The 72,089-nt window shown below is 39.9% G+C and overlaps 1 long non-coding RNA gene across 1 annotated transcript; it reads right to left on the bottom strand.

Annotated features, from left to right (window-relative positions):
* Window positions 1–16,832: 16,832 nt before the first annotated feature.
* On the bottom strand, window positions 16,833–57,773 carry LOC126438143 (uncharacterized). Its single transcript, XR_007581021.1, has 2 exons — window positions 57,267–57,773; window positions 16,833–17,202 (listed from the first exon to the last, which is right to left on the bottom strand). It is a non-coding gene; the product is annotated as an uncharacterized LOC126438143 (long non-coding RNA).
* Between the last annotated feature and the right edge of the window lie 14,316 nt (window positions 57,774–72,089).

The raw sequence follows: 72,089 nt of genomic DNA on the forward strand, positions 1-72,089 counted from the left end.
TGGTACAGAGCCAAGTGGAGGGTCTGAATCAGAGGCTGAGACGGTTCTGCGACCGTGTGGGCTGCAGATTCCTCGACTTGCGCCATAGGGTGGTGGGGTTTCAGGTTCCGTTGGATAGGTCAGGAGTCCACTACACACAGCAGGCGGCTACACAGGTAGCAGGGGTTGTGTGGCATGGACTGGGCGGTTTTTTAGATTAGATGGCCTTGGGCAAGTACAGAAAGGACAACAGCCTCAAAGGGTGCGAGGCAAAGTCAGGACATGCAAGGACCAAGCAGCAGTCGGTATTGCAACTGTAAACTGTCGAAGCTGCATTGGTTAAATACCAAAACTTCAAGCGCTGATAGAAAGCACTGAAGCTGAAATCGTTATAGGTACGGAAAGCTGGCTGAAGCCAGAGATAAATTCTGCCGAAATTTTTACAAAGGCACAGATGGTGCATGCAACTGGTGGTGGAGTGTTTGTCGCTGTTAGTAGTAGTTTATCCTGTAGTGAAGTAGAAGTGGATAGTTCCTGTGAATTATTATGGGCGGAGGTTACACTCAATAACTGAGCTAGGTTAATAATTGGCTCCTTTTACCGACCTCCCGACTCAAGCATTAATGGCAGAACAACTGAGAGAAAATCTGGAATACATTTCACATAAATTTTCTCAGCATGTTATAGTCTTAGGTGGAGATTTCAATTTACCAGATATAGACTGGGACACTCAGATGTTTAGGATGGGTGGTAGGGACAGTGCATCAAGTGACATTATACTGAGTGCACTATCCGAAAATTACCTCGAGCAATTAAACAGAGAACCGACTCATGTAGATAACATCTTGGACTTACTGATAACAAACAGACCTGATCTTTTCGACTCTGTAAACACAGAACAGGGAATCAGTGATCATAAGGCCGTTGCAGCATTCCTGAATATGGAAGTAAATAGGAATATAAACAAAGGGAGGAAGGTTTATCTGTTTAGCAAGAGTAATAGAAGGCAGATTTCAGACTACCTAACAGATCAAAATGAAAATTTCTCTTCCGACACTGACAATGTTGAGTGTTTATGGAAAAAGTTCAAGGCAATTATAAAATGCGTTTTAGACAGGTATGTGCCGAGTAAAACTGTGAGGGATGGGAAAAATCCATTGTGGTTCAACAACAAAGTTAGGAAACTACTGCGAAAGCAAAGAGAGCTTCACTGCAAGTTTAAACACAGCCAAAACCTCTCAGACAAACAGAAGCTAAACGATGTCAAAGTTAGTGTAAGGAGGGCTATGAGTGAAGCATTCAGTGGATTTGAAAGTAAAATTCTATGTACCGACTTGACAGAAAATCCTAGGAAGTTCTGGTCTTGCGTTGAATCAGTAAGTGGCTTGAAACAGCATATCCAGACACTCTGGGATGATGATGGCATTGAAACAGAGGATGACACGCGTAAAGCTGAAATACTAAACACCTTTCTCCAAAGCTGTTTCACAGAGGAAGACCGCACTTCAGTTCCCTCTCTAAATCCTCGTACAAACGAAAAAATGGTTGACATCGAAATAAGTGTCCAAGGAACAGAAAATCAACTAAAATCACTCAACAGAGGAAAGTCTACTGGACCTCATGGGATACCAATTCGATTCTACACCGAGTACGCGAAAGAACTTGCGCCCCTTCTAACAGCCGTGTACCACAAGTCTCTAGAGGAACTGAAGGTTCCAAATGATTGGAAAAGAGCATAGGTAGTCCCAGTCTTCAAGAAGGGTCATCGAGCAGATGCGCAAAACTATAGACCTATATCTCTGACATCGATCTGTTGTAGAATATTATAACAATGTTTTTTGCTCGCGTATCAAGTCATTTCTGGAAACCCAGAATCTACTCTGTAGGAATCAACATGGATTCCCGAAACAGCGATCGTGTGAGACCCAACTTGCTTTATTTGTTCATGAGACCCAGAAAATATCAGATACAGACTCCCAGGTAGATGCCATTTTCCTTGACTTCCGGAAGGCGTTCGATACAGTTCCACATTGTCGCCTGATAAACAAAGTAAGAGCCTACAGAATATCAGACCAGCTGTGTGGCTGGACTGAAGAGTTTTTAGCAAGCAGAACTCAACATGTTGTTCTCAATGGAGAGACGTCTACAGACGTTAAAGTAACATCTGGCGTGCCACCGGGGAGTGTTATGGGACCATTGATTTTCACAATATATATAAATGACCTAGTAGATAGTGTTGGAAGTTCCATACGGCTTTTCGCGGATGATGCTGTAGTATACAGAGAAGTTGCAACATTAGAAAATTGCAGTGAAATGCAGGAAGCTCTGTAGCGGATAGTCACTTGGTGCAGGGAGTGGCAACTGACCCTTAACATAGACAAATGTAATGTACTGTGAATTCATAGAATGAAGGATCCTTTATTGTATGATAGCAGCTACTTCTGTAAAATATCTGGGAGTATGCGTGCGGAACGATTTGAAGTGGAATGATCAAATAAAATTAATTGTTGGTAAGGCGGCTGCCAGGTTGAGATTCATTGGGAGAGTCCTTAGAAAATGTAGTCCATCAACAAAGGAGGTGGCTTAAAAGACACTCGTGCGACCTATACTTGAGTATTGCTCATCAGTGTGGGATCCATACCAGGTCGGGTTGACAGAAGAGAGAGAGAAGATCCAAAGAAGAGCGGCGTGTTTCGTCACAGGGTTATTTTCCAAGCCTGATAGCATTACGGAGATGATTAGCAAACTGAAGCGGCAGACTCTGCAAGAGAGGCGTTCTGCATCACAGTGTAGCTTGCTGTCCAGGTTTTGAGAGGGTGCATTTCTGGATGAGGTATCGAATATATTGCTCCCCCCTACTTATACCTCCCAAGGAGATCACAAATGTAAAATTAGAGAGATTTGAGCGCACACGGAGGCTTTCCGGCAGTCGTTCTTCCTGCAAACAATATGCGACTGGAACAGGAAAGGGAGGTAATGACAGTGGCACGTAAAGTGCCCTCTGCCACACACCGTTGAGTGGCTTGCGGAGTATAAACGTAGATGTAGATGTAGATGTATGCCCACCCTGCCTGGATCTCCGCCTTTCCTACCTTTTACAATTCCCTTCAAATCCTTGAACGTCCTGCTCTCTGCCTCACCTATCGCATCCGTCTCCCCTCCCCCACGCAGATCCTGTACGGCCTTATTCTGTTCCCACACCTCCTCCTTTTCCTCAAATGGATGCAGATCCTCTACGCCTCCCGTAAACTTGATCCCCCTCACCCGCTTTTCTCTCCCATCCTCTCCCACCCCCTCCGCTGCCGCGCCTGTATTCCCACATCCCACCTGCTCTCCAGTCTCGTTACCCTCTCCCTAGGTGGCTTCCACCCGCTCCCCGTCCCTGATGATGCCTTCATCCCCTCCATCTACCCCTCCTATCAACTTTGATCCTCCCCTTCCACTTCCTGTGTTTTTTTCCTTAGGACACCCTCTCTCTCTTCTCTCCCTCCTCCCTTCCTCCCCCAGGCTTCCCCTACCCCCTATACCTTCTTTCCTCCCCCCCATCTCCTCTGCCACTGGTATCTCCACTCTCCCCCCTCCCCTCCCTTTGTCGCCTTTTGGCAGGTCCCCGAACTCGCAGATGTCATGTCAACATTAGTGCGCTTGAAGGTCATCTCCATCAGTTGTGTGTGTGTACCGTCGTGTTTGTGCTTCAGTGTTTTTCGCCACCTACGCTCCATAATTCACGTGTGTTGTCTTAATCATCAGTGTTTGTGTACAGTGCTAACAGTTTCTTTGTTTTTCTTTGCGTGTGAATGGCTTCGTGTTTTTTCGTTACTGCATCTACTGTTATTTGTCCACCGTTACGTTATGTGAACCATGGACCTCGCCGTTGGTGGGGAGGCTTGCGTGCCTCAGCGATACAGATAGCTGTACCGTAGGTGCAGCCACAATGGAGGGGGGGGGGGGGGGGGGGGTTTATGGGCGCTCAACATCGAGGTCATCAGCGGCCACAATGGAGGGGTACCTGTTGAGAGGCCAGACAAACGCGTGGTTCCTGAAGAGGGGCAGCAGCCTTTTCAGTAGTTGCAAGTGCAACAGTCTGGATGATTGACTGATCTGGCCTTGTAACACTAACCAAAATGGCCTTGCTTTGCTGTACTGTAAACGGCTGAAAGCAAGGGGAAACTACAGCCGTAATTTTTCCCGAGGGCATGCAGCTTTACTGTATGGTTAAATGATGATGGCGTCCTCTTGGGTAAAATATTCCGTAGGTAAAATAGTCCCCCATTTGGATCTCCGGGCGGGGACTACTCTGGAGGACGTCATTATCAGGAGAAAGAAAACTGGCACTCTACGGATCGGAGCGTGAAATGTCAGTTCCCTTAATCGGGCAGGTAGGTTAGAAAATTTAAAAAGGGAAATGGATAGGTTAATGTTAGATACAGTGGGAATTAGTGAAGTTCGGTGGCAGGAGGAACAAGATTTTTGGTCAGGTGAATACAGGGTTATAAATACAAAATCAAATAGGGGTAATGCAGGAGTAGGTTTAATAATGAATAAAAAAATAGGAGTGTGGGTAAGCTACTACAAACAGCATAGTGAATGCATTATTGTGGCCAAGATAGACATGAAGCCCACACCTACTACACTAGTACAAGTTTATATGCCAACTAGCTCTGCAGATGATGAAGAAATTGATGAAATGTATGATGAGAAAAAAGAAATTATTCAGGTAGTGAAGGGAGACGAAAATTTAATAGTCATGGGCGACTGGAATTCGATAGTAGGAAAAGGGAGAGAAGGAAACATAGTAGGTGAATATGGATTGGGGGAAATAAATGAAAGAGGAAGCCGTCTGGTAGAATTTTGCACAGAGCATAACTTAATCATAGCTAACACTTGGTTCAGGAATCATAAAAGAAGGCTGCACACATGGAAGAATCCTGGAAATACTAGAAGGTATCAGATAGATTATATAATGGTAAGACAGAGATTTAGGAACCAGGTATTAAATTGTAAGACATTTCCAGGGGCAGATGTGGACTCTGACCACAATCTATTGGTTATGAACTGTAGATTAAAACTGAAGAAACTGCAGAAAGCTGGGAATTTAAGGAGATGGGACCTGGACAGACTGATTAAACCAGAGGTTGTACAGAGTTTCAGGGAGAGCATAAGGGAACAATTGTCACAAATGGTGGAAAGAAATACAGTAGAAGAAGAATGGGTGGCTCTGAGGGATGAAGTAGTGAAGGCAGAAAATATAAAAATGCAGTAAATGAGGCAGGCAAAAAGGAATACAAACGTCTCAAAAATGAGATCGACAGGAAGTGCAAAATGGCTAAGCAGGGATGGATGGCTAGAGAACAAATGTAAGGATGTAGAGGCATATCTCACTAGGGGTAAGATAGATACTGTTTACAGGAAAATTAAAGAGACCTTTGAAGAAAAGAGAACCACTTGTATGAATATCAATAGCTGAGGTGGAAACCCAGTTCTAAGCAAAGAAGGGAAAACAGAAAGGTGGAAGGAGTATATAGAGGGTCTATACAAGGGCGACGTACTTGAGGACAATATTCTGGAAATGGAAGAGAATTTAGATGAAGACAAATACTGCATGAAGAGTTTGACAGAGCACTGAAAGACCTGAGTTGAAACAAAGCCCCGGGAGTAGACAACATTCCATTAGAACTACTGATGGCCTTGGGAGAGCCAGTCCTGACAAAACTCTACCATCTGGTGAGCAAGATGTATGAGACAGGCGAAATACCCTCAGACTTCAAGAAGAATATAATAATTCCAATCCCAAAGAGAGCAGGTGTTGACAGATGTGAAAATTACCGAACTATCAGTTTAATAAGTCACAGCTGCAAAATACTAACGCGTATTCTTTACAGACGAATGGAAAAACTGGTAGAAGCCGACCTTGAGGAAGATCAGTTTGCATTTCGTAGAATATTGGAACATGTGAGGCAATACTGACCTTACGACTTATCTTAGAAGAAAGATTAAGGAAAGGCAAACCTATGTTTCTAGCATTTGTAGTCTTAGAGAAAGCTTTTGACAAAGTTGACTGGAATACTCTCTTTCAAATTCTGAAGGTGGCAGGGGTAAAATACAGGGAGCGAAAGGCTATTTACAATTTGTACAGAAACCAGATGGCAGTTATAAGAGTCCAGGGACACGAAAGGGAAGCAGTGGTAGGGAAGGGAGTGAGACAGGGTTGTAGCCTCTCCCTGATGTTATTCAATCTGTATATTGAGCAAGCAGTAAAGGAAACAAAAGAAAAATTCGGAGTTGGTATTAAAATCCATGGAGAAGAATTAAAAACTTTGAGGTTCGCCGATGACATTGTAATTCTGTCAGAGACAACAAAGGACTTGGAAGAGCAGTTGAACGGAATGGACAGTGTCTTGAAAGGAGGATATAAGATGAACATCAACAAAAGCAAAACGAGGATAATGGAATGTAGTCGATTTAAGTCGGGTGATACTGAGGGAATTAGATTAGGAAATGAGACACTTAAAGAAGTAAAGGAGTTTTGCTATGTGAGGAGCAAAATAACTGATGATGGTCAAAGTAGAGAGGATATAAAATGTAGACTGGGAATGGCAAGGAAAGCGTTTCTGAAGAAGAGAAATTTGTTAATATCGAGTATAGATTTAAGTGTCAGGAAGTCGTTTCTGAAAGTATTTGTATGGAGTGTGACCTTGTATGGAAGTGAAATATGGACGTTAAATAGTTTGGACAGGAAGAGAATAGAAGCTTTTGAAATGTGGTGCTACAGAAGAATGCTGAAGATTAGATGGGTAGATCACATAACTAACGAGGAGGCATTGCATATAATTGGAGAGAGGAGGAGTTTATGGCACAACTTGACAAGAAGAAGGGACCGATTGGTAGGACATGTTCTGAGGCATCAAGGGATCACAAATTTAGCATTGGAGGGCAGCGTGGAGGGTAAAATCGTAGAGGGAGACCAAGAGATGAATACACTAAGCAGATTCAGAGGGATGTAGGTTGCAGTAAGTACTGAGAGATGAAGAAGCTTGCACAGGATAGAGTAGCATGGAGAGCTGCATCAAACCAGTCTCAGGACTGAAGACCTCAACAACAACAACGTTATGTTCATTCTGTGTCTCCATTGTTTTCTCTTGTACTGCCTGTGGCTGAAGAGCGGCGTACTGTTTCGCTGCCAGCCCACCTTATATAAGGTGTAAAATGACAATAAAGAAAAAAAAACAATAAGCTCAGCCTGCCAGTCTAACCTTGCATACGTCTCAGGATATATCGCCTCGCATTAGACAGCGTATTTACTTTCGTGTTTTCTTTACGAGTGGACGTGGTTGTCTTTTTGGTTTTCTTGACTCTGTTGTTCATTCTTGTTGTTGTCGTGAGGTCCTTCATTGGTCGTGTCTGTTCTCTCCCGTTGTGTTGTTATTCGCGGGCTGCTCCGCGGGTCCCACTGTGTTTCCGTCACTTCAACCCTGTGACTGTTCCAGTTGCCGTTACAACAAAGTCACTGAAAAAAGTTCTTAGTTCTGCCCAAGAGTCGATACCATGACGTCTGCACCTGTAGTGTGCTATTTAGCTACTGAAACTACAAATATAACAGTCCTGCATATTACTTTTGAACATATGTGGGATGCTACACTAATATGAAAGAAAAGTGTACAACACTTAAGCATGATAGCTGTAAACACACCGCTACTACAGGAAGAAATATTGGTGTTTAATGTCCCTTTGATGAGAGATGAAGAACCAGTTCCAGCTGAGGAAAGTTGAGGTTGGAAACTAGCAGAGGTCTTACAAGAGCAACAACACCAGAAAGTGTCTTAAAAGTTTAAATGTGGTTATGTGACGGGAAATTTAGCCACCTCCCCCCCCCCCCCCCCAAATGCAATAATAGTTTGCTACCACTTCACCAGTAGTGGAACAAGGGCGGCATCACCCCCCTCTGCATTGTTGCCAAATTTATTCAAAATGGCGGCGATAGATATGGCAACATTGTAATGACATCATGGTGGGAAGTTCAAATTTTTGTGGGAAAAGTACGTCAATTGAGCTACCTCCGTTAACCTAACCTTTTTCCCCTTCTCCCCCATAAAATGCTGTACCTAAGAAAATTGCTGGAAAAGTTTGGCAGGAAAATAGGCCACTTGGGCTATCTCCACTAACCTAAGTCATTGGACCACCACCTCTTCCTTGGAATTGCCGGGAAAAGGACTCATCCTGCACTGGGCTGCTGGAGAGGAAAGACTGTACTTTATTTATTTTCGGTGGGAAGTTGGAACAATTTATTTAGGGATGGATTTCACGGAGTTTATTTATTACACTGATGTGTTTGGGGTCACAATACACAGCATACAGAGCTGCAAAATACATATAAATCATGGAAATAATGCAGTATATTGATGTACAGACACACAACTCATAGATTGTCAAAGTAATGCATGTAAAACGCTCTGCAGACATGCTCACTAATTATAAACAGTTGAAATAATGCATTGCCCAGCCTACAGACCTGTTCACAAAATAATACAACAGACACATTCACTACACATAAAATTGTCAATGCGTATATAGAACTCAGCCCACATGCTCACAACACTTAAACAGCTGAAAATAATGCAGTGCGCAACCACTCACTGCACGTGAAATCACTTTCAAACTATTGTTAAGAAATTCGACTGCAGTATATCAGTGAATTGTTCCCTACAGAGGTCCAATGCGCTTGTGCACCAGTATGGCCTGACCTGCAAAGTGACGATGTAACCATCAGCTGATGGGCCAATTGGTGTCCATTCGGGTCCTGCAAGCATTAGGTTCTGGCATCCCTTTCATAAATGACACTTGCAAAATTCCTGTCATAACACATATTTACCTGGCCACTGTGGCTGATGCATAGCTGCAGGTCCAGTGCCGAGCAAGAGATGTTTGCATAGCAGTTCACGTTCGCAGGTGCAGCTAGAAGATTGTCAGGGTTACACTGACAGTCTATGTAAATAACAGCCAAATCTCCCTCTGGATGCACTATAGAAATCTGTTGCAGTGCTTTCAGTAACTGTTTATGAAAATATCCCACAATAGCACAGGGTGCATTCTTCCTAGTGATCCTAACGGGACATCTGTCCCACATACAAGACACCTCCGGCTACATACCTGTTTACCCAGCCACCGTGACTGAGGCATCACTGTGAGATGTTTCTCTAGCAGTTCACCCATGCAGGCGCAGCTAAAAGATTGTCTGTGTCATACTGACATCTAATGTCTATGTAAATAACAGCCAACTCTCCCTCTTGACGTGCTATAGAAACCTTTTGAACTGCTTCCCAGAATAACACAGGATACATTCTTCCTAGCAATTCTAACAGGGCAGCTGATCCATTACATATCAGTCCCTGCACGTAAATCGTAAAGTGTCACAGAAACAGTTAACAGTCGCTATTGTTGTAAGAGCTTTCGTGATGTCTGAGCTTGCCTGCATGGAAATTCTTGTTCTAACAGGACCTGGTTACAAAAATAGCTCGGAATAATACCAACTGCATTCTCACTGATGGTCCTAATGGCACATCACGTGTTCCCTTCCTGGAAATCGTGACGTCCTGATTTCAACATGTCTCAGAGACAGTAAACATTCTCACTGTTAAAAGCATTCATCATGCCCGTGCATGCTTTTGAAAACACTGTTAATCATAAAAGCATTCTTGTTATTTCGAAAGAGAGACAATGGTCGCATCAATCCCTTCCAGGAAATAGTGATGTTCCATAAAAGCTTCTCATTATCTACCCATCCAAATGAGGCTCTCTCACTGGTCACCTCAGTCTATATATAAATCCACAACCAACCACACACCTCTGTGTGTGCGTGTGTTTTATTCTCCAAGATGAAGAGTGTAGCGGCAAGAGGCATAGAGTTCTAGAGACAGGATTACCAACTGAATAAATAAGTGGTATTTTGAGTGTAAATTTTTGTGTGTATGTTAAATTTGCTTTATTAATTCCGTCTCCTTGTTATAGTACAGCTCCAGGAATTTATCTTGGAGTGTGAGGAGAGACAGGAGGGGGCTGGACCTTGGCAGACTCTCAACGTCCAGCCATCCATGGTGGGTTCACAGCTAGCATTGCCATATGAGTATAATTTTCCTTGTAATTTGTTCTTGTATAGTAGTGATTCAAAATCTTCTTATTTCATACTTTTTTTTCAATTTATGCATTTTGCTTTTTGTTGTTGTGAGCAAGACAAACCAATTGCCTGATGCCGATTCTGACAAGGACAGTGATATGCCTGAATGGGACAGACAAAGGGTCATTGAACCAGAGGAGGATGTAATCTGGCCCTGCTAAATGATGATGATGATGATGACTTCTTTGAGGGTGTGGTGGAGATTTCTGATGAGGTGTTAATGCCTTGCAGCCAGAGCGAAAAATGTAATCACTCACTCTGCTTATAACCTTGAGATCGTCAGTATTCTTTCTTTCACTGTGCCAGCAGCGGTAAGCAATGTACTTAACTATTATTTTTTTATTTCTTCTTTTACAGCAGTCCCGTCTTCGCAGCCACAACACAGTGTGGCGCACATACCAATGGTGGCTAAATCTTCTTCATCCCCAAAGCGGCGCCCCGTAAGGCACGCATCACCTATAAGGATGCCGCTAGTTGCCGCGAGGGAACTGCAGCCACCGCTGCCCAAAACACCACCGCTCTGGCGTCCATGAGCCAAGCAACGAGCCTCCACCTCTCAAGTTATTGGGTCAGTTCTGCAGCAGCAGCAGTAACAACAGCATTGAGAACCATCACCGCAGCCTGGCTGTTCCCATCAGTCTGACCTGGTAACACTGCAGCATCCTCCTGCATCATCATCATCATCATCATCATCATCATCATCATATGAGCCTTGTCAGAATCGGCGCAAAGGCCAATGGATTGGTGAATACCGACTGGCCCCTCCCTAACACCATCATCAACAGGGTGGACTCAGAATGAAAATGCGGGGCATGTCAATTGCCGGGTGGTTTCGTAAATCCACCTTGAGTGCTATACTGGCCCGGTTTTCCGAGATGGAGGTCGGAGGGTCAGCTAAATCACTCAGCTGAATACTACACCTGGACATCCATATAGATGTCTATGATCTGGTAAATGGAGAATCAAGCTATATCAAGCTCCCTAAAGATATAGCTAACAAGAGAGCATGCAATAATGTTGAAAATAAAATCAACCAGGTTTGTTTCGCATGATCAGTCCTGGCATGTGAGAGAAATTACAATTACATAGATCATCCTCAGTATCCAAGTACACACCATGTAGGTGATAATATTCGTGGGTGTTATAACTTTGATGGTATCGATTTCCCCATCAAGATGCAGGACATACATAAATTTGAGGCACAAAATACTGGAATATTGGTTCATGTTTATGGCCTGGAGAAGAAAACCAAGTCAGATGAGCGAGACAAGCACATTGTTGCCAGGCTCTTCCATTTCTCAAAATTTGCAGGTGAGCGTGAGCTGCATGTGAACATGCTGATCTTCTCTGAAGGTGATAATTATCACTACGTTTGGATCAAAGACATGTCTCAACCCCTTTACAGCCAGTTGTCGAAAAAGTAACATAAAAAGCGTATTTTCTTAAGGTGTCTGAATTATTTCTCCTCAGACAAGTTATTAGTGGCGTACCTAGCAGACTGCATTTCCAATGCTATCACACCTACTGAGGAAAACAAATTCAAAAAGTTTAAGAATGCTCACCGCCAGGAGCAATGCCTGTTTGTAGTGTATGTCAACTTTGAATGCCTCCTCGCTCCTGTGACGCACTGTGGAGGTAACCCTACAGCCTCACACGTCACATTTACAGAAAAACACGTACCATATTTGGCAGTGTATCAAACTGTATCGTCATATGATTCCAGTCTTAACTGCTACAAATGTTACGTCAGGGATAATCCTGAAGTTTGGCTGCTCACTGAGCTCAAAAAACTTTCAAGGGAAGTTGATAACCTTTACAGCGACAACATACCCATGGCCAAATCGAAGGAGAATGAAAATTTGTATAATAATGAGGAGGGAAATGTCTGCTTTGAAAAAAGAAAAAGAAGAAAAGGGAACTGCTTCTTCCATACATTAATTAGCTAGTGTTTTAATTTAACTCTTCAAACAGAGTGTTTCAGCAACTTTATACAGACCACAACCAGCTGCCTACATACTTGCAAACATAAACACAATATTTATTCTTGAGTACACTGCACATAGAATGGCTACTACATTCTTTTATTTCAACTTTAAATATGTGGATATTTTCAGTTTCTTGTCATAAGCCAATATATAACCAATTATAACGTTTTGCACCAGAATAAATAAGCTCCATTCTGAAAACTAGAGATTTATATTTAATCTATATCAAAATTATATTCAATTCTAATACTGTGTTAGTGAATTTATGAATTCACCCTAAATTCACTTTTATCATCAACCAGAAATACCAGAATGGAGCATATGACTGACATGTAAGTATATGAAATCTTAGCTCCCTGAAGAGGCTTCTTCAAGATATTTACTTGTCAACTTGACAAAATGTTCTTATTTCAACTTCTGTAGCAATCATATTTTTTTTTTCATTTAAACTTCAACAAGTTGCAGATTATACCATAGGACAGAACTGAGTCAGACAAGTGCGTGCAATGTAGTTGTAGTTGCAAATATGGAAAAACATTAGCTGTATAATGGAGTGACAACAAAAATTTTTTTGTGCTGGACCTAGAATTGTGACAGATTTCTGACTTATTGATAGCTGTCAGTTTACCATTAGCTACCTGTGTATTCTCCATGTATGTCGCCAACCTGCACTTGTACATCTGTTATGCATATTCCCGTACAGGAGAGATATTTTAATTGAAAGTCACTAGCCCAGTATTTGTGGATAAATAAAATACTCCAGTGGCTTTGTTGTTCTGAAGTACAATGCAATGTTCCTTTAGATGTGCATCCATGTGGAAAGGAACAAGCACACATTGGACAACCGTCAACTGTATAACTGAATGACAATAATGAAAATTTGTGCTGGACCAGGACTCAAATGCGGATTTCCCACTTATCGCGAGTGGTCACCTTACCATTAGGCTATCTGAGCCAGACCCAAATTTCCGTATATTGTCAATCATGCGTCTGTAACCAGCATTCATGTGTTAATTATGTATATTGCCATACAAGAGTGACATTTTTAATTGAAAGACACTTGCTAATTGTTGGTGGATAGTTATAGTATTGCAGTGCCTGTGTTGTTCATAATTATGATGCAATGTTCCTGAAATTGGAATGATCACATAGATAATATTTTGAGGGAGGCAAACCAAAGACTTCATTTTACTGGCAGAGAACTTAGAAGATGCAACAGGTCTACTAAGGAGATTGCCTACATTATAATTGTCCATCCTGTGCTAGGGTATGACTGTGCAGTATGGTACCCTTACCAGATGGGATTGACAGAGGACATTGAAAAAGCTCAGAGAGGGGCAGCTCATTTGGTATTATCAAAAAATAGGGGAGAGAGAGATGGACATGTTACGTGACTAATGATGCCAGCCATTAAAACAATACTGTTTTCCAGAGCAGTGATATCTTTTAAGCAAAGTCTGTTTTTCCCATTCACTGTTACAGAGTGAAACGGTAGAGGAATAGTAAAAGTGTTTTGATGAACCCTCTGCCAGGCACTAAAAGGTGACTTACAGAGTATTCGTGCAGGTGTAGCTCAAGGTGACACTACCTCAGAGGTGCAATGAGATTTATTGTTACTTCAACTGATGTTGCTAAATAAAATGATGTACTATCGTGTAGGAGATGTGATGAGATGAACAAAAATTTTGTCATAGTCCTGTGTCATCTCTCACTGCAGGACCGGTACGTAGAGCTATCATCACTATCTGACTGCGTATGGGCTATTCTGATGTTGTGGTAGATAATTGCAGGTGGCCTTGTGATTGTGATTGAGTATGGAAACATAATAGCAGTGTAGAGTCTTACTGTGAATGGTGTTTTGCACTATCGTCAATATCTTGGCTATTTGTGTGTCAAGTCATGGCAATACAACTGTTGTGCAAATCTTATGGACAAAAAGTTCATAATTTTCACAAGATGTGTCTCTGCCAAGTAACATGGTTCAATGAAATGTGGGCCATTCATAGAAAGAATTGCTACAGTGTATTAGAGAAGGTTACTGAAAGAAGTGCACAATGAGAACAGAAATAACTTCATTCAAAGTCGAATTACACTAAAGTGTCCGCATTTCATGATGGTCCCCTGGTATTACAAATGGCGGGACATGGGTCTTAACGGAATGTGTGATCACCACTGATGACAGTGCATGCTCTATTGCGTCCTCCTATGCTGACCATACGTTTGGTAAAAAGTTCTTGTGGCAGTGCGTTTGATTCATCTACCAGCAGGACTGACAGCTGTTGGATGGTCATTCGTGAATGTGGATATGCTGAAACACGTTTTCCTACTGGATCTCACACGTGCTCAATGAAATTTACATCACGGGACAGGCCAGCCCATTTGCCAAATATCCTCCTACTCCAAGAGCACCTCCAACAGAGCTGTTCAATGCGGCTGGACATTATTACTCATCAGGAGCCCTGTACGAAACATAAGTGCTTTCATAGTTTTAAATAATGACAGTATTTGGGGTAAGAATGTAGTTGGGATACAGATGGTTTGTGAACTGATAAAAATTCTTTAAAAATAAACCAAAAAAGTGAAATAATAATCATAAATTTATGACGCACACTTTTCTATATATTTCCACACAGAAAATTTGAACGAAATTGTTTCCAGAGCTTTAGTATATCTAATTGTAAATGATATATTGTATAAGAATTTGAGCTTCATGAACTTTTTATTTTTCATTTTCCTTAAGGGATAAGAAAATGTTGGTTGATTTATTTTGTCCTGAAATGGCTACATGCGACTGCCTGTAAGTAAAGAATGGTTATGGTAAGTATGATTTGAAACTTTGTCCCCATAACTTGCTTATAGCGACAGCAAATGCAATTTTAATTCACTTCTTACCTGGTATTCACTAAGACCTCAATAAATTCTAACTGTATTTCAGGATTCTGATTGCATTTCGTACTTCATGTAAGCACGTTAGGCCATAGCAGCAATACGTAAATCATAATTTATGTTGGCAGTGACTAATATTTTTGTCATTTCGAAAGGCATATTCGTATAGGAATGCCAACCTGTACAACGGGCAGAGATAATGGACTACTGCAGTGGTCACCGTTATAGTCTATGACACTGATGTATACAAATTATCCAGTTAATAAGACGTAATTTGTAATAAGATAGGGCATGGCTGTGTGTGATGTCCTTAGATTAGTTAGGTTTAAGTAGTTCTAAGTTCTAGGGGACTTATGACCTAAGATGCTGAGTCCCATAGTGCTCAGTGCCATTTGAACCATTTTTTTTTTTTTTTTTTTTTTTTTTTTTGTAATAACATAAAATGAAAAGTGAGTCTCTTGTTCGTGAGTAAGAGGTTAGCTTCACAAACTACAGGTATGATGCCGGACATCTATGATGCCCTTTTGCCTACGATAGTTCGAAATTTTCGACAAATAGTAAGTCTTAGCACAAAACCGGTATGCAGTATGAGAAACGATTAAAAATTTTCTAATGATGCCTCATTCATCTCTGTACGATTAGCATGTCTTGAAGAAAAGGGATGTTGACTTGAGAAGTAATATATATGAATAAAACTGAAGCCAGTGCCGAATGCACCTCTGGAAAGACAAACGTGGGGAACAAGTATAATGTCGCAATAACATTATGCCTTTGCCCACCATTAACACCTGCATCATGAAAACAGTCATGTTAGACAATGTTCTAGGATGCATTAGCTATTACCACCTCTCACCACTTGGGGGAAGATTCAACTTCCCAGAAATAGTGTTTTGGTACAGCAGTGGATATCTACTATGTGATGTGCAATACCTGACATGTATTTACATTTCCCTAAAAGCTAAAAGTATCATTTTGCTACAATGGAAGAGTAAAAATAATGTGTTTCACTTTCTGACTTTCAGTAATAGAAAAAGATCAAAAAATGTTGTGTGAAAGAGCTGTTGGCTGTGGTCCAGCTCAAAACACTGTGATCTACAGTTTGCCTATGTCACACCAGACTCTGGCCACCAATTGTGGAAGTCGGCTGATAGGGACCGATGGCCAGTCATGTGACTGTGACACGTCATTTACTGAACCAATGATGTATGCTGGTGCACTCGATCTGCCAAGCATGAAATTATTTCCTTTTTATTTTGACTTTTCATGTGAAATATCTGTGATGAAGCGAATGAATACAGTGTGGTAACTTAACTGGTGTGGCCTTTCTCAGGCAGAATATGTCAAGAGGGATGTTTAAGTGTTAAGATTTCCATGGGAAAAAAGTCAGGATTATTAGTTTATAGCTGTGTCTGTGATGACCACAGATAAATTCTTCTCTATTATAAGTTTCTTTTCTCAGGCATTATCTCTCAATCTAGGACTGTTATACTCTGAAGATGGCTTCGAAAACATGAAGCTCTGGAAACTTTGTCTGTATTGAGAGTTCTGCCATGAAGAAATTGTGAGGCTGATGACGCATAACATACATTGCTACAGATAGGCTAAGTGGTTGGCAGTGAACGCCTTCAAGAATGCTGTTAAATTTCTGATGGAACAAGATGCTGAATGAAAGTGAATAAGCCAATGCATGTATCGTCGTGTAACTAATGCTCCAGTACAAAGCTAAAACAGATTCCCTACACTGATCTCAGTGAAGGTTGTTACGCGAACTATTAAACAATGATAAGTTACTCTCAATGAGTATTCTCATGTTGCTCAAATAATTTGTTTATTGTAAACAAAAATCAGTTTTAAATGCCAGGTAAACATTTCTGACTGTACTGATGTTAGCCTCACAATGATGTAATGTTTCTGTTGTGGTAACAGCAGAGCCACAGCGTCTCCAGCCAATAGGTGATGTCTTCTCTGTGCCCGTGACGTCAGCACGTGGTGCTCATAGTGTGTTGGCTGCGCTTATAGTATGCGGATGCCCACCACAATAGAAAAAGAAAACATCGTCGATGATGAGCTGCTGGTCTCGTTGCCTGGAAGGTGGGTGTGCACCCTGATACTAATGACTTTGTCACTGCAGGCTGACCTGTCACAGGGGACATTAGGAGTGTCCAAGACAACCGAGCACACCTGTGGACAACAAAGACACTGATTTAAGTGCTGGTGCCTATGCCACATAAGAGAAATGTCAAATTTCAAGTTTTATGCCAAAACACATAGACCTTACACATAAAGAGTAGAGGGAGGTGCATATCACAAGGAACAGTTCATCAAAAGGAGTCAGTTTCCAAGTATGAAACAAATTTTATACCGGAAACAATTATAACATTTTAGAAGTTTCGCCTCTTTAGCTGTTACCACAGATTTCAAACGTATAAGCTACAGTTTCTACATTTTATAGTTATATTAGGGGCATCCTCACATTTTAATCTTGTCATGTGGCTTTATGGTTAATGATACTTTGACATAGGTAATTATATAAATTAATTTTTGCCTAGTGAAGTTACTAGTGCCTATATTTTGTTAATTTTTATTTGTTTCATTGTGCTCATAATGTTTGTTACTGTTTATACCATTAAGTTGCACCATAATATCCAAGAGTGTGACACTAGCTATGGATGAAACTGGCTAATCGCCTAACATCTTTCAGTACAATCTTCTTGTACTTCCAGCCATGTCAAGAAGTCATACTTCCATGTGTTTCTGGACAAGTTGCTATTAGCCCACTGTGAAGCAGTAACTGACTGTTGCCTGGTTGCTGTCCTCATCTTTACTTAGCCATGGAACCAGCTGCGGCTAAGGCCATCCACATAATACTTTGAGGATATAGCCTTGGATACAACTCGCAGAAAGTCAAGTTGCTCTTACTACCTTTTCTACAACTCATTTGCTGTCTGTTTCTTTTACAGCAGAGCAATTCAAAGATGATGTCTTTAGACAGATGAATGATGTAACTAAGTACTGTAATAATTTACAAATTATCAAGGTCCAATTTTTGAAAGAATATTGGTCTACAGCAATTCAGTGATAACTGCTCATACACTTCTGGATCGAAGACTAGTTCAACCTGTCCAGGGCACAATGAAGGCAATCTGTAAGTATTGATGTGGGGTGGCTGTACAGTTGTTGTTGTGGGTATAAAACTTTTGTTACCATTCTGTGTTTGGTGAGAACTTGTAGCACCACTCCATGATAATTACGAGAATTATGAACGTTTTCTTGAAAGAGTCTAATATTCTCATGGCCCTTACAGTACAGTGCAAAATATAACACAGGAGCTGTGGGAAGGTGGAAGACTCGTGCCACTTATGATGATGTGCACGGCAGGCAACAGAATTTCAATCATTCTGATGACCAATTTTAAGTAGAAAACTGGCAAATAATAGTGAGGAACATAAATAAAGTGTATATAGCAGCTGCCACAGGTGACCTTGGTGGAGAGGAGGTGCACTCAGTGGGGGAACAAGATTGCTGAATAGCTTGGTTGGGCAGCTGATGGGAAGTTCTATTGAACTTTGTAAGAATGGAGACACTAATGAGTGGGGGAGACATTCCTGCACCACTGAGTGTATGTGAAGAGTCACCTGACTTGCACCCCAGTTATTATTATGACATAACTGACGGATTAAATGCTACTGGTACTATTGGGATAGTGTGACAGTTTGACAAAAAGCAACTGACTGGAACAGGAACAATAAGAAGTAAAAATTCGTTGATGTGGCAAGTGTGAGGACTTCAGGCTCCGGAACAGTATATGAAATACTGCAAGGAAGCAAGCACTTCTGAACTGCAAGGGAGAGAATTCAAACAAGAATGTTCATTACAAAACACAAGAGTGCCTCTTGACAGCACTAATATGATTTATAAATTCGTATTTGATGGAGATGCCAAATATGACTGCCATCAAGGTTGGACAGCACTCATGCAGTGTGCTTTTAGACTCCCACACTCAATGGTGAATAGGAAGAGTAAAGATAGAAATTCGATGCCTGTGACTGAGTTGGGTAAAAAAAAAGCCAAAATAAAAGAGTTGTTTTGTGGGGGAGAGCTGGTGCCCATTTCAGCTGATGTCAATCCGATTGTAAAAGTAGCAGTAGGTGGCTTAGAAAGTGAGGTACTGGTTGACAGCTGTTCACAGATTTCAGTGACTTCACCTAGCTAAATGAACACAGTACTACTGCTGACCTGTAACGTTAAAATTTTTGGTGCTACAGAGATGGTGTCGAAAAACAGTCCAACATGAAGTCAAACTACTCTTGCAGTTCAAAGTTGTGGTCATAGAATTGCACACGTTAGAGAATTCAGAAACTGTGTTAACATGATCATAGGTATCAATTCTTTAATATAAATTGTTGTGATGTAAATGTCGAGCGGTGTTGTATAATAATGTACATGCAGTGCTAATGTTGGTAATACACACCTGTGTGTGGTTTTTCTGTATATTGCTGTTCTTGTTGTACGTACTTTGTGTTGAACCGGTACCTAATAAACCATGTGTATTTCCAAATATGCAAATATTTTTTTTTCTAAGAAAATCTCAGCAGGTTATGGGCCCAGGTGTGTGTTAAAAGGACACTTGTACAAAAATAATAATGTAGCTCTGTGCAAAAGGTTTTTAAAGTTATCTCCAAGAAGACGTTTTTGAAGTTGTTAATTCCATGCAACCACGATGGATTTAATGAGAATTATCAACATCGGAGTTGTGGAAGGCAAAACAAATTGGAACATTCGGAAATACAAAATAAGTATTTGTCTATGAGGAATTCCTGGTGCACTTGATGTTGTGGAAGGCAGGACAGTGAAACCTAGTATTATTTCTGAAAGTGCTACCGTTGAACAAAGGGTGATCTATAAAAGTGCTTTAGAAGCTTTTAACAAAGCAGACAGCAACGCTCTACTTGTTTTGACTACAAATATGTTGGAAAAAACTTAGCAGAAAATAATGCATCTAAATACAGTGTATAAAGTGTGGACAGAATCACACAAAATATTTGATGGTGTCTCTGAAGACAAAGTTTACAACCTTTGTTTGGAGTTCTTTAGTTACAAAAAGGCTCCTGAAGATGATATTGTGACACATATTTCCTAACAGAAATATTTGTGGAGTGAATTGAAACCAGAAATGACCAAAGACATCGTAAATAATTCAGAAATGCCTGATTTGTTTTTGATTTGTAAAATATAAGGTACACTACCAGAAGACTATTTTTTGTTTAAATCTAGTTGGATGCCAACATCTAGAGATGACAGAACAATTGATAATTTAACAAATAAATTGTGTGCATATGAAAAAGCTCTTAGTACAAAGGAGGGTGATTTTAGTAAACAAGAAGCCCTCACTACAGACTCATCAAGGCTGTCATTTCAGCAAGTAAATCCAACAGAGAAAAAGAAGAAAAAGAAATTAATATGTAATTACTGCAAGAAACTTAACCATACAATTAAAGTGTGCAGAAAGTGGGCAGCGGATGGCAAACCTCCAAAACCAGCTACCACAGATACAAATATGCTACTTCTTGCTATGACATCTTCTGTGATGAACTCTGAATGTAGAAATGATGACTGGTATATAGACAATGGTGCAACAAGTCATATTACAAATGACAGGAATTGTTTCAAAACATTTCAGCCTTTTCTAACAAAACACTCAGTTACTACAGCTAATGGTGACATTATTGAAGCAATTGGAAAAAGGTTCAATAGACATTGAAGCAGCAGTTGGAGGAAAATGGAACAGAATTACCTTGACAGATGTATGGTATGTACCTCAGATTCACAACAATCTATTCTCTGTTCTTGCAGTAAAGGATAAACATCCAGAAAGTAAATTCACATCAACTGCAGAAATTTGTCATCTTAAGATTGATAATGTTACTAGATTGGCAGTTGTCTGTGATTGCTTTGTAGGCCTTTTTAAACTTGCTGTAAGAAATGTGAAACCTAGCTCCCTCAGCGCAGTTAATACCACTAGCAGAGACAATACGTTGCAGCTTTATCATGAAACATTTGGAAACCAGAACATGCCGCCATGTGAAGTCTGTACTTTGTAGCGAGTTAAATAATGAGGTGGAAATGGATAGTGAACTTTGTGAAGGCTGTATTTATGTCAAGGCTCTTCGTTTACCATTTGGTAACAGAAAGAGGACAGCAGAACCAGGTGAACTTATTCACGCTGATGTATGTGGTCCGTTTCAAGTACCTTCTGTGTCAGGGCACTGGTATTTTGTTCTTTTCAAAGATGATTGTACAAAGTTTACGGCAACATATTTCATACAAGAAAAGTCTGGAGTTGCAGAAAAGTTAAGGCAGTTCATAGCTGAAGCAAAAGCTGCTGGACATACCATCAAGGAACTTCTGAGTGATAATGGGAAAGAATTTGACAACAAACAAGCAAAAGAGATTCTTCACAAAGAGGGTGTAATTCAACGCCTCACAATGCCTTACACTCCAGAACAAAATGGGTGCAGTGAAAGAGAGAACTGCACAGTTGTGGAAAACTGCCAGGGCCGTAATGCATGCACATGCAAACATTCCACAGAAACTTTGGGCAGAGATGGTGAACACCACAACCTACATTCTAAACCGAAAAGGGCCTTCCAGTATTCCAGGAACATATTCATATGAATTGTGGTATGGAAGGAAGCCAAGCCTGAAACATCCGCAGGTGATAGGCTCCACTTGCTATGCTCATATTCCAAAACAACAGAGGAGGAACATGGACTGAAAAGCACTGAAATGTGTCCTTATTGGATATGATCACAATGAGGGTTACAGAATTTATTGTGGAGAGGTGTGCAAACTCATTAGGTCACGAGATGTCATCTTCGAGGAGAGGCCACTGAAGAGTGAGAAAAGTTCAACTCTTCCAGTGAATGTTTTCAGTCATCAGGATCCAGTACTTCAGACTGAAGACCAATGGTATTGATAGTGAGAGTGAAGAGGATGGCAGTTCCTTGGATGTAGATGAAGACCCTCAGGAGGAAGATCAGGAAGACACAAGTGCAGAAGCTTTACCATGTCTGTGTGATCGGTTAACCCTCAGACCTCCACAAAAGTTTAATGATTATGTAATGAACCTCTCAATATCTTTCCAAGAACCAGAAACATACAGCGATGCCATGAAGTCTGTTCAAAACGATTTCTGGAAGGAAGTTATGGATTCTGAAATAAAAGCTCTTCAAGAAAATGGAACGAGGGATGTGGTTGACCTACCATATGCAAAGATGTCCATTCCTAATAGATCGGTGTATAAAGTCAAACAAATGCTGATGGCTCAGTCAATAAATTCAAGACAAGATTGGTGATTAAGGGTTATTCGCAGCAGAGAGGAGTTGACTATGAGCAGACATTCAGAGCACATTCAGAGCACTGCTAAGTGTTGCTGCAAGGGAGAGCATTTATATTGATTTAAAAGAAACCATTTATATGCAACAACCTCAAGGATGTGATGATGGGTCTGGGAGAGTATGTTGCTTGAAGAAAAGTCCATACAGACTGAAACAGGCTCTGCATTGCTGGAATTAGAAGTGCAGTAATCATCTCACTAAACTGGGCTTTCTGAGGAGTGAAGCTGATCCATGTCTTTTTGTGAGACAGTAAGGCTGTAAGAAAATATTCCTTGTGCTTTATGTTGATGATGGTCTGATTGCAGCTCACAGTGAACAGGAATTTGAAGACATTGTCAGTGATTTAAGAGAAGAGTTTAAAATTACTTCAGTGCCTGCATCATTTTTCTTAGGTCTGGAAATTGACCAACAAGAACGTGGAACTGTATGTGCAAGTCAGACTCATTACACAGGAAAACACCAGAGCGTTTCAACATGAAGAACTGCAAGGCTGTACCTACACCCATTATAAATGACAATGATACAGAAGAAAGTCCTTGCAACTCTGAATTTCCATACAGCCAAGCTGTTGGAGTACTGATGTTTCTGATGTGTGGGAGACGTCCTGACATTGCATATGCTGTCAGTGTTGTATCATGAAATCAACAGATTGTGATGTAGTGAAAGTTAAAAGAATCTTACAATACCTGAGAGGCACAACAAATTATGGACTTTTATATAAAAACAATTCTAGGAAGCAGGTTTTAGAGTGTTCTAGTGATGCTGACCACATTGGTGGTGATCTTGGCTCTGGGCTCTCAACATCTGGTGTCCTTTGTCTGTACTCTGGGGTACCCATCACCTGGGTTAGTCAAAGGCAATCTTCTGCTGCCATATCCGCAACTGAAGCTGAGGTTGTGGCTGCCAGTGAAGCTGCTCAGGAAATTGTCTGGATCAAGAAGCTTCTGACAGAATTGGACCAATTGGAGGCAACACCAGTTCTGGAGGTTGACAATGAAGCTGCTATCTGGCTTGCCCAGAATCCCAAGTTTCACTGAAGAACGAAGCATATTCATATAAGGCATTTCTTTGTTTGTGAACTATTTAGTGCTTATGAAATCATAGTTGCAAAAGTAGATACTGTAGAACACCTTGCTGATATACTAAAAAAGCCTCTGTTTTCGATTAGATATCAGTATTTATGTAATAAGATTAGACTTTGAGAGTTATTAAATAAGGGAGAGTGTTAATGTATTTTACATCTTTGGTGTTCTTTAATAACTAAAGTCAGTATTTCATGTTCAGTGGTTAGTAATATGCACCTGTGTGTGGTTTCTCTGTATGTTGTTGTTGTTGTTGTTGTTGTACGTGCTTTGTGTTGAACCAGTACCTAATAAACCATGTGTATTTCCAAGTATGCAAATATTCGTTTTCTAACAAAATATCAGCATGCAGGAAAAGGCAGTCATCAGATCAGCGTAGTTAAACACTGTCAGAGTGAGCTAGATCTTGGATGGTCTGTTGAGCTCTGTTGGTAAGTGGGGTGTACTCAGCCCTTGTGAGGCAAACTGAGGAGCTACTTGTTGGAGAAGTAGCAGCTCCGGTCATGTAAACTGACTAACGGTCAGGAGTGCGATGTGCTGACCACATGCTCCTCCACATCCATATTCATTGATGCCTGTGGGCTGAGGATGACAAGGCGCCCATTTTGGTACCACTAGAACTTCATAGCACCTGTTCATGCTGCGTTTACTTAGGAAAAGGCAGTAGTAACACAATTTTTTTAGTAAAAGGAGCCATTTCTGGGAAATTTTGAACTTCCAAGTAGGACCAAAGGTTGTACCGAAAAATAAGTATGAAATATAAGTTATATAAGTTTATATTGTTTTGGAGTTCAAAGGGAAGCAGAAAAAGGATGTAAGAGTTATCCTCTGGAAGGAGGACCAGAAACAGATCCGTGGAAAGTTGATGAAGGGATGGTGGATGAGGCACATTAAAAAGGGTATGAGGTTTCCTACTCTATGGGAAACTTCACAGTGAGGCGACTGTCCGTACTTGAGCTGGGTAGAACAATGCATTCTTTCCTTCTTCTATTCTCTTCCTCTTTTGTTTAATATATTGTTGATAATCTTCAGTATGTGCATATAGACAATTGAAGTGGGGAAGTCATTAAAATGGCAAGAGAATATGTGAAGTAAGTCAATGGTTGGATACAGGATGTCATGAAGATATCATGATAAATGTAAAATCCCAAAAGTAGAACAGTGTGAATAGAGTTTTGAAATACAGAGAAAATAACAAGGGGGACATGAAGTGAAAACAAGACAAAATTCTGGGTAAATCACAACATTGGAAGTAACACTCTGATATACAAGTATGAACAGTGTTTTTATGGTTTAAGTAAAATAGGTTACAAGAGGAATAAATATAATACAAATGTTACTTGGAACTAAAGTAACAGTGCGGAATGTATAATATATACGATTGCAAGGATCTGATGTTAAGAAGATGAGTGATTTGTGTCACAGACAGGTGTGTGACCTGTATATTTTATGTGATTGGCTAAGGAAATAAGAGACTGAGCAGTGTGGAGCACCAGAATAGGTAGACTCAGGAGTGTAAATATAAAAAGATCTAGTGATTGAGTAAATGTAGCAAATGCAATCAAGAAAGTATCATTTTCAGTCTATGAAAAACAAAAAAGTACATTAATGGACAGGGAAAAAAGTCTATGGAGTCATGAGTGGTATTCCTTGGACAGAGTAAATCATAATGAGCAATAATGGTAAGCTTCCATCACTAAAGTCATGACTAAAATTATTCTGAAAGTATTTGGAAAAAGCAGCATAACAAATTAATCTGTGTGTAGTTAGAAAACAACCTTTGTTACATGGTGTGGAAAATGGTACCATTCAGGTGTCATTGTGAGGCATATATTCTGAGATATATGAACCTAGCTCACATCTTGAGAAAGAGGGCTCTGGAGTAGCAATTGAAGTGGACCATGGTGTTGATGAGAAAGAAGGTGTCATGGCAGACATGGCGGACAGCAATACTCTCTTTTGTCCCATGCCTAGGGTTACATCTCAAGGTGGAGGATCATAATCACTTACCTCATATCCTATAGGTTAACACACCAGCACTAGCATGTGAAACTGGGTGGTGAAGTTAGATGCGAAGTGTTAAGTGGTACGACAAAGTAACTGTGATAACACTACATACATAGCATAAAGAGATACTCTTACTGAAATATGTTGTATTGGAATTAACTGGTGTTACTATCAGTGCATGTTTTCTTAAAATATATAGTGTTAAATGTTGGGGGGTGTTCTAAAAACTGGTAAGACTTGGTAAAGGAAATGAAAATGCCAGAATTGAAGGCTGTGAACAGTTGGGGCCAGGAGAAAATGTGAGAAAGTAAAATATACCTACATGATGTAGAAATAAAGGAAAGAGAAGTTTATCATGTACCGATATTCAGAGCTCATGGAAATTTCAAAAACAATGTGAGAAGATTGAGACATGGCGGTGGTAGATTCTTCCACTTTGCATGCTCAGCAAACTCATAGCTAATCTCTCGATAAATTAAAATAATGAAGGAAAGTGATAAGTATATGCAGTCACAGGATGATGGACATACAATTTGATTACAGTAAGTTTTGTGAAAACATGCTTTGTGATTTGAGAGTTAGATCTCAAGATATATCAGTTTCAACTAAGCACTGACATTAGAATTTGTAGGACCACCTGAAGGCAAGAAGCTATCATTGTTGCATAGGGAGGAAAGGGAGGGGGAAGGGGGGACAAGGGCACCACGTCATTAGGGCTGGCAGGAGAGCATAGTTGCTGAAAGTTTCTGGAGAGCTGACATAAGGTTTCGCTAAGGCACAAACAATTAGTAAGACTGAATTTCTGAGGACAGATATCCCTTGGAAATTAGTGAACAGATGAGTCCAAGGAAAGGACAATCAAGGAAAGAAAAATAGTACATCCGAAAAATGCATTTTACGACAGTAAAAATGGAACGAAAATTTTTCAGAGAGTTTTGCTAAAGAGTATCCACTGGAGAAAACAATATAGGACACTGCAGTTTTCATAGACAAATAACTGATAAAGTAGCTTGTCTGCTGTCACAGCAGCCTCATACGTTCTAAGTAAGACAGACAGGCCATTGAATGGAAGAAAATGTCTTGGAGCTTGGCTGATGTCGGACCTACTTCAGACTGTAATCTGCCTTGGTTACATCATCCACACAGGCAGTCTTTTTAGTTGCTGTTTCAATATTTATTTTTCCTGGTGGCAATATCTACAGACTTAGATGGAGGTAGTTTAAGTGAACAAAGCATATGGGAGGCCATACATCATGACTCAACCAACTGTCGGTCAGTGGGTTGAGACCATCATTGGTATACTGGCTCATTGTTGTAACAGGATGTTGACGATGGCCGTGTGGTTGAGTCCAGGTTGTTAGTGTGATTTTTGTTCTGAAGAAATCATGTGATTTTATTAAAGGCAGAGTCCAAAACTTTCCTAAGAGCCACATGGCACAACATCAAAGGGATTTTAAGGTTATCTATGAGTATCTAAATACGACACAATGGGATTGTTTTGTATCCACATTAGTTTGTCTCCCAAACTCCCTGAATTCAGATAAGTACTGTTCTCAATTTTGCATAAATGTTGTGCATTCTTAATGTCAACGTCATTGGCAAGTAAGGGGCCTCAACAAAATAGTTGATTTTATCAGATAGTCTGTTCTTTCTGTGTTGGTACACTGACCCTTTTCCGAGTGTTATTGTAGTCATGCAAGATTCAGTGATGTGTGCAGACTGGAGTGCAGCATAAAAAGAACTGCCTCATAGGTACGGATTGTGTTGCTGGACTTAAGGCATGCAGTCTCTTAATGTAGGTCTATGATAAAATGAAATTCTGCGCTCCTGTTAGATTGTCAATTACCGTCACATGCCAGTTGTTCCATATTATGTTACCGTACTGTGTATTGTCTTGGTTGTTTCTCTCTGTGCAGTCCAGTGTACTTATTTTTATTAACATCAAATTGATGAAATATGTTCACAAAATAACCGAGAGAAGGTCAGTTTTTAGTTCTTAACAAGCATGAAACAAAAATTTGTTTAATTCACATACTGTGTAAATTCTCTTATGTCTGTAAATAAGTAAAAATCTGTTCTTATTTTTAAACACACCCAGTGTTACATTAAACTTGTTGAAACTGGTGAAATTTTCCTGTTTGTAAAAGTTAACTTCTTGAAAACTAGCAGTCATAAAGCTTTGGGCAGCGGAAATGATAACAATGGGATATGACAATGCCAAGCTCCAAATGGTGCGCTGGAGGCGATACCAGTGGAGCATGCTAGTTGTCAGCAGCCAACTGCTTTAAACTTGACCATATATGTCTTCTTGCCTCTATACACCCAAGATCCATATAGCATGTAGGAAGGTAGGAGATGAGGTACTGTTGGAAATGGTCCTATGAGGGGCCATCATGAGTTGTGCTTGCATAGCTGAGTCAGTAGAGCACTTGCCCACAAATGGCAAAAGTTCCAGGTTCACGTACTGGTCTGGCACACAGCCTTACTCCACAGGAACTCTCAGATCAGTTCTTGCTCTCCTGCACAGTGAGAATTCATTATGTCCTCTCCAAGGCAGGCCATTCTCACATGTGTCATAAGGCCTATAACATCTATCCCTCAAATAATAGTTACCAACAGGTGCTGACATAAAGAAGAAATTGGTGCAGGAACAGCTCTTCATTGTGTCATTGTGCCCCTCATCAATAGTACTCCATGTCCCAATATATGAGGTATATATTATACAACTGTATGTTTTAAATGTAATCTCACTGTGTCACTACATTTACACAATTAAGGTTGCTGGGAACAAAACATGAGACAAACCTGAGCAGTATACAATAAAAGCATATGGGTGATACAGCAAGAATGCATTTATGCATGTTGACATCAGCAAATACTACAGGACAACTTTGGCAGTTTCTTTACAAGCCTTTAAGATTTTCCACAGTAGATGCATTAGCTTTGCTGTGAATGTATTTATTGTAGAACATTTGACAAAGGCAACTGGAACAGCATGCAAAAGAAAATACTCTGTAATGAGTCACTAGATACCAATGATTGCTTATATCAAAACCTTCACTGGATAAAACTCACTGATCTTTGGAAACTTGTCAGCATAGACAGGATTCAAACCACCTAATTGTGTTTCATTGGAGAGCTGGTCACAGAGGCCATGATAATAATTAAGAATCTATTCTCTGCAAAATGGGTTTTTATTATTTCAGAGCCTCATTGCTCACTATTTTTTTAATGAGACAGAAATTAGCATCATCAACAATTTTACGAACATTGATTGTTTGATTTTTATTAATGCACACCACTGCTGCATCTCTGAGGCTTTGCAGAAATGCAGTGTCTGCCATAGACAGAGGTCATATTGGATGTGGTATACAATGAAATTAGTTAAGGCTTTCACTTCTCTGAGAGACAGATGTGCTTGTCTTGCACTGAATGACTTTTGAAATTTCTTACATGGTTATGCATTCAGAGTTAATGCCCTACACCGATGCTAACAGCATGCATCCAAGTAACAGCAATGCATTCATGTGTGAAGTCACATACAGTTGATAACCTATTAGTGTCATTTTGATCAGTGGTACAGAATTTGGGATTCTGGTCTGCTACTCATTTTGTTTACTTAGTAGCATTTCACTTGTAAGTGCTGGAATTTCCAACACTTAATGCAACATACAGAGCTGAGAGAGATCACGGAAAAACAATGTAGGATACACTAGATGCTGAAGAAAGATACCTTGAAACAAAGGCAAATGCTTTTACTTGAGGTTGACAGATGAAGTGAATGTGTCATTGCTTACTAGGCCATTCATTCTTTTCATTGTGTTTATACATGCTGTACTGAAATAAAACTTTCACAGTTGTGAAACAACTTGAGGTGCTCATAAACAACAAAAGTAGATGAGAAATTGACACTGCACACTTATTGAAAATTACCTATCAAACTATTAAGTTCTATTTGTGCTTGCACAGGTTAAGATGAACATTAAAGATTAGCTGGAAAGCTTCTACTTTATGGGAAGAAACCATTGTTAATACCACAGTTCTCTTATTACTGCTTCTTGCTTTGAATTTACAGAATTCTAGTTGTAATTATCACAGAACAAGTCTGCTTTCAAGTAACACTTTTAATCACTTTTTCGCAGAAGAAGCTGACTTGCACTGTGGTGTAGTGGTTATTATACTAAACTATTGAATGGGGGGTGCTGAGTTCAAAACTCACCTGCAGTATACCATTTTAATTTCTATATTCAGTTTGAGTACATTCTAGAAGTATCCACAAATGTCAAGAATCATCGTACTGGAATGTTCTATATATGTGTGTGTGTGCGAGTGTATACCTGTTCCTTTTTCCCCCTAAGGTAAGTCTTTCCGCTCCCGGGATTGGAATGACTCCTTACCCTCTTCCTTAAAACCCACATCCTTTTGTCTTTCCCTCTCCTTCCCTCTTTCCTGACGAAGCAACGGTGGGTTGCAAAAGCTTGAATTTTGTGTGTGTGTTTGTGTTTGTTAGTGTCTCTATCAACATACCAATGCTTTCATTTGGTAAGTTACATCGTATGTGTTTTGGCCAAAGGCTCTGAGCTCTTGTACGTGCAAGTGCTGAATAAATCTTCTTTAAGTGAAGTAAGTGTCCATCATTCATCTAAGTACACCTTCTTCTACATGACATTATTCTGGTGGAGATGCTGGGTATTGGAACTTGTGACGACACAGTTGCTCCCATCAGGCCACAACAGAGCCACCGTTAATGTGGCGAGAAACCTGAGTTTGGGCCATATTCAACAGATTGCAATCTACCGGAGACAGAAGAAGAAGAGGATATTACAATGACAGTGACTGTGTGCCACCACATGAGACATCCTTCTGGGTTCTCTGGTGATGATGGCCAAGATCCAAACAAGTGGCTGAAGGTATATGAGCGTTTGGCCAAATTTAACAAATGGGATAACATTGTGTGTTTGGCTAACGTATTTTTCTACTTGGAGGGTACTGCCAAGCAGTGGTATGAGAACAACGAGGAGAAGTTAACAAGCTGCGAAGTATTCTGGGTGGAACTGCGCAAGTATTTCAGTGACACACAGTGACAGAAAGGCAAGGCTGATGATAAATTAAAGTGCAGGGCACAGCATCCACAAGAAACTACTGCATCCTACATTCAAGACAGCTTCGAGCTGTGTAAAATAGTGGATCCTAGAATGAAGGAGGAAGATAAGGTTGCACATATCATGAAGGGTGTTGCTGAGGACATGTATCAAGCCCTACTCCTGAAGGAGGTTTCGACAGCAGACGACTTTATAAAATGGTGCCAGTATATTGAGACAATGCATCAAAAAAGAATTACATGCAAGAAGTTTGAACGGCCAGATTAGCACTGTAGACTATCAACCAATAAGCCAGAGAGCATACCATGTGTCAGCAACTGAACGTCAAATAATTTGCGATGAGATAGAGAAAATGATGAAAAACGACTTCATTCAACCTTCGCAGAGCCCATGGTCATCACCAGTGGCCCTTGTCAGGAAGAAGGATGGCAGTTGGTGCTTTTGTGTTGATTACAGGAAGCTTAATAAGATAACTAAAAAGAACGTTTACCCTCTTCCACAAATTGATGATACACTAGATGGTCTGAAGGAGGCTAAGTTTTTCTCAACCATGGACATGTACCCGGGATACAGGCATATTGAAGTAGATGCGGCTGATCATCAGAAAACTGCATTCATCACCCCTGAGGGCCTGTATGGGTTTAAGGTAATGCCATTTGGTTTGTGTAATGCACCAGCAACTTTTGAATGGATGATGGATAACCTTCTACGTTACCTGAAGTGGACGATTTGTCTTTGTTATTTAGATGACATTATAGTGTACTCAGAGACATGTGATGAACATATCAAAAGACTGAGGGCTGTTCGTAAGTGTCTCCAACAAGGCAGACTGAAAGTCTGTCTTTGGAGCAAAATAAATCAAAATACTTGGACACCTAGTGTGAAACTACGGTGTGTGGCCAGACCCAGAAAAGGTGAAATCTATAATGGAATTTCCTATTCCTAAAAGTATTAGAAATGTGGGAAGCTTCCTCATATTATATTCTTATTACCATTGTTTTATCAAAGACTTTTGTATCAAAGCCAGGCCACTCCATGAGTTGTTAAAATCTGATGCTAAATTTATCTGGGGTGGTGCTCAACAAGATTCTTTCAATGTGCTGTGAAAAGCTCTGACGACTGACCCTGTAATTGGTCTGTATGATGAGAGAGCACCTACAGAACTACACACAGATGCCAGCGGTTATGGGCTTGGTGTTGTTCTGGTGCAAATTTCGGATGGAAAAGAAAAGGTTATAGCCTATACTTCTAGGGCACTTACAAAAACTGAGAGAAACTACTCAACTACAGAAAGAGAATGACTTGCTGTGATCTGGGCCATGTGCAAATTTTGACAGTATCCCTATGGAAGGCCATTCACAGTTGTTACACACCATCATTCATTTTGTTGGTTGACAGAATCGAACAGGACGACTCGCCAGGTGGGCACCATCTTTTCAAGAGTATGACATTACCGTAGTGTACAAAAGTGGAAGAAAACACCAAGATGCAGACTGCCTCTCAAGAAACCCTGTGCAAGACCATCAAGGCTTGGTGAAGATAGTGACTGTCTCACTACACTTCAGGATCTCTCTGCTTAGCAGAAGGAGGACGCCAATATATCTCAAATTATGCTTGCCCTAAATCAGTCAGAGGATGTGAAAGGACAATTTAAGGTAGTTAATGGATTACTTTGCAAGAAAAACTTTGATCCGTTTGGAAAGAGGTGGCTACCAGTGATTCCTGAACACATGTGCTCAGATGTTCTACAGAAATTTAATGACACACCTGAGGCTGGACATTTAGGATTTGTTAAGACATACGATAGAATCCGCAAGAGATTTTTCTGGCCAGGTTTATTTAGGAGTGTCCGTCACTATGTATCGTATTGCAGAGAGTGCCAGAGGAGAAAGGAAGTTCCTCAGAAACCATCTGGCCAACTCATACCAATTCCACCAGCCGAAACACCTTACCAGCATGTTGGGATTGACCTCCTTGGATGATTTCCAACGTCTGCTAGTGGAAATAGATGGATTATTGTTTGCACTGATTATCTGACACACTATAACATTACAAAAGCTGTGAAAACAGCTGAAGCATCCGAGGTAGCCAAATTCATTGTGGAAGACACTGTATTAAAACATGGTGACCCAAGGTCGTTAATTACAGATCGAGGGAAAGTTTTTCAATCGAATCTTGTGACAGAGATAAGCAGTCAGTAACATTAATCATCACATGATGACTGCCTACCATCCGCAAACTAATGGGCTTACTGAATGCCTTAATAAGACCTTGGACAACATGCTATCAATGTTTGTTAATGTTGAGCAGAGCAGCTGGGAGGGGGTGCTACCTTTCGTGATGTTTGCCTACAACACCGCAAAACAAGACACCACAGGATTTACGCCATTTTTCCTGGTGCATGGGCGTGAGGCGACTATGACAATGGACATTGTGTTTCCATTACATCTTATGGTGTGGACGATGACCACATCAGCCAGGTGTTAACCAGAGCTGAGGAAGCTTGGCAGTTAGCTCAACTCTGCATGTTGCAGGCTCAAGAAAATGATCGCTGAAGGTATGATGTGAGCTACCGCCCTGTTGTCTACCAGCCTGGTGACCTCGTTTGGATCTTCACTCTGGTTCAGAAGATTGGTCTCTCTGAGAAGCTCCTCAGGCCCTAATTTCGACCTTATAATGTTGTAAGACAGTTGTCTGATGTTACTTATGAAGTTGAAGATTTTGACCCCGACGCAAGATTAAGAAAGATCAGAGATACGGTCCAGGCCCTTCAAATTCCTACAAGGATCATGCTACCCAGGGTAAATTCAAAGTTCTGGTGACAGGCAACAAGCAGAAACATGATGAACAGCAGAGTGGCAAAAGAAGTTCTAAGAAGATCACCGCCAGGGTAAGCATCAGTCATCGAGGGTCAGGGTGTGCAGTATCGATGACTCGTTCCCGGACTAGGACAATGTAACACAGAGATGCAGTTCTCTTAAGGAGGGAGCAATATCACAGAACAAGCTGAGTAGTATTGTGGTGTAGTGGTTATGATACTAAACTGTTGAAAGGAGGGTGCTGAGTTCATAACTCATCTGGATTGTACCATTTTAATTTCTATATTCGGTTAGAGTACATTCTAGAAGTATCCACAAATGTCAAGTATCACTGTACTGGAATGTTCTGTAGTTGTACATATACTGTATGTGTTCTAGCTGGAGGCAGTCCTCTCCCCACTCTTATATGTAGAAGTGCTGAATAAACCTTCATTAAGTGAAGTTAGAGTTCATCATTCATCTAAGTATACCTTCTTCTATATGACAGTATTGTTCTGAACAGAAGTTTTTAATCTACACAGTGGCAATGACTCACTCAGTGATTTGCACCCCATAAAATTACCAAATGTTAATTATGTGATATGTGAAGATAACCAGAAAGTCAAAACTGATAGTAAATAATGAATTATTTATCAGCAGCTCTCAGCAGTTTTGTGAGTATAATTTTTTTCAAAGGCAGTGCAAAAGTTACAGTACAGCTGGTGTATGACTGCCACACTAGTGGCTCTTTCTCAGGTAGGATAAGGTATGCCTGGGAAGATAATGGGAAGTTATGTGCTAGGTAAGAACTTAGAACTGATCTTGCACCTGGGTTTTTTGAAGGAACAGAATCCATTTGGAGATGGGTTGTATTTAAAGTAGAATAATGATGGAGCAAGATATTTTTAGCTGTGGTGGATGGTGGAATACCACTTTGGGAGGAGTGGGAAAGAATACAGGTAGAATGTATATCAATCCCGAAACCAAAGATGCACTTTTAATAATGTTAATCAACAACATATTTATATTTCAACAGTGCCAATGTCAGTTATATGTTAAAATTAGGACGCAAAATAGAAATCTCACATTCAGTCTATGTTGGGAAAAACCAAGTTACATCAACTGAATATTACAGCACCACACATTAGCATACGACCTGATACCAAATGTCTCACATCACTGTATACTTTACGTAAGTGTATTACAACAAATTATATCCATCATTGCAACAATAATGACACCTGTAAAGCTTTGATTAGCTAATTAAGTAACAGAGTGGTACTTCGAAAGTAATTTCTTGAACAAATTTTAAACAAACAACATAGTTTCATATTTTGATACAACCTATTTATTTAATAAAGAAACAACTTAACGATAATACCAAGTAATGTATTTGAATCTTAAGGAAATGTTAACTACAACATCTGAACTTTAATTAAAAAGGAAATCATCATTATATATTTTCAGTTATCGTATCCAACATAAAACACTATTTTGTACAGAAAATCACAAAATCCAAGACAATCATTACTATTTATAGACATCAAGCAACACATTGGAGTTCATGAAAACATTATCAACAAAAGCCAATTTGTAATTAAGAATAAGATCAATATTTTATATTTTGCATTATTGGGTCAGAAATAAAAGATTATTTTACACTCTAAAATACAAAATTCACAATTTCAGCCACAGAATATCTATCTGGCAATTTGTTTGATGTATAACTGTTGCAGCAAGAACTATTGTAATTAATTTTTTTAACTTTAAGTATTGTATTTGACTGTTTCAATAATTACTATTTTGTTTACTTGATTATTAAGAATATGCTTATATCTGTCAGCTGCAGAGGCAGGAGGTGAGAGATATTAGTTGTTGAGAGTTTTGTTATTTACTGTTGTGGAGTGGAGGAAATTCACAATAAATACCTAGGAGATGTAAAATGGTGTTAATTTTTAGAAAGCCTGGATTACAAAAATTATGATTATTCAGGCTGCAAAGAGAGATTTACACCCTGCATTCTACATGGAGGGTTGCTAAACATGGGATGAGTATTCCATTCTACTAAATTACTCATAGCAACAAATACTTGTTTGAAAGTTCATTGCTGGCCATATTTAGAGTGTAAAGATTCATGCTTGATTAGTAGATGGTATGCTATAAGTCCTAGATAAAGTCCTTGCAGTGGTGGTTCACTCTTGTCTCCCATTGGCTTGAAAAGGAGGCTCAAAGTTAGCATCTGCATCATATGAGTTACTATCACAAATCCTAAAACATTACAGAATTGGGTTTTTGTTGTTATGAAGGAGTATGTTTGAGTTTAGAAGCCTGATTGCCTCCTGGCTTGGTGTGGAAGACCAACACAGGAACAAGGTGGAGTTCCATACACTTGATCACTATAGGATGCTGAGTACGAAGCTAGGCTACTACAGGAAGTGGACTGAAATTCCTGAAAGGATTGTGGTGTTTGAGCCAGCTATAGATATGTGGCTGACTGGTGAAATGTCACTTTCCAGTGACAATATATTATTTATGAAAATTACATACAGAAGTGGTAAAAGTAAAGTACATGATGAAATCAAACTGTGCATCTTGATGACTTGAGTTCAGTGGAGTACTGCATGATATGGCGAAAACTTTAATTTTTAATGGACTTAGATCTTTATGGGTAATGATTACAAAACTTTTTAAATTATACTACTGGTAAACCAAAAATACTACTATCATAAACAATATGTCATATAAGGGCTGAACTGCAAATTGAACATGTATTGATATTGTTTGTCTGAAACTTATCTGGGTCTAGAGTATCAATGATTTGATTAAAACCACTTAAATTGAACAGAATCTTGTAATGTCAACATGTGTTACTCTGTGCCCTAACCCTTCATGTAAGTGTATTTGCAATCAGATATGCAACATATTTCTGTGCCAAATTAAGTTTATATTGTTTGATTAGGTTGGGCCTCTAATTAAATCAGCTATGATTCACATGCGGTGTGCTGTGAGAAAACCAAGAGCACCATATAAATGAGCAAGAAACTGTGCTAAGTTTTCATACGCAGTGCTTATGTATGTAGAAACATTTTCTTGTGTTTGCTTGTTTTAAAAGTTTTTCATGATAGCACCATATCATTTTTTTTTTTTTTTCATTTCCAGTCTCGAGTCCATATGGATGAGCCTTATTCATCTTCTCCAGAGCTAAGTTATTTTTAATGAATTTTTGTCAAGAACCTCTGAGGAAATAGTTTGAGGAAAGGTTTGATGTGGCAGACAGATTCTTTAAAAAAGTAACAATGCTAGTCGCAGCAGTCAAGCTGCTGTAAATCTAAATGTATTTAATTATTCAATTTCAGAGTCTGATACTTGGCCACAGGTAAAATGAATGCCATTCAATATCTCCTTTTGAGCTGAATAGAAACTGATGGCGAGGCTGAGATTTGGAATACAATGCTCCTACTGTTTCAGTGATGCAAAATATCAACCATCATTCCACTATTGCATCAAGAAAGACTTTCAGTCTTCAATGAACAGAAAAAAGGAAGTAACTGACCAGGGTGTCTGCTAAAAACCCAACCCTCCATTCACCCCAAATGATATTCTGCATATGCATGACTACTCTGGAATTCACACTTCAGTACTGGCTCAAAGTGTTCAGTTTACAACTTTCACACGCCATCTCTAATGTTTCACTATATAACAGTGCACGGGAAAATCGAACACTTAAATCTTTTCATGCGAGCTCTATTTTTATTATTTTGGTACAATGACCATTTCTCCCTCTGTTGGTGGGTGTCATCTAAATATTTTCACACATTGGAGAGAATGTTGTAGATTGAAATTTTGTCAAAAGATCTCAAATCAGTGAAAAATGCCTTTGTTTTAATGATTGCCAAGCCAACTCGCATATTATGTCCATGACACTCTTTCCCTATTTTGCAATAATACAAAAGGAGCCACTCTTCTTTGAACTTCCTTGATGTCCTCCGTCAATACCATCTGGTAAGGATCCTATACTGCACAGCAGTACTCCTAGCAGAGGATGAACAAGCGTAGTTAGGCAGTCTCCTTAACAGAGCTGTTGCATCCTCTAAGTGCTCTGCAGAAAAAAATGCAGTCTTTGGTTTGTTCCTCACAACATTATCTATGTGATTATTACAATTTAAGTCATTTGTAAGTACTTAGTTAAATTGACAGTCTTCAATTTTGTCTCTTTTATAGTGTAACCAAAATTTAACTGATTCCTTTTAGTAATCATGTCAATACTTTTTATTACTTAGGGCCAATTGCTAGTTTTTGCACTGTAGAGATATTTTGTCTCAACCATTCTGCACTTGATTTTGGTCTTCTGATGACTTTACTAGACACTTAATGACTCTATCATCTGCAAACAGCCCAAGAGGGCTACTCGGATTGTCTCCTAAACTGCTTGTAAAAATTGGGAACAGCAGAGGGCCTATGAGACTTTCTTGGAGAACACCAGAAATCACCACTGTTTCACACTATGACCTGCCATCAGTTAATCTGAACTACAATCTTTCTGAAAGGAATTCACAAACCCAGTCACACAACAGAGACGATACTCCATAGGGACACAATTTGTTTAGACGCCACCTGTGAGGAACAGTATCAAAAGTCTATTGGAAATCTAGATATATGGAAACAACACTTGAGATTCCCTGTTGGTAGCATTCATTACTTTGTGAGAATAAAGACATAGTTGTGTTTATCAAGAACGGTATTTTCTGAATCTGTGCTCACTGTGTGTCAGCAGATTGTTTTCCTCACAGTAACCTTCAAATGCAGTATATGTTACAGAGTCCTACTGTAAATCTATGTCTGTGATATGGACCTGTAAGCCATTGGATTACTCCTTCCTTTCTTCAGTAATAGTGTGACCAACACAACTTTCCAATTTTTAGGAATGTATCTTTCGCGTTGTGAGCTATTTTACATGGTTGTTAAGTAAGGCGCTATTATATCAGCATACTCTGGAAGGAATCTTATTGCGATACAGTCTGGACCAGAAAACTTACTAAATGATTTAAGTTGTTTCGTTACACCGAGGATATCTACTACTAAGACACTCATGTTGGCAGCAGTTCTTAATTCGAATTCTAGAATATTAACCTCATCTTCTTTGGCAAAGAAATTTTGGAAAACTGTATTTAGTAACTTAGCTTTAGTGGTGCTTTCATCGGTAACATTACCATTGTTATCACAAAGTGAAAATATTGATTGTATATTGTCATTGGTGAACTTAAAATGCGACTAGAATCTCTTTGGATTTTCTACCAGATTTTAAAACTGAGTTTTGTTGTGGGAACTATTAAAAACATCTGCTGCTGAAGTCTGGATGAAATTCAAAGAGTTTGTAAAAGTTGGCCTAACTTGTGGGTTTTATGATTAAGGAAACTGATGTCTACATAGCAAGACATGGGTTCCAACAGCCCGTGCCCCTAATATGAATGACATGAAGTTACATTGGTTGACCTCTGTCTTTGTGTAAAACTGAGACTTTAGACATGAATCAGCATCATTAGTTGCTTATCTGATTCAGCAGACTATATGATTACAATTAATTATAGGTCTCATGACATACGAGCAGAAAATTAACCGGCAAATGAAGGAAATGAAAAAATACAACCATGTAGAAATATTTGACAACTTCTAAAATGAGAATGTGTATTTTGGAGAAAACAGCTGTATATTGAAGTTAAATGACCCTACTCAACACTGGAAATAAGTCAAATCGATGAACAAAATGGTTAAGGGGTTGACACAACCAGCGTGCTCAGTTAATAAAAAGGGCATACCCAAAGCTGAGTTATGAACATCCCTGTCATTATCAAATCGGATTTTCTCTTCCAAAGTGTGGCCTACTGAGGGCCATAAACCACAAGCACCTCATACTGATGGGCCTTCTTGCCCAAAAATGGTCCCATGCTCAAACACAGTTGAGTGCCCATACATGGTTTACCAGTGCGTGGGAGCAGCCGCACTGATGGCTGATTGCAGTCCCCCACTGGAATCCCCTCCTGTTGCCAGAGAGGCAGGACTCTGTGTCTCTGCAGGGAGATCAGTGCATACATGGCAAATTCACATTGCGCCACAATAGTTAAACAGTAATGAAATCCTAAACTCAGATTGGAATGTATACCGCAGAGACAGGCTGGACAGTGAAGGGGGAGGCGTGTTTATAGTGATTAGAAGTGCAATAGTATCGAAGGAAATTGATGGAGATCCGAAATGTGAAATGATTTGGGTGAAGGTCACGGTTAGAGCAGGCTCAGACATGGTAATTGGATGCCTCTATAGGCCCCCTGGCTCAGCAGTTGTTGTGGCTGAGCACCTGAAGGATAATTTGGAAAATATTTTGAGTAGATTTCCCCACCATGTTATAGTTCTGGGTGGAGATTTTAATTTGCGGGATATAGACTGGGAGGCTCAAACGTTCATAACGGGTGGCAGGGACAAAGAATCCAGTGAAATTTCTTTAAGTGCTATATCTGAAAACTACCTTGAGCAGTTAAACAGAGAACTGACTTGTGGTGATAACATATTAGACCTTCTGGTGACAAACAGACCCGAACTATTTGAAACAATTAACGCAGAACAGGGAATCAGCGATCATAAAGCGGTTACGGCATCAATGATTTCAGCCGTAAATAGAAATATTAAAAAAGGTAGGAAGATTTTTCTGTTTAGCAAAAGTGACAAAAAGCAGATTAAATTGTACCTGATGGCTCAACACAAAAGTTTTGTCTCAAGTACAGATAGTGTTGAGGATCAGCGGACAAAGTTCAAAACCATCGTACAATATGCATTAGATGAGTATGTGCCAAGCAAGATCGTAAGAGATGGAAAAGAGCCACCGTGGTACAACAACCGAGTTAGAAAACTGCTGCGGAAGCAAAGGGAACTTAACAGCAAACATAAACATAGCCAAAGCCTTGCAGACAAACAAAAATTACGCGAAGCGAATTGTAGTGTGAGGTGGGCTATGGCGAGAGGCGTTCAATGAATTCAAAAGTAAAGTTCTATGTACTGACATGGCACAAAATCCTAAGAAATTTTGGTCTTATGTCAAAGCAGTAGGTGGATCAAAACAAAATGTCCAGACACTCTGTGACCAAAATGGTACTGAAACAGAGGATGACAGACTAAAGGCCGAAATACAAAATGTCTTTTTCCAAAGGTGTTTCACAGAGGAAGACTGCACTGTAGTTCCTTCTCTAGATTGTCGTACAGATGACAAAATGGTAGATATAGAAATAGACGACAGAGGGATAGAGAAACAATTAGAATCGCTCAAAAGAGGAAAGGCCGCTGGACCTGATGGGATACCAGTTCGATTTTACACAGAGGACGTGAAGGAACTTGCCCCCCTTCTTGCAGCGGTGTACCGTAGGTCTCTAGAAGAGCGTAGCGTTTCAAAGGATTGGAAAAGGGTACAGGTCATCCCCGTTTTCAAGAAGGGACGTCGAACAGATGTGCAGAACTATAGACCTATATCTCTAACGTCGATCAGTTGTGGAATTTTGGAACACATATTATGTTCGAGTATAATGACTTTTCTGGAGACTAGAAATCTACTCTGTAGGAATCAGCATGGGTTTCAAAAAAGACGGTCGTGTGAAACCCAGCTCACGCTATTCGTCCACGAGACTCAGAGGGCCATAGGCATGGGTTCACAGGTAGATGCCGTGTTTCTTGACTTCCACAAGGCATTCGATACAGTTCCCCCCAGTCGTTTAATGAACAAAGTAAGAGCATATGGACTATCAGACCAATTGTGTGATTGGATTGAAGAGTTCCTAGATAACAGAACGCAGCACGTCATTCTCAATGGAGAGAAGTCTTCCGAAGTGAGAGTGATTTCAGGTGTGCCGCAGGGGAGTGTCATAGGACCGTTGCTATCTACAATATACAAAAATGACCTTATGGATGGCATCGGAAGTTCACTGAGGTTTTTTGCCGATGATGCTGTGGTGTATCGAGAGGTTGTAACAAAGGAAAATTGTACTGAAATACAGGAGGATCTGCAGTGAATTGACGCATGGTGCAGGGAATGGCAATTGAATCTCTCAATGTAGACAAGTGTAATGTCCTGCGAATACATAGAAAGATAGATCCATTATCATTTAGCTATAAAATAGCAGGTCAGCAACTGGAAGCAGTTAATTCCATAAATTATCTGGGAGTACCCATTAGGAGTGATTTAAAATGGAATGATCATATAAAATTGATTGTCGGTAAAGCAGATGCCAGACTGAGATTCATTGGAAGAATCCTAAGGAAATGCAATCCGAAAACAAAGGAAGTAGGTTACAGTACGCTTGTTCGCCCACTGCTTGAATACTGCTCAGCAGTGTGGGATCCATACCAGATAGGGTTGATAGAAGAGATAGAGAAGATCCAAGCTATTTCAAAGACTTATCAACACAGTAATGGCAAAAAGGTGCAACAATCAAATGATCTTACAAAACATAGAGGAGCAGGTATTAACTGCCAAAGTTTTACGTGTAGTCCATAGAGTTTCTACAACACTAGCATACTAGATTACACTCAAGACAAGTCTGTGAAATTTAGCAGCATGTACAGTTTTCTATGTGCGAAAATATTTGTAAGGTTCTTGTAAGAAGTCTGTATGTTGTTTCTTGAAACCAGCTGCCACATGCATGGACAGATGACGGATTTTAATTTAGGATGCATGAGAGTGTATCATTCCCATCCCAATGTTTTTGTTGTAATCCAATGGAAAGGAAGGCAGATCAGAGTTTAACGGCCTGTCAACAGTGAGGTCATTGGAGAAGGAGCACAAGCTTGGACCACGAAATGATGGGAAGGAAATTAGCCATGGCCATTTCAAAGGAACCATCTTGGCATTTCCTGGAGTGATTTAGGGAAATGACAGAGAGCCTATACCTGGATGGCCGAAGGGAATTTGCACTGTCATTCTCCAGAATCCAAGTCCAGTATGCTAATCATGGAATCACCTCGTTTGGTGCTGCCAACATTTATAGTTTAATATATGATATGATACAAGATACATGTATACATTATGACCTGCAGATGCTAAATTGTGTATGAAGTATTTTGATTAAAGGATTTACAAAAGAAACGTAAAACAAGAATAGGGACTGTAAAAAAAGCTAAGACATGTAGTTCGCTCACAAAGGCGTCAGGCCCTCTCATGAAAAAAGGATCCCATGTGCATTGGCAAGTGAGTGCACTATACAGAGGTGACAGGCAAGACTGTGGTTTAGCCAGTGCCTGGGAGCAGCCGTACTGGGAATATGATGTCACTAATGGCTCGATGTAGTCCCCAGTGCCAACTACTCCTCTTGCCAGACAGAGAGGACTGTACGTTTCTGTAAAGAGATCAGTGCACGTAGTGGGACTTCACTCTGTGCCTAGTAGCTATCCTGGGAAAGCTAGTGTCTAAGCTGTGTTAACCAGAAGTTTCAATAATCACCTACTCCATAAAACATTGCAGCTATCTCGTTGTATTTAACAGTTTACGTGGAACACTAGATAAGATGCAAAACTTGAAAGAGTTTTTGGACACTCAGTTCATTGCTTCCCAAACAGATGGTAGGATAGCATTGAGACAAATTTGTGTTCTTGTTCTGAATACAGAATGGAATCTGTCAAAATGTTGCTCACAGCAACAGGTATCTCCCAGACACCACAAACCAGCATATCTCATTCATGCTGGAAAGGGCCATGTGTTATGGGACATTGCATAATGTTAGTTCCATTCCATTCTCTTAGACAGATTGGAAAGATGTCCACTATTGCCTAGTAATAAGTCTTCCCCTGGCGCATCTCGCTGGTTTGTATGCCCAATCATTCGTTCTCATGCTAGCATAAAAGTGTTCTTATGAGGTGCAAAGTGGTAGCACATAATCTGTCTGGTTGCTGAAAAATAACTAAAATACATAATGTGGAACATCATATTTGTTGTAATCTGTCAAATTCAAATACAATCTTAATTATTTTAAAAGCTGTGAGAGAATAGCCATGGGGGATACTAATGCCATCTATGGATTTGGACATTCATCTCAGTCATGGCTAAGTTTGTGTGGTGTTTGTTTGTCTGAATTCGAAAGGGTCTAGTTCCTGCTCCATAATCTATGAAGACATGTCCAGTTGATATTCGAGGAACTAGATTAAATACAAATAACTTTTGGATCATCTTCATATTATAAGCATGTTGGAACTTTCATAGAGGGAAGAGTGATGGCTCGCCAGCTCTGGCACTTAATGCTAAATGTATGGCTCGTTCTACAAGTGCATGTATCTTGCCTAATCCCCCGTCACAGACTCTGTGTAACATTGTTAGATAAGGTCTTTGTTGATCCAGAGTCACACAGTGGTGGTGCACCTGGGGTTGAAGAAAGGCTTTACAAAGCAATAAGAGGGAAAACATGACTGTACCTCTTGTCTTGCCACAGAGGAATTCAAAACACTCAGAACCTTAAATTTTTTTAAATGAGAATTTTACATTTATTAACTAGCTTTGTTTCTCATAAAATGTGGGTCTGAGGAATAGCACCAATACTTTGAAACTGAGAATGGTGTCTCCCAGACTCATATTCTGTACATTAAAAAGACGACGCATATGGTTAAAATTCATACACACCTATTCTTTGTGGAGAACTAAAGCCCTGTGGCTTCCATCACCAAAGTCTTTCATCTCCTCAGCTTGAATTATATTTGATAGGCAGTGCCTGAAAGATAGGAGCCAGGTGAGAGGATTGTTCAGTTTTCTACAACTATATGGCAATATCTGCAAAACAGAAACCAGAGTTTTGTACTACATATTGTTTTATAAAATCCGGGAAAATTCATGGTGTTAAAGCCATCACCATCTAATGGTTTCTGCGGCAGTCTTTTATTGAATTTCAAAACACTGATGAACACAATTGTTCTTACTGATGAAATTTCCGACGCTATGTCATTTTAATCTCAAGTGTACTCTCACAATGACGAGTTTGTGATGGTACATCAGTAGCAAATTCTAAGTGTTCTGTTAGCATGATATTTTAAACTATAGATCAATTTCATATGACCAGCAAAAAAGTTTATTTTTGTTATAGTTAGAAGTGACTACGTTTGTTTGAGTCTAGTCTCAAACTTGAGAGCCAATTGTCTAGAAAATATCATGAAAAATCCAGAATAAAGATTTAATATGATATTCTCTCACATACATTTTATGTTCTGTTATTACTTTTGCATGAATATCAGAAACACAGATGGAAACCCAGTTCTAAGCAAAGAAGGGAAAGCAGAAAGGTGAAAGGAGTATACAGAGGGTCTATGCAAGGGCAATGTTCATGAGAACAAAATTATGGGAATGGAAGAGGATGTAGATGAAGATGAAATGGGAGATATGATACTGTGTGAACAGTTTGACAGAGCACTGAAAGACCTAAGTCAAAACAAGGCCCCAGGAGTAGACAGCATTCCATTAGAACTACTGATAACCTTGGGAGACCCACCCCTGACAAAACTCTACCATCTGGTGAGCAACATGTATGAGACAGGTGAAATACCCTCAGACTTCAAGAAGAATATAATAATTCCAATCCCAAAGAAAGCAGGTGTTGACAGATGTCAAAATTACCAAACTATCAGTTTGATAAGCCACGGCTACAAAATACTAACACAAATTCTTTACAGATGAATGGAAAAACTGGTAGAAGCCGACCTCGGGGAAGATCAGTTCGGATTCCATTGAAATGTTGGAACACATGAGGCAATACTGACCCTACGACTTATCTTAGAAAATAGATTAAGGAGAGGCAAACCTATGTTTCTGACATTTGTTGACTTAGAGAAATCTTTTGACAATTTGAAGAAATACTCCCTTTCAAATTCTGAAGGTGGCAGAGGTAAAATACAGGGATCAGATGGCTATTTACAATTTGTTCAGAAACCAGATGGCAGTTATAACAGTTGAGGGGCATGAAAGGGAAGCAGTGGTTGGGAAGGGAGTGAGACAGAGTTGTAGACTATCCCCAAAGTTATTCAATCTATATATTGAGCAAGCAGTAAAGGAAACAAAAGAAAAATTTGGAGTAGGAATTAAAATCTATGGAGCAGAAATAAAAACTCTGAGTTTCACCGATGACATTGTAATTCTGTCAGAGACAGGAAAGGACCTGGAAGAGCAGCTGAACAAAATGGTCTTGAAAGGGGGATATAAAATGAGCATCAACAAGAGCAAAATGAGGATATTGGAATGTAGTCAAATTAAATCGGGTGCTGCTGAGGGAAATACATTAGGTAATGAGACCCTTAAAGTAGTAAATGAGTTTTGCTATTTGGGGAGCAAAATAACTGATAAGGTCGAAGTGGAGAGGATATAAAATGTAGACTGGCAATGGAAAGGAAAGCGTTTCTGAAGAAGAGAAATTTGTTAAGATCGAGTATAGATTTAAGTGTCAGGAAGTCTTATCTGAAAGTATTTGTATGGACTGTAGCCATGTATGGAAGTGAAATGTTGACGATAAATAGTTTAGACAAGGAGAGAATAGAAACTTTCGAAATGTGGTGCTACAGAAGAATGCTGAAGATTAGATGGGTAGATCACATAACTAATGAGGAGTTATTCGATAGAATTGGAGAGAAGAGAAATTTGTGGCAGAACTAGACTAGAAGAAGAGATCGGTTGGTAGAAAATATTGTGAGGCATCTAGGGATCACCAGTTTAGTTTTGGAGGACAGCCTGGAAGGTAAAAATCATAGAGCGAGACCAAGAGATGAATACACTAAACAGATTCAGAAGGATGTAGGTTGCAGTACGTACTGGGAGATGAAGAAGCTTGCATAGGATAGAGTAGCATGGAGAGCTGCATCTAGCCAGTCTCTGGACTGAAGACCACAACAACAACATTACTCTTGTTCCCCATGTAATTAAAATGAACTGATGGCTGGTTTTCCCGCAGAAGATCTGCATCATGTGGGCAGTGTGAGCAGACAATGAGGAACATGTGTTGCCGTCATTCAGCACTGCCACAGATCCGGATGTGCATGTCGTCTGACTGTTTCAGTCACGTTAGGAAAATGTTCGGCAGTATGATGCAGATAGTATAATAGAATGCTTCTTCAGTGTACAAAATTCATTGTGCCTATACCTATGTTTCATCTCAACTACGATGTGAAGACAATTCTCTCTCTTGTGTTTATTATGTAATTTTACACCATATCTTCATGAATGAAGGGTCGAAAACTTCATTAAGTGAGAGTTTTTTTGTAACTAGCAGACAATAGCTATGAATGCTAAGTTGATACACCATACAGAAACTTTTTTTGTTTACTGCTGTGCTTTCTCCACTCCCAGTTTAATCCCACAGGATGCTACATTTCTGAGTAACCAGGATTTACTGTGAAGGCAATGAAAATTATCTGGATTAGAGTCTGGATTAAAATATATTTTGTAACTTCTTTGCTTCTGCATCTTTTTGAAATTATCTTTCATGTGTGTGACTTCTGTTAAAGTGTTTAGTTTCACTCATGTAACACATTAGAAAATTGGAGGCATCCACATCATGTCTTATGGTACATGTCCGCAAGTCCTTAGCATGTTGGTATCAGTGGGAAAACTGCAAACACACACATCATTCTTTCACCTATTTGAAAGTCTGTGAAAATTATTCCACTTGTGTGAGAAACAGTTTCAGATGAATCAAGTCCTCAGTAAGATTTCAATATGGCTTAAGTGAAATAGTTCAACAGTTTGACAGATGGTTATGTGATGGTCTTACGTTGGTATTCACTCTCATGCCCAGCATGTATTATGTCTGATCACTGGGACTGTCATAAGTCTTCTAATCATCCACGTCTCCTATTGATGTATGTCATACAACTGTGACAGACCTTTGGTGCTATGTGAAGTGTAGAATGTACAGAGCTTAATATGGAAACACTCCGAGGTATGCATATTTGAACACAAATGCAGATTGTAGTAAAGCCTGCAGACTACAATACTGTATTTGATCACGAACTGCACCTGTGCAATATCCTCAATTCATTACAAGATTCACAGCCTGGTGCATTATGTCAGAGCTAAATGAATTCAAATAGTGGAACATTGTTGGTGCTATTATTGTGGGTACTTGCACCTGTGCAATATCTTCAATTCATTACAAGATTCACAGCCTGGTGCATTATGTCAGAGCTAAATGAATTCAAATGGTGGAACATTGTTGGTGCTATTATGGTGGGTACTTCCGTAAACCAAAAGAGGTGATGTGTTTGGTGTTTCAAGAGGCACCATATCGAAGATATTTTGCACCGAATACAGGGAAAGTGGAAAAACGCCTTCTGCTAAGTCACAACGTGGACAAAAGTGTGTGTTGAGTGATCGTGGTGTATGGTGTTTGAAGAGGATTTTGAAGAAATATAAGAGCATACGAATTAGTGGGCAAGCTAGAATTTCAAAACCACTCATCAGTGATGCAAATGCCCGTAGCAGGAACACGTGGTGCCAAAGACATAATACCTGGATTATGGAGGAACGGATAAATGTCATTTTGTCTGGTGGCTCTCATTTCACGTTCTTTCCAACTTACCTGAGGAGCAACCATGATTGGCATTTGGTGATGATATGAGCAGCTGTATCATGGTATTTTAAGAGCCCTATGATTACTTTGCAAGGCCTCATTAATGCCACGGATTATGTGACCAGTATAGCTGATCAAGTACATCACACGGCTAATGCCCTCAATAAAGCTACTTGTACTTTCCCGTCTATTCAGCTCAATCTCGCCTGTATACCCTCTATATCCCCATTCAACACTTTCCTGGTATTTGCTGCATACCGTTCCAGGTCTGATGTCAACTCCCGCACTGTTCTAGTGACATTCAATATCCCCTGCTCCACGTTATCGTGTCGTGTCGTGTGCCAATCCACTTTCGATTTTGTCTCCTCCGCCAACTCCTGCACCTCCCTCACCGTACTATTTAAGCTCCTTATATCTTCCTCGTCCACGGTTCCAAACACTGTTTTCAGCAATTTTCCCCCTGCATCGTTCGCAGGAAACGAGGGTTTGCGGGACCACTTCCATTACTTGTTGCAGCTGCCTTCTCAGCTTTTTGTATGAGAGCCTCAATTCCTGATACTCGTTCCATATGTCTTGAAACAACCCCTCCTTCTCCGTAGCTGCCTGTAGCACCGTAAACCTATCCTGTAGTGTCCGTACATCATTCCTCACTCCCCATATATTATACGTGAACACAATTGTCCACCTGCGGCTTGACAATACCACATCTAATTGTCTTGCAAACAAAATTCCCTTATCTAGTAGTGCTGTGTTGCAAGACACCAGGTCCCCTGTTCTCACTATTCGTGTAGTCCAGGACTGGTTTTATGAGCATGAGAATGAAACTTCCCTTGTCACCAAAGTCACTATATCTCAGTATTGTAGGTGCCCCGGTGGTCCTGGTCACTTACGGTGGACTGGAGGCCAAGTGGTGACCTCCCCAGTTGTCAGGATTCTAGGAAATGACTGTGGACGTGTCAGAAACGCCAAAGAAACATTATTAATTCATGACACCTTTATTGCTGCCGAGTACAATGTGGCCCATGTAACACAGGCTGTCTGAGCTTGGTGATATCAACGACCTTCCCCGAGCCCTCGGAGCGATGACACCAGCTCCGGGCCACACCAGCCTGGCTAGGACAGCGCCGCGTGCTGTGACGTAGCTATGGAATGCCCTTACTTCGGCCGTGCGTGGCTGGCAGCGCCTGGCTGGCCGGCCGGCTCGGCGGCAGACAGCAGGTCGCTGCACGTAGTAGGATCCGGGTTGGAGTCCCAGTGCTGTCGGCACAAGAGGCATTCTCGTAGTGCAGAGTGCACTCTATCCCAGACCGTCTTCTTCCCTGCTCCTCCTGGTGGCTCGTCTGCGGTGGACGGGCGGAATGGGCTGCAATCCCCCAGTGTCATCGGCTCACCCGGTTGTGACGGCCTAGGCCCCGCACAATCTCGACGATGGCTCACTGATGTGCTCAGCATTGGCAGCGAGAGAGTCTGCCGCGATGTCTGCTAATCCTGGGTTGATGATTGACAGTGGCAACCTGTCCCCTCACGTCTGCTGCTGGATGGGCCACCCTTACTGCAACATCTCCTTAATAAAGATTAACATGTTGATCACCGAGCTGAGCGCTATGCAGCAACACAGTGCACATCTAATGGCAAGTCTAACTGCTATCAAAGCTGGCGTATTTAAAGGAAGCACGAGCGACGTACTGACGTCATGCTCGTTTGTAGTGAACGCATTCGTTCCACTTATACTGCTGATTCATCTGTTGTACTGGCCCCTTAGGTGTTCTTGCGACAGAGTTACATGTTTTCATGGCAGACTTACGCAAAGTTATGAAATGCAGTACAGCTGACGCTATACCTCTGTCTTACACTCTACGAAAATCTCTGTCTAACACAAACCCGCATGCTAAGCAATTCTCTCTCGCCTGTTGTGTGTAACCCGGCCACTGTCCCTGCGTGACGACACATTCCGATACATGTGCAATCCTCTTACCTCTTGGCTAACCTACTGCCTCTGGCTCTGGGCATAGGCAACGAAACTTTGACAATGTTCCACGTTTCCAACTCTTTACTATTCCGCAACACTACACATCCCCCTCCTTTAAGAAAATTGGTCCCGAATTTTACAATTCTGGACTTACTGGTTGTGGACACCATACTTCCTTATTCTCAACAGGTAACTTACAACTACTCCTTCCACACTGTCAAACTTTTCTTATTCGCTAATAATTTATTTACACTTATACTGATTCCAATCTTATCATTGGTTATCTATTTACATTATGTTCCACCATTCCCAATCCATCCCATAGGTATTTGATGTACGGTTGTTATTTCAGAATGAGACATCTTTTTCCATATATAAAAGTAAGTTGCACAAATAAACACTAAAACTAAGATTATGCTTGTCGTTGACACACTAAATATAATTGTGTTTTGCTTACGTTTCTCCCGATATTGCTGCACGTGTGCAGTAGTTGATTAACTGAGATCTGCTCTTTTTCTGAGATAATCAGGCTATCTAAAGGTTGTAGCATTGTGGGATTCAAGGACTCATTAATAAATGTTAGGTTCTGGCAAGGCAATATGTGTGGTGGTTCCTCTGGATAATACAAGGTAGGCTGTGTCATGTTAATCATTGTTGTACCCATGAAAGTAGCTGGTAGGTGAAAATGCTTCCCCACTATTTCACATCCAGTGCCATTAATCAATAACCCACTGCCCTGAAATTCAAGCTTTGATATATCAGTCACTCTACCATTTCTGTAACAAGTGGCAACTACGGTCTCTAGTTCGAACACAGAGTAAATCCAATGTTCCCCAACTTTCTGAAATTTCGATCTCGGAAGTAACATCATCTTTTCGCATTCTAAGGTTCCCATATTCCCCAAGAACAACTGCATCTCACATGAATGATTGTGGGATGCCACCTCCTTTGCTGGACAAATAAAAACACTTCCCCTGAAACAGTCTGTCAAATCTTCCGTAGACATTACCACATGAGCACTCCTCCGTCTTGACACTAGCAACACTTCCCGAGTTTGCACTTGCACCCACTTTCCAAGTGCACCCCATCTAATTGGATACAGGTGTACAGTATAACACTGGTATAACTCCTGCACCTCCCTCACCGTACTATTTAAGCTCCTTATATCTTCCTCGTCCATGGTTCCAAACACTGTTTTCAGCAATTTTCCCCCTGCAACCAACCACCCTCGTTTCCTGCGAACAAGGGTTTGCGGGACCACTTCCATTACTTGTTGCAGCTGCCTTCTCAGCTTTTTGTATGAGAGCCTCAATTCCTGATACTCGTTCCATATGTCTTGAAACAACCCCTCCTTCTTAGTGGCCACCTGTAGCACCGTAAACCTATCCTGTAGTGTCCGTACATCATTCCTCACTCCCCATATATTATACGTGAACACAATTGTCCACCTGCGGCTTGACAATACCACATCTAATTGTCTTGCAAACAAAATTCCCTTATCTAGTGGTTGCACCTGCACCACATCTCGTCTGCAACAGTGTAGCAATACCAGACTGGCGAAAAGTTTTCCAGGCCACATCCTGGCATGGCACCTAAAGGAAAAGGAAGCCATGTCAATCGCTCCCTTCCTTACTACGTCTAAAACACACAAATGACAAGTAAAAACAACACATACCCTATTACCTAATAACAATAAATAAGACATGTTCCTCCCCAAGGACACTTAATCTACGTATCTCTAGACCTAAGTGTGTAAGGAACATTCCTCTGCTGTTCTTTTAGCTTCGGTAACCTCACACTCTTTGTTACTACTAGAGAAATCTGCGATAACGCATCCATTGTGCCCTTAAACGGCTTAATCCTACTCACATGAACTACTGACAACTTGGTTGGTAACTGCATCTTTACGTTCACTGGAGACACTATTTCATTTACCTGATACGGTCCAGAATATTTTGTCAAAAACGTCTTTGTTTTACCATTCGAAACATAAGGATTAGCCAACAGTACCCACTGACCAATTCTGTATTGCAGCAGTTTACCTGTTCTTTGCCCAATACTCTCTTGTTTCTCCAAAGCTTTAGTATTAGCACGCCGTACCCTTTGCCAAATCTCTCTCAATTTCTTGGCGAAATTCTTCACTGACTCATCCTGTAAACCCACCTGCAGGTTGAGCACATCAAATGGTGATGGCATTTTCCGACCATAAATTACCTCATACGGAGAGAGCCCCATTCCTGTATGAACTTTCACATTATATGCGCTTGTCAAAAGATTTAAATATACATCCCAATCCATGTGTTCTGAATTTACGTAATGACTAATCATCTTAACTAACATCCTATGAACCCGTTCTGTTCGTCCATTCGACCGAGGATGAAATGGGCTTGTCCGCAATTCCTTAACTTTCAATAAACAGAATAACTGCTTCATCAGCTCCGACATAAAGTTACTACCCTGATCTGTAACTATAGTATCAGGCACACAATACTTCGGCAACCAGTTATTTACTAAGGCTTGCACAACAGCTCTTGCCTTCTGATATGGAATAGCTACCATTACCAGGTATCGGGAAAAATGATACGTATCAATTACCCGCTTGGGTCTTGTTAAATCCTCCGATTATGTCTAATCCGATGAATGCGAACGGACGATCCGCTTCAGGTAGTCTCTGTAACTGAATTTTCTGGACTTAAATGTGCTCTCTGCCCACATAGTATACAATTTTGCACATACTGCTCTACATCATTGCGACGTGTCTTCCACCAAAACCTTTCAGCTACCAGTCTATCAGTCATTCTTTTAACACCATGACCCAACAATACATGGTTGTGCACTTGTTTCAACACTTCTTTCCTCAGTCACTCCGGTACTACGACACGTAGTCCGCACTTCGTCTTCCTGCAAAGCAACCCATCCTGCATTTCAAACTGCGGTCTTGTTAATGGATGTGCAATTTCTGCGAACCCCTTTACGTATCATCTGTAGTAATTATATAAACCGACATATTGCTGAACTTGTTTAGTGGTATGTGGTACTGTAAAACCACGCACAGCCAACATTAGATGAGGATCTGTTCTTATCCCATCCTGACTGATAATATGCCCAAGATAAGTCACTTGTGTCTGAGCAAACTGACATTTCTCAACATTAAGCGTAAAATGTGCCGCTCTTAGCCTACTAAATACTTCGTCCAGTCATTCCACATGCTCTTCTATATTACGTGAAAAAGTAACAATATCATCGAGGTATACCATAGCAATCTTCGGTTTTAGTCCCCGAAGCACACCATCTAACAGACGCTGGAAAGTAGGCAGGAGCGTTTTTCAACCCAAATGGCATTCTACGATACTGACAGTGACCAAGGCTTGTTGTAAAGGCCATCTTCGGTCTATCCTTGGGACTTACTTCTATCTGATGGTACCCACTCTTTAGATCTAGTGTCGAAAAATATTTACACCGACCTAGGTTATCCAATGTTTCCGTGATGTTCGGCATTGGATACGCATCAGTTACAGTTCGTGCGTTCAAAAAGCGATAGTCACAACAAAACCTATACTTTTTAGTACCATCCAATGACTTCTTAGGAACTACCACTATGTTGGCAGACCACGGGCTTTCACTGTTCTTTATAATACCATCCCTTAGCTGTTGATTAATAAATTCTTCCACTAGTGGTTGTAGGTGTTTTGCTATCCTGCACGGTTTTCTATAGGCCGGCAGACTATCACCAGTCAGTATATGGTGCTGTGTAACAGGAGTTGCTAGTAATGCGCCTTCTGAATTAAACAAATCTAATTACTCTAATAACAAAGCTTCCATAGCTTTCCGATCACCATTCTCCAAATGACGAATTTTATCACGTAGTACAGATACCTTGATGGTATGCTTAACGTTATAATCACCTTGGGATTCACCTATATCCTCATTGTTGAGTATTTCCATACTTGCTACCACTAAACCCTTTGGGAGATCCATTTCATCTGCCCCAAAATTATCTACACTGACCGGGATCATCAGTTCCCCATTTATATCCGTTATGCGCGCAACGCTCCTCCTAATAAAACAGTGCATTTCATCCAATGCTTCATCGCTCTGCAGTGGCTCCACCACACATAGTCTCTGCTGTGGTACATTGGTACCTACTGACAACCAAACTAACTTAATTGTATCTGAAGGCTCTTTGACTTGCGTAATCATCTTTAATGCCCTTGTACGCAGTTCAATTGGTGACATCTTAGCAACGGATGCACCTCGCGATGTAGAAACAATTACAGCTGTTGTACCCATTGAAAACAAGTTCCCACTAAGTTCAACTGTACACTGTGAAAGACTAATTTTGGCATGGTGTTTATCAAGGAAGTCCAGTCCAAGAATCACAGAATAACCTTGTCCCACAGTTGGCAACACCTCCATTTGCTCTCCGAACTCTACAGTTCCAATCTTAAAAACGAGCAGTGTTGTACCCAATGATTGCGACTCATTATTCGCTACACTCCACGTAATTTATACCTAGGAGTACCTAGACTTCTCCTACACATGAGGTCTAGAATAGTAACAGATACGTGTGCCCCTGTATCAATCAAACACTTACATCTGTTATTCCTTACAACACCCATCAAGCAACAATCCATCTCTGTACTAGTTTTCACCATACTTCAGCTTACCAGGAATGTCTTTCGACGGACAAAATACTCCCGTTCTCGTTTAACGCTTTTTCCTGTTTATTCCCGTTACCATTCTGCTTACTACGACACTCATTCGCCTTGTGACCGTAGCGTTTACAAGCATAGCACTGCGGCTGTCTGCATTGAGCCTTCACGTGACCTTTCCTGCCACAACAGTAACAATTCCTCTCCGACGCAAAGATGCGTCTATCATTTCAAACCCTTGTTGCAATGTCTATCTCCTGCAAATGCATTGCAATACGCAGTGCTGCAGCTAAATACCCAGAATTCTCCGTCCTAACCCTATGAGAAAATTCTGCAGGAATTCCCCTGAGGAATACATTGAGGGCTCTGTTTTCCGCCTCTTGTAGTAATACACGATCCACATCAGGATTACCCAATAATTCATACGTCTGCAAATTAATTTTCCGTATCCTATCTGAAAAAGACTCCACTGTCTCATTGACCTTCTGTGTCAAATTAGCTAACTTCTCCCAAAAAAATCATGCACTATTCTGCTTATGATATCTTAGTCGTAACCCATCAGCCAACTCTTCAAACATGCTCACCTTACTAAGCGTCTCATGGTACATCACGAACGTCTTGGCTTCCCCTGCAAGTCGCAAATTTGCCATACATAACGTAATTACGTCCGACCAATTGCTCATTGCAGTTGTTGCCAAAACATCGTTAATGAATGCTGTGACATTCTCTGTTGTTTTACCCGAGAAAGGTGTGATCAGGCTAGCTACTGAAGGATATATTGCAAGGTTGGACATTGCTACTGACTTGCAATGACTTGAACCCGTTTGCGACTCTTATGCCGAATGCAAGGTCTCCATTTGTGTCATTAATTCTACATGACGTAGCTTATGCTGCGCATTCTCTTCTAACAATTTTGAGACTTGCTCCGTAAGCTATACTCACTTCAGTACTAACAGATCTTGTTTCCGGCATGATCTGTGCAAATTACCAACAACTTACTCTATACTGAATTTACTGCTCAAAACAACAACTACACTAGCTACTCAACTCCTTGTCACAGTTGAGCACTACACACAAGAAGACAAACAAGACTCACAATACAAAACCAAATAAAATTAATCCTTCCACCTTGTTATTGCCCAGCGACACTCTCTACAATTGTGTGCTGCATGACCAAACCCTCTAGAAATTGAACATTCTACTGGTACAAACTTTGTGCATGGCACCCCATGCCCCATTCAACTACACACAGTACATCTGACTGGTACCAAGTACGTTTCCCAACAGTTTCCCTTAAACTCAGATAAATTTGCTGTTTCTGCAGATCTCACAAGTGCACTCCCAACAAAGAACGTGCATCCACAGTTATTAACAAAAATCGCCTCATGCACTTACCACAGCTGCAAAGTACTAACGCGCATTCTTTACAGACGAATCGAAAAACTGGTAGAAGCCGACCTCGGGGAAGATCAGTTTGGATTCCGTAGAAATGTTGGAACACGTGAGGCAATTCTAACCTTACGACTTACCTTAGAAGAAAGGTTAAGAAAAGGCAAACCTACGTTTCTAGCATTTGTAGACTTAGAGAAAGCTTTTGACAATGTTAACTGGAATACTCTCTTTCAAATTCTGAAGGTGGCAGGGGTAAAATACAGGGAGCGAAAGGCTATTTACAATTTGTACAGAAACCAGATGGCAGTTATAAGAGTCGAAGGGCATGAAAGGGAAGCAGTGGTTGGGAAAGGAGTGAGACAGGGTTGCAGCCTCTCCCCGATGTTATTCAATCTGTATATTGAGCAAGCAGTAAAGGAAACAAAAGAAAAATTTGGAGTAGGTATTAAAATTCATGAAGAAGAAGTAAAAACTTTGAGGTTCGCCGATGACATTGTAATTCTGTCAGAGACAGCAAAGGACTTGGAAGAGCAGTTGAACGGAATGGACAGTGTCTTGAAAGGAGGATATAAGATGAACATCAACAAAAGCAAAATGAGGATAATGGAATGTAGTCAAATTAAATCGGGTGATGCTGAGGGAATTAGATTAGGAAATGAGACACTTAAAGTAGTAAAGGAGTTTTGCTATTTGGGGAGCAAAAGAACTGATGATGGTCGAAGTAGAGATGATATAAAATGTAGACTGGCAATGGCAAGGAAATCGTTTCTGAAAAAGAGAAATTTGTTAACATTGAGTATAGATTTAAGTGTCAGGAAGTCGTTTCTGAAAGTATTTGTATGGAGTGTAGCCATATATGGAAGTGAAACATGGACGATAACTAGTTTGGACAAGAAGAGAATAGAAGCTTTCGAAATGTGGTGCTACAGAAGAATGCTGAAGATAAGGTGGGTAGATCACGTAACTAATGAGGAGGTATTGAATAGGATTGGGGAGAAGAGAAGTTTGTGGCACAACTTGACTAGAAGAAGGGATCGGTTGGTAGGACATGTTTTGAGGCATCAAGGGATCACAAATTTAGCATTGGAGGGCAGCGTGGAGAGTAAAAATCGTAGAGGGAGACCAAGAGATGAATACACTAAGCAGAATCAGAAGGATGTAGGTTGCAGTAGGTACTGGGAGCTGAAGGAGCTTGCACAGGGTAGAGTAGCATGGAGAGCTGCATTAAACCAGTCCCAGGACTGAAGACCACAACAACAACAACAGGACTTACCACAAGTCTGCATAGAGTCGACAGTTCTGACCGCAACTCTGTGGTGTCAGTCCTGCAGCGGCGGTGTCGACGACTCCAGATACCTGATCTGTAGGCCAGTGCTGTAATGGACGGTTCGAACACTTCTGATACCAAATCTGTAGGCGGTGGGCGCAAGGACTTCTGACACCAAATCTGTAGGTGCCCAGGTGGTCCCGGTCGCCTACGGTGGACTGGAGGCCGAGCGGTGACCTCTCCACTTGTCAGGATGCTAGGAAATGACTGTGGACACGTCAGAAATGCGAAAGAAACATTATTAATTCATGACACCTTTATTCCTGCCAAGTACAATGTGGCCCATGTAACACAGGCTGGCTGAGCTTGGTGATATCAATGACCTTCCCCGAGTCCTCGGAGCGATGACACCAGCTCCGGGCTGCACCAGTCTTGCTAGCACAGCGCCGCGTGCTGTGACGTAGCGATGGAATGCCCTTACTTTGGTCGTGCATGGCTGGCGGCGCCCGGCTGGCACAAGAGGCATTCTCGCGGTGTTTTCAGTGTTTTCATATTTTTGTTCACCCCTGTATTATGGAAGTAGAGAAAGTTTTGATGTAAGTTTTCTTTAACGAAATAAATGTTAATTACCATGATTTTTTGTTACAATGTATTCATACGTTGACTTGAAAATGGTACTTCCTGCCGAAAGTAGTCGACAAAAAAGCATTGTTCAATGAAAGCAACTTCTGGTGGTAACAGATTAGTACAGTGGAGAACACTTTATGAAAATAAATAAAAGGTTTTGTATTAAAAGGTGATGACTGATCCTGTCCACTACTGATATTCAAAGATATCGGGACCGCATCTCTTGGTAATGCTTACCCCAGCGGCCTTCCAGGCGGTGGCGGCATTATGCAATGAGGCTTTAAAGTCCTGTATGTGCATTGGTTCATGGTCTTGGCACTTCCACCGTATGCAAGAGTGAGTGAGTCTTGTGGGACAGCGGGGGAACTGTTCACATGTGAAGATGACACATGGTGATACCTCTAACGAAAGCTCTGCAGCAGAATTGATGGTAGATGTTCACAAGGTCATCTGCATGTGATGTGGAGTTCAAGCAGTACTTTGGAGTTTAAACTGAGCATTGTCTGGATGGTGTTATGCTTGCCGGCTCAACTAATTCACCATCGAGATAATGAGCAGGTGTGTGTGCACACACTCAAATGAGCTGCCTGTTTCAGTTACAGGACAATGGGCGCAACGAGTGTGGCTAGTATCATCTGATAAATTGACACAATGTCATCATATTACCTGTGGGATTTCACAGCGGAAAGACAGAAGGATCATGCAGATGAATGATCAGTGAGTGTTACTGTTTGATACACAAATATTTGTAAGCCTTGTTATGAAAGTAAGCAACTGATTCATTTCACTTAAGGGGGTACACAAGAGTAGAAATTTTCTTTTTAGCCTAATTTCAATTTGCTTAAAATGTTCCCCAGAGAGTCTGTTTTTAAGATTCATTCGTATAAAATGTATCATAAATGTCAACATACGTTAAAACAGTGATTTATTGCATGGCCGTCTTGCACATCTGAGTGCTCATGTGCAACTGATGTAACACAGCAATAATTACTGACGGAACAGGGGTCATGGTATTTGTAGATAGTGCCACATATGGCATTACTATCGACTAAAATACTGTTCTCAATGTGATTTCTCTTTGTAACATGGTTCATTTTGGTAAACAGTCTGAGAGCACGTAATTGTCCGTTGTCTGCTTAACTTGTCATTTTGCTCGTTTTTCTATACAAAGTAAAATGTGTGTGCCTGGAAATGACAAACAAAGTTAATTATACAGATAACAAAGGTTCTAAAAGTAATACCAATGATGCAAAAAAAAAGATATGATTTTTGTAAGTGGATGCCAGTTAATTGATATAATGTGACAAAATGAGATTGTTTCTACATCAGTGGAAAAAAACCAACTTGTACAATGCTAGCATTGTCAATTAAAGTTTTGTACAGTTTCATTATTAAAAAAGATATGTTGAAACTTTAAACACTTGTTTTTTTTAAAACAACATTTTCCACATTGGTTGGAGCTATAACTAGTGGAATATACATGCAATTACACCATACCTTTTTGTAACTTGTCAGTAGTTTTTTCTACTGTAGAGCATAGGATATTTGCAATATTTTAAATTTTTAATTTGGGTTTCTTTTTCCAGAGTGCCGTCATTTAGTTTAAAACAATTTTCAAAAAGATATCCCTATGTATTGTGTACTATGTCAGTTTCAAAGTAGCTTTTGAAATTTTGTTCTAGGTTGGAATTTGTGGCATTCAGAGTTCCTTTCATCGATGTTGTGCAGTGTCCTCTGGGTGCAAGTTTTTTCTTTAAAAATTCATAATACAATTTTAAGTCTGTACAAGAAAGGTCCAAAGAAAGTTTTATAATCTGTTTGTTATTTTATTAAAAAAAAAAAACAAAAAAAAAAACAACATGAATATAGGTTCCAAAATAGAGTGTCACCCTGCTCTAACCCCTTAGGAGTCTCGAGGTGTTTGTGAGCATTCATTTTTGTTGTATATTGTGAGTGGTATATTCTATATCCAAGCAATTCCCTGATTTCTGCATTTTGGTTTTGGCTGAGTGGCGTTACGTTTTGGGTACTAATGTTGATGTTTATTGGTTTACTCTTTGTAACAAAATATTTCTCCTTTAAATTGTTTTGAAAGTTGATACAGATGACAGTTATGCTCTTCATTAGGATTAGTGATTTGTTGCCTTTAGAGAGAGAGAGACAGAAAGAAAGAGATTATGGCTAACCTGTGATTCATGTCAAGCAAGGTGCTTCTGAAATGATGTTGTGACAAAGTTGTTTTAATCTTTTAATGCCTGATAAAATCTTGTTGTTTAAGTCATAGTTAAGATTACCATTTTAATCAATGGGGCATCTGATTTAAGAGATATTTTGGTTCTGATACTTGGTTTTCAGATCACATTACTAAGAAAGTGTTCTCCTTTCCTTAGAGTGTAAAGCATTTACTGACTTCTTTCATTTTAAGACGTATCTTGTAACTGTTTTTTACATGTGTTTTAGATTACTGAAGAATGAGATTCTGTGTGTATCATAATTAACCTGTTTGAGACAGCCCACTGTGATTTTGGGAGGCTGGAATCTGAGGTTATTTGGAAGCTGTTATGAGCAGTTAGATTTTACAAAGGAATTTTTTTTATTTTAATGTTTATGTTGTGCACGTATTAAAGGGCAATTATTGTTATAAATTTTATTTTTGGGACATCCACAAGTGTTCTGAAACCTGTTCATGACAAATAAATCTGTCAAAGTTGTAAAATATTTATATTGATCGAAGTCTTGCACGACAGAAGTCACTATACACTACCATGGTTTTGGGCACTTAGCTTCATCAGCAGCCATATCTGAAATACAGCAGTAGTAGGACACATCCACATCCATACAAAAAGTAGACAAATATCTACCATAGGTGAACCATCAAATAACATCCCAAACTGTGGCTGCAAAGAACCCCAAATTTTCATCATGGCCTTGGAAAATGCCTCTTGCAGGAAGATTGGGACCAGGAATGCAGGAAGTCAGAAGCAGGTACAGTACGCTTGTATGACCCATGCGCCTACGGGAAGCAGACTACATTGACATAAGGTTTCTTCTTGTATAATTAATTGATTTCATTACATAAACATCACAACTTCAGACTCTTAGCATATACAGGTTGTTGTTTCTTCGAATGTCTGAACATCGCATCTACATACTTTGGGATGACCTTAAATTCCAAACATTTGTTTTTAATCTTTGTTTCCATACGTTTAACTAATTTATGACATAGATTGAGATACTCTTCCATAGCTCCATGGGTCGCACAGGTGCGCTGTTGTCAGCATTTGGCTGCATGCATTCCTGGTGACAATTTTGTGATAAGAGGAATTTTCTCAGGCCACAGTTGAAAGTTGGGGTTCTTCGAAGACACAATTTGGGATGTTATTTGATGGTCCACCTATGGTAGTTGTTTGTATACTAGTTCTTTGAGCATGGTCATGATGTTGCTCTACTGATAGATTTTCAGATACATCTGATGGTACGGCTAAGATCCTGAATCCATGGCAGTGTATAGTGTCTTCTGTCATGCAAGATGTTGATCAATAAAAATATTTTACAGGTACAGATGAATTGCTTATCATGAACATGAAATAATTGTTATCCTTCATTATTTTTTAAAGATGGCCATTTTAATTAGAGCTATCTGATGAAATAAAATTTTGTAAAATATTGTACATGTTATTTCTTGGTAAGTGCATCTGGCTCCTTCCATAACCAAGTTAAATGTTCTGTCTTGGAATAATTTTGAGGTAGCTAAAAGTAAGAAACCTTATATAAGAAGGAGGTGACCTGCAGCTGTAGGTAATAAATGAAATACAGTTTCAATCAGAACCACAAAAAATTCAGCCACTCTTAATACAAACGGTAGTTGCAAAGTGAAAATTATCAGCTAAAACAAATAAAATTAAGCAAGTTTTTGATTGTTTGCAAGGACTTGTCAGCATCTCCTTGATGCAGTATCATAGCAATATTCTAGTGCAACCAAAAGAAAATAGCACCCATCTCCACTTTTATCACTGGGCTGCACCATGTTGGCTTGGCTCACCTAGGTGAATGATAAGATAGTGTGGCGCGTGCCTATCAGTATGGACCAGATCTGCAGACATCCAGGGGACAGTGTTGTACCTTAGCACTCTTTATAAATTTTCCCATCTATACAGCAATGTAATAGAAGTTCAATGTATTTCCGTATTCCATTTTGGTATGTTGGCATTCACCCTGTGCCTGTTGCAGTCTTTTTCCTGAAATTACAAAAATCACTCCAGAGAATAAGGTGACTCCAGTTGTGAATCTACTCAAATTTAATAGTCTTGCAGTCAAGAAAATCTTGTCTGTACTAATTTAATACATCGCAACCTGGCACCGGTTCCGTACCTTTCTTAGTGCAATCAGAATGTTAATATCATTGTGGGTTTGTTTGCTATATTATGAATCTTTATAGCATAGATGAGAGGGAGAAAATCTACTTGGTTGGAGGGGGCTAGGTTACAGAAGACTGATAATTCTCTTGGATTTGGTAGGAATTTTTGCTGATGAGGCAAGATATTACTCTTTTTTTAACAAATTTATTGATATAATGAACACATTTGCTCAGTGAGGTGTTGGACCAAAACCACTTATCAGAATGTTAGATGCTTTCAATAAGTATTAGAAAGGATCTCTCTCAGAGACAAATGTTTGGCTGTCAGTCAGTCTGCTATCTGCTGGCCACTTGGTCTAACTAATCAATCAACACTGGGAACTGCATCACTGCTACTCACAGGCCATTTCACCCACTGTACAAGTGACAGGTACCAAGCAATAACTTGGTCCTGGTATTTGATGAAATTCCACTAGTCTAACTTTTTGAGAAAGTGAGAGACAGTCTCTGTTCAGCATTATTCCAATGAATGTTGTAAAGTGCTACTTAGCTTACATTTGCTGTGTGTCCACCATAGTCTGTCACCATCTTCTCTACACTAGATGAAGTGTTTACAGCTCCATTGGGTGCTGGTGCAGAGCATCCCTGCCCCCTGGATGCTCTGTACTGACACTGAGAACCTCCCTACTCACAGCTGCATGACTCTTTTATAACATTATTAATAGACTCTGATTGCACAAAGCCCTCTTTAATTTCTTTCTGGATCATTCCTTTGAAACCTTCCCATCACATGTGATCACCTTAGTGCTTGACTATCTCTCTGCATCGAACTCGAGGTTCTTACATTATGTGTTGTGGAAAGTTCTGTATGATTCCATTAAGAATGACCCTCCACACTATTGGTAACATGTCAAGTGTTCTGCTTGCTCATGTGTTTGACCAGCCTCGAAAATGGAAATAGTGTGCAGCTCCTTTGAGGAGTATTATTTGCTCTCGATACACCATTCAGCTCTCCTCTATGATGCACACACGCTGTCTTGCATACGGTATCCAGCTCACTTCTGTTGTCATGATCTGACATGTAATAAAATTTATTAAACTTTTCCGAGGACACCACAAATAGCTTATTACAGTGTACACCAATAACCACTAAGTGATACCAAATTAAGAAGTATTACCAGAAACCATTTATGAGTCAAAAACTGTTTTAAATAGTCTATTGGCAATTAAAACAAATTTCCATTTTCAAGACAGGGAAAATTGTTATGAAATCAGAGGGACTCAGCTAGTTTACAAATGTTTTGTGTTTCATTGTTGAAGACCTTCTGTTTCAGTTTACTATATAGTGTATGACTGACCAAATATGGCTTCACTGCCCACACGTTATGTAAATAGTTTCAAAATTACACTGAATTTTATGAGCAACGAAAGTACGTAACTGAATAATTAAAATATGCTCCAAATAGCTTCAATGTATTTCACAGCCCTTAATGTGCAGATCTTGTAATACTGGCAAACGCTGCCCAACACATAGCCTCATGTCTCACTCCAACAGAAACTGTAGAAAATGATGGAAACTGCTGATAGTGCTTTCTACTGCGTATACCTTCACATGATTCTAAAATCAGTCACAATCACCAACCAGTCAGGTGCACTATCCTCCAGCTACAACTCTCTTCCCTCCTTGTATTGTCTATAATGTTGATATAGTAAGTGTTAAAAGGTGAAGATATTTGTGATACAAATTGCACCATGGCATCAGGATTGTCAGAACAAAAATTGCTAGGCACATTGCTTCCTACGTAGCTGTGTAGTATCACAGGCCTTTCATAATATAAGAGAGATAGCACACACTTATGCGGAGTGCAGCTCGTCTGAACTTCAGAGCACCAGACAGATAACTAGTTCCAGGAGACATTATGTTAACACTGTGTGATACTTCCTCTAGACTTGATAATGTCCTCAATTCAGCACAGAAGAGAGTCAACAAATTTTCTCAGTTATGCCATGTCCATGTGAAACCCCTGATGGATTAGGTTCCGTAGAGACAGGGAATGGAAGAATATTGATCCCTACATTTCACCTTTTGATCCAGGCAGCCCCAGGCATTTTCAGTGGTTCTAAGATCGAGTTATTTAGCTTCCCCCTCCCCCCCCCCCCCCCATGTGTGATTTCATACTACATCTGCACCTGTGGTCCGGGGGTAGAGTCTTTGGTTAGTAAAAATGAATTCTCTCCCAGGTTTGAATCCCACCACTTCTTAAATTTTGATTAATAATCAGCATTGAACAATGAATCTTGTTCATATGAGCCCCTCACAAAATGACCATGTTCCAAGACACCATTTACTCTGCAAATGTTGATATTGCACTCCTACTGGATCAATTGCCTGCAACTCGTTAACACCTGCACAAAGATAATGTCCTCAATTCAGCACAGAAGAGAGTCCCATTTGACAGTTCTCATTCGTAAATCAACATAGACTGCAGGCAATCAATGACAACTGAGAGAGTCGCACAAGTTGAATGCCATTGGAGTTGGTCAGCAGACCCTTGTGTTGACTTGAAGTCCCCACCAAGCATCACATCATCTTGTGAACCTGTGAAGAACAGTGTGATCTTCTCTGCGAAGCATGTTATGTCGGTCATGATGGCAACTAGAGTCAGGTGGTGCATAGATATTAATGATACACATGCCAAATAGAGTGAGGGTCATCCCCCATGTGGAGGGGAGGTATACGACATCCTGTGCAGGGAACCCATCATGTAAGAGGATGGCGACACTGCTGCCAGTGTTGGAGGCATGAGCAACATGGGTGGCATACCCGGTGGGCACTTGGAAGTCGGTGACTGACACCTCCAGCAGGAGTGCAATATCGACATTCGCAGAGTAAATGGTGTCTCCCTATATGATTTTTACCCTCCACAATTCCCTTCCATACTAAATTGAGGAGCCCTTGACTCCTCAGAACAAGTCGTACCAACTGATCCCTTCTCCTAGTCAAGTTGATAACCAAAGACGCTAGCCCTGGACCACAAGTGCAGATGTAGTACACTGAAATCACACTTTGGGGTGGAGGAAGGGGGGGGGGGGGGGGGGAAGCTAAATAACTTGATCTTAGTACCACTGAAAACGTGCCTGGGGCTGGCTGGATCAAAAGATAAAATGTAGGGATCAATATCCCTGCATTCCTTTGGCTCTAAGGAACCTAATCCGTCAGGGGTTTCACCTGGACACAGCGTAAGTGAGAAAACTTGTTGACTTTCTTCCGTACTGAATTGAGGACATTATCAAGTCTAGAGGCGGTATCACACAGTGCAACAGTGCAACTGTTGATTGAGGCTAGATGCTTCCTCTAATTATTCTTTATATATTATTGAACTTATTGATAAATGATTATGAACTTTATTCGTTTTGCAGTGTTGTAACATTTCTGCTGGCGTGTACCCGGTTTGATTTGGATTCATTGGTCAGTCCACATATCGCAAGCATAGGTCCTAATATTTTTCATTATTTTCTCTTTTCGTGAACCATCATACCCTTACATTCTCTGGTTTATGTAGCTGATTAATTTTGTGCTATACTCATACTTGTGATAGAGTATGTTCTTCTGGGCAGTGTCCATTATTGTGAGTTTTTCGAGTTGGCTCACTCATCATAGACTTAGACTCTGAAATTTTTTCTTCTCTTTTGATTATTTTGAGGGTGTAACTTTATAGATGTAAACTTGCAATTTTTAATTCTAGCACTTCAAGTTGCCTCTGCACTTATTTCTAGTTTGGTGTTGTAATGTTGTAGTTTTGACTTTGTATCATTTGTTTTGGGACAGAATGTTCCATAGATCTGGAAATCTGAATGCTTTGTCCTCATATATGTATAGATTGTGACGTGTATAGTAGATATTTTTCTTATGTTTTGAGCAACTTCATGTGAATTTTGTCCACAATTTTGGAAATTGTTGCCATATGTTAATTTTACCATTTCACTACTCTGGTTTCACACTTATTTGGACTATAGACAAATTGTATGCAACAAGAACTCTGTTTATTGTAAGCATAAATTTGTCAGATGCTATGTATTTCCTTATATACCTTTTGCAGTTTTTTGTAAGCTAACATATACTTACGTTCATAGGGAAATGAGAATCATTCAACCTTAAATTTTCTTGTAATTTTGGAATTTAACTTTGAGAATCTGTATTCTACCTTTTGGCATCATTTTGTATACCATTTGGCAAACCTTACAGTAGGTCACAAAATATTGTAAACACATTGTTCCCATATTATATGAGGGGCATGTTGTAATGGCATCTACTGCTGTAGATATACTTTTTCTCAACAGTAGTTGTTGATATCAGTATTATTTTTTGAATTTTGGACAGGCCAATAATATCTCAGCTGCTTTTCTGAAAACTTCCATATAATTTTATACACAGTACCACACCGTATTATAGTTCAAGCTAAAATTTATGAAAAGGAATTACTTTATAAAATATTTCAGTTTTGATGATATAACTTGTAAGTACTAGTCCCAAATGTACAGTTAAAATTATTATTATTATTATTTTTATTATTATTTTAAACATTTGAAATTAGAAATTATTGGCACACCTAAAATTTCTATTATTAATTACACAATCCTGTACTATTTACTATGTTTATTTCTGGATTCATTTATGAAATAATAATTGAAATTAATAATGTAACAGAAACTAATAGAAACTCATTTGATAAGAAAAACTGTAAGCCCTTTGAAATATTTTTATTTCTGCCCAGTGTGAGAGTCCTAAACACGTCTCTGAGGTGTGATCAGAAGTATTTTTGTATATTTGCATGAACAATGTAATTTTAGCATTGTTAACATGAAAAATCAAAATAATGTATGATATACTAAAATATGAGAAAATATATTTCCATAAAAAATGCAACAACAATAATCCTAAGATTTATTTAGTTCAAACAAACTATGAGGACCTGTTGTGAAATATTCAGCTTCAAGAATCAGACCCCCAGACAAGAAGAATGGGAGCCAACTCAATATTACACACTAAGTACACTATAAAGTTTATTGTAAGCTTTGCTCCTTTCAAACCTTCATAAAAGACTTTGCTGGACATTGTTTAAAGTGGACAATAAATTGGAATCAGGAAGGAGGGGGGAGATTACAGGCTCCTCATGCTACTCTATCCTGTGCAAGTATCTTGATCTCTAAGGCCAGTATTACACTATCAAATTTCTTTGTCCAATATCTTTGTCAAAGATATTTGATGGTGTAATAGGGACTTTGTCAAATGTTGTCCAATATTTGATCAAATCTAGGGCCTCGCTGTAGATATGATCAAAGAAATCGCTTGTCTTCTGTTCACTGCAATGTGACATGTTACCACATGGAGCGCTAGCATCACTGCAGCGTTCTGTCGTCTGTAGCGTTTTTATAAACATTGATGGTAAATACAATTGGTGTATGCTGACAACTATAAAATTAATAGAGGTGTATGAAGCTGATGAGGCGCTTTACAACGTGAGGCACCCTGAATACAAAAATAGATTAAGAAGATTGGAGACCTGACCTGACCTGACCTGACCTAACCTAACCAAACATAACCCTCTCCTGTAGCAAGGAATCGGAGTGTTACAGTGAGCCTGTCTTCTGAAGATGTAGCAGTTCTTAAGTGAATATTGTGCTTTGTGATATGAGGATACACTTCACTGAGCACATACAGAAATGTATGCTCATCCATTCTTAAGTAATTGATGTATGACTTGACGTCTTCCACTGTAAGCTCACGTAGCAAGTTTTGTTGAATGCTTTTATCGTGTCGTCATAAAACCCACGGCTTCACCCAGATTAGATTAGTTTTTCGTTTCATAGATCTGTGCTGAGGAGATCCTCGTGGATGTGGAACATGTCAATTTTTTTAAAACCTGAAATAACGATACTAATAGTATGAATAAATACGTCATTTGTTTCTATTAAAAATTTCGTCAATGGAGTAGGAGTTGGCCACTAGTAAGTCTTTCAGGCTCCTTTAAAAATGATCTTTATTTGTAACTAAATTTTTTATGTTTGCCAAATTATTGAAGATGAGTGTTCCGCAGTAGTGGACCCCTTTTTGAACTAAAGTAAGTCCTTTTAAGTCCTTGTGCAGATCATTTTTGTTCCTGGTATTGTATGTATGAACTGAGTTGTTTGTTGGAAAAAGACATATATTATTTACGACAAATTTCATTAAGGAGTAAATATACTGCGAGGCAGTAGTTAGTATACCCAGTTCTTTGAAGAGGTTTCTGCAGGATGTCCGTGAATTTACTCCACAATTAATACATATTACATGCTTTTGGAGTCTGAAAACTTTTGTTTGACTTGAGGATTTACCCCAAAATATTATCCCATATGACATTATGGAATGAAAGTAGGCAAAGTATGCAAGCTTTTTCATTTTTATGTTGCCTATGTCTGCTAACACTCGAATTGCAAATACAGATTTGTTAAGGCGGTTCTGCAGTTCTGTGGTGTGCTCCTCCCAACTGAATTTATTATCAAGTTGTAATCCCAGGAATTTAAACTGTCAACCTCGTATGTATGGTTCCTTCTCTTCATTAGTTACATGATCTACCCATCTAATCTTCAGAATTTTTCTGTAGCACCACATTTTGAAAGTTTCTATTCTCGTCTTGTATAAACTATTTATGGTGCATGTTTTACTTCCATACATGGCTACACTCCATACAAATACTTTCAGAAAGGACTTCCTCACACTGACATCTATACCAAATTTCTCTTCTTCAGAATCGCTTTCCTTGCCATATCCAGTCTACATTTTATATCCTCTCGACTTTGATCGTCCTCAGTTATTTTGCTTCACAAATAGCAAAACTCATCTACTACTTTAACTGTCTCATTTCCAAATCTAATTCCCTCAGCATCACCTGATTTAATTCAACTACATTCCATTATCCTCATTTTGCTATTGATGATGTTCATCTTACATTCTCCTTTCAAGACACTGTCCATTTTGTTCAACTCCTCTTGCAGGTCCTTTTCTGTCTGTGACAGAATTACAATGTCATTGGTAAACATCAAAGTTTTTATTTCTTCTCCGTGGATTTTAATTCCTGCTCTGAATTTTTCTTTAGTTTCCTTCACTGCTTGCTCAATATACAGACTGAGTAACATCTGGGATAGGCTACAACTCTCTCTCACTCCCTTCTCTACCACTGCTTTGTTTTCATGCCCCTCAACTCTTATAACTGCCATCTGGTTTCTGAACAAATTGTAAATAGCCATTTGATCACTGTATTTTCCCCCTGTCACCTTCAGAATTTGAAAGGGATAATTCATCAACATTGTCAAAAGCTTTCTCTAAGTCAACAAATGCTAGAAATGTAGGTTTGCCTTTCCTTAGCTTATGTTCGAATGTAAGTCATAGGGTCAGTATTGCCCTGTGTGTTCCAACATTTCTATGGAATCCAAACTGATCGTCCCTTAGATTGGCTTCTACCAGGTTTTTCCATTCATCTGTGAAGAATTTGTGTTAGTATTTTGCAATCGTGACTAATTAAACTCATAGTTCAGTAATTTTTACACCTGTCAATAATTGCTTTCCTTGGGATTGGAATTATTTTATTCTTCTTGAAGTATGAGTGAGGGTATTTCACCTGTCTCATACATCTTGCCCACCAGGCAGAAGAGTTTGGTCATGGCTGGCACTCCCAAGGCTACCAGTAGTTCTAATGGAATGTTGTCTACTCCTGGGCCCTTGTTTCTACTTAGGTCTTTCAGTACTCTGTCAACTTCTGCATGCAGTATCATATCTTCCATCTCATCTTCATCTATGTCCTCTTCCATGTTCTTAATATTGTCCTCAAGTACATCGTACTTGTATAGACCTTCTATGTACTTCTTCCACCTTTCAGCTTTCCCTTTTTTGCTTAGGACTTGTTTACCATTTGAGCTCTTGATATTCATACAGGTGGTTCCCTTTTCCCTAAAGGTCTCTGTAATTTCTCTGTAGGTAGCATCTATGTTACCCCTAGTGGTGTATGCTTCTACATAATTACATCTAGTTTCTTCGTTCATCAATTAAATCCAGTATCTCTAGCCCTCATCCTTTCACCTACTTCATCCTATACTGCCTTCACTATTTTATCTCTCAAAACTAGCCGTCCTTCTTCCATGGTATTCCTTTTCTCTGTTCTTGTCAATTGTTCCATAACGCCCCCTCTGAAACTTTATACAACCTCTAGTTCATACCTTTCTGCAGTTCCTTCAGTTTTAACCTTCTGTAATATCCAATAAACTGTGGTCAGAGTTGATGTCTGCCCCTGGAAATGTCTCAAAATTTAAAACCTGGTTCCTAAATCTCTATCTTACCATTATATAATCTATCTGACACTTTCCAGTGCCTCCAGGTCTCTTCCACGTATACAACCTTCTTTTATGACTCTTAAACCAAGTGTTACCAATGATTAAGTTACACTCTGTGCAAAATTCTACTAGGCAGCATCCTCTTTCATTCCTTACCATCATTCCATATTCACCTACCACTTTTCCTGCTATCGAATTCCAGTCATCCATGACTATTAAATTTTCATCTCCCTTAACTTTTTGAACAATTTCTTTTATCTGATCATACATTTCTTCATCATCTGTGGAGGTAGTTGGCATATAAACTTGTACTACTGTGGTAGGCATGGGCTTCATGTGTATCTTGGCTACAAAAATGCATTCAACATGCTCTTCATAGTATCTTATCCATTTTCCAATTTTTTTTTTTATTCATTATTGAACCTACTCCTGGATTATCCACATTTGATTCATAACCATGTATTCACCCGACCAGAAGTCTTGTTTCTCCTGCCACCAAACTTCACTAATTCCTACTATACCTAAATTTAACCTGTCTATTTCCCTTTTTAAATTTTCTAACCTACCTGCTCAATTAAGGGATCTGACATTCCACACTCCAATCCATAGAATGCCAGTTTTGTTTCTCCTGGTAATGACATCCTCCTGAGTAGTCCCTGCACAGAGATCCAAATGGGGGACTATTTTACCTACAGAATATTTTACCCTATAGGATGCCACCATCATGTAAACACACAGTAAAGCTGCATGCCCTCGGGAAAAATTAGGACTGTACTTTCTCCTTGCTTTCAGCTGTTCACAGTACCAGCACAGCAAGGCCGTTTTGATTGATGTTACAAGGCCAGATCAGTCAATCATCCAGACTGTTGCCCTTGCAACTACTGAAAAGGCTGCTGCCCCTCTTCAGGAACCACACATTTGTTTGGCCTCTTAACAGATACCCTTCCATTGTGGTTGCACCTACGGTACGGTTATCTGCATCACTGAGGCGCACAAGCCTCTCCACCAAAGGCAAGGTCCATGTTTCATGGGTGTTACTGAATAATATCTGGGGAAAACTGGAAGTATCAAGAGAGAGAGGTGGTCAGGTGGCGGGTTGGGGTGGGGAAGAAAGAGTGTGTGTGAGAGAGAGAGAGAGAGAGAAAGAGAGAGACATGTTTGGATTTTTACTACAATTACCATCGTTTTGTAAGTTAATTGTATCTGTTACTGAACAAATGACAGTCTCTTAAAATTTTTGAAGTTCAACCATTGTGTTGAAGAAGTAAGAACTCATTTGTGTTTTTAGGCTCTCGTGGCAGATGATAGTATGTGGTGCTGATGGCCATGGCCACCTGAAAATGGCAAGTTAGCTTCCTGAAATATTGGACCATTTGGATGATGCCACCTGGCTTAATACCTGAGATTTTGAGAGTTCATTTAACTAAATTGGCAACAGTGTGTACTGTGAAACACAGTGTGTATTATATCCATTTGCA

The sequence above is a fragment of the Schistocerca serialis genome, unplaced genomic scaffold (genome assembly GCF_023864345.2).
Source record: "Schistocerca serialis cubense isolate TAMUIC-IGC-003099 unplaced genomic scaffold, iqSchSeri2.2 HiC_scaffold_1261, whole genome shotgun sequence".
Taxonomy (NCBI): domain Eukaryota; kingdom Metazoa; phylum Arthropoda; class Insecta; order Orthoptera; family Acrididae; genus Schistocerca; species Schistocerca serialis.